Source organism: Capra hircus, chromosome 29, assembly GCF_001704415.2.
Source record: "Capra hircus breed San Clemente chromosome 29, ASM170441v1, whole genome shotgun sequence".
In the NCBI taxonomy this organism is placed as follows: Eukaryota; Metazoa; Chordata; class Mammalia; order Artiodactyla; family Bovidae; genus Capra; species Capra hircus.
This window is the reverse complement of record NC_030836.1, coordinates 50,248,403-50,318,380: the sequence shown is the minus strand read 5'-3', so window position 1 is coordinate 50,318,380 and position 69,978 is coordinate 50,248,403. Positions and strand designations below refer to the sequence as shown.

Sequence of the window (69,978 nt, the reverse complement as noted above, 5' to 3'; positions counted from 1 at the left end):
AGAGAAGAGTATGGTGTTCCCATCTGGAAGAGGGGTGTAAGGCCCTTCCCACCTCCAGGGCTGTGACGTCCCCACGGAAACACGTTAGAAGAGCCACAGGCCACCCAAGGAATATATAATGTGAACCTTAAATGTAACTTTGAATTACCTAGTAACCACATTAAAAAAAAAAAGGAACAAAGAAATGAATTTTAATAATATATCCAAATGAATAACATTTCAACATATAATCGATATGAAACCATTAAGTAGATAGTTCACCATTTCTTTTCATCAGGTTTGAAAATCAGAAGTGTATTTTGTTACACTTACATTGGGCTGGCCGCGTTTCAAATGCTGAACGCATGGGTGACTCATACTACCATACTGGGCCACAACAGGCCCAGACAGGGAGCACCAGGCTGCACTGTAATACTGCATTTTCTAGTCTGTATGTGGTGCTTTGACATCTTGGGGCTCCAGGGACCCTGGAGAGACTGCCCATCCCTGGGAGGGGCTGGCTCCTAGAGATGAAAGCCAGACATGGCTAACCGTCTCAGGCAGAGCGCAGACCCACCACCTCCTCTATAGGGTCTGACGCTCAGGACCACCAGCCCCTGCCCTCATCATCCCAGATCAGGAACCAGACAGCCAGGGGAGCCCCTGTACCCTAGCGCACCCTGGGATTATTGAAACCAGCCAGCATTAAGCCTGTTCACCCAGCCTTTCCAACTCCATCTGCGGAAACCGCAGTAAAGTCTCCTCTCCGCACTTCCCCCTCTCTCCACCCCCTCTGCCTCCTGACCCAGCCCCAGCATCCCATCCTGCCCCTTCCTCTCAGAAACTGTAACTGTATTTTCAAGGCTCATCTTCAGCTCTGTTGGCCTTGCTATGCCTGAATAATAACAAAATCTATACTTTAAAACACCTACTGGGGACTTCCCTTGTGGTCCAGGTTCCACATGCCGTGTGGCATGGCCAAAAAGGAAAAAAAAAATCAGGGAAATAAGGTATTCATAAAGGTATAAAAATAAAGAAAATATAGATTTCTCACTGGTAACAAGGCAAGAATATAATTTTTTAAATATATAGAGAAAAAAATCTGTTACCCTAGGATTCTATACTCAGTGAAAGTATTTTGCAAAAATTCAGATATACAAAGCTTTTTTCCAGACGTTTAAAAGCTGAAACAATTAATCACCAGCAGACCTACACTAGAACAATATTAAAGAGTGTCTTTCATGAGAATTCTCTGGCAGCACAGCGGCTCTGCTCTCTCAATACAGGGGACGTGAGTTCAATCCATGGTCAAGGAACTAAGATCCTACATGTCAAATGGGGCAGCCAAAAAAAAAAAAAAAAGAACATCCTTCATGCAGGAGGAAAATTATATGAGGCGGAATTATAGACGTCCACAAAGAACGCACAGCATCAGAAACGGCAACTGTATCAGTGAGCTAAGTTGCTTCAGTCAGGTCTGACTCTGTGATCCCGTGGACTGTAGCCCACCAGGCTCCTCTGTCCTCGGGATTCTCCTGGCAAGAGTACCCAGAGTGGCTGTCATGCCCTCCTCCGAGGGGTCTTCCTGACCCAGGGATCAAACCTGAGTCTATTTTATCCCCTGCACTGGCACTGCCTGAGAAGCCCAACTATATGAGTAAACATGTTTAAATTGTTATTACCTAAATACACCTGAAAATGAAAAAGCTAAGTCACGGAACTTCTTGGTGGTCCAATGGTTAATAGTCCAGCTTCCAGGGCAGGGGGCGGAGGTTCAGCCCCCAGGTGGGGAACTCGAGTCCCACGTGCCGCAGAGCAGCTCAGCCTGCAGCCACCCCTGGAGAGAGCCACGAACCACACTAGGGAAAGCCTGCATGCCACGGCGAAGGCCCGGCACAGCCAGAATAAAAATAGATTTAAGGGGTAAGTCAGTGTTCAAGCAAAAATGATAACGACATGGTGCGGGGCTGTGAGATATGCGGAAGTAAATTGCGTGACGACAACAGTACAAAGGGCAGGAGGGAGGCGTGGGAGAGCTCCTCGTGAGGTTCACACTATGTGTGATGTGGTGTAGTGTCACCTGAAGGCAGATTATAAATTTAAGACATAAACTACAAATCCTAAAGCAACTACTAAAATAAGACCAGGAAGGTCATAGTTAATAAGCCAACAGTACTAGTTAACAAGCCAACAGTACTAGTTAATAAGCCAATCTGAGATTAGGTGCCAGGAACTAACAGCATAATTAAATTACAATATTCAATTAATTTTTTTAGAGCTAGAAAAAGGAGCAAAGAGCAGATAAGTAAAAAGGAAACAAACAGTTGGATGACAGGCCTAACCAAATCAATAACAACCTTGAGTGTAAACGGCCTAAATATCCCAGTTAAAAGGCAGATGTTGTCATAATGGACAATAAAGAAACATCTAACTCTATGCTGCCTTTTAGAAATACACATCAAATATAAAGACACAAATATGTTAAAAGTAAGACAACGCTCTTATAGATAGTGGCTAAAGAGGCCCTGATTATCTTGTGAGACACATCCAGGGCTGAGTCTAAGATGAGGTGAGCGAGGTGCTTGCCTCAGTCAGTACTATAAGGAAGCATGCAAGAAACGCATTAATCAAGATAAATAACATCTTATTGCAGTATTTTTAAAAAATACAAATTCAAGTTAAAAATTCATGAAAATTAAAATATAAATTTTAAATAAAAATAGGATTAGTAACAGTTTGATGCTCTGCCAAGATAAACCCTACTGGGGCCTGAGGAAAAGGAAAAAATTAGCCCCATGGGAATCCTTGATTCAGAGGCACCCAGATGAATCAGATCCAGTTTCCTTGCCCAAAAAAAGCTGTGAGATAAAAATTTTATTATTTTAAGCCACTAAGTTTTGGGGTTTGTTAAGCAGCAATGAATAATTGGTACAGATTTCAAAAGATATCTGTCAAATTCTGTCAAATTAATCAAAAGAAACCTGGAGTCACATCCATTAAGAAAAAAGAAAAATCTTCCCCTAAATTAACAGTACGTCTCAAAGAGATAGAAAAGAAAAAAACTAAGCTTTAATTTAACAAAAGGAAGAAAATAGTAAAGATTACAGCAGAGATAAATGAAATTAATAATAAGAAAATGATAGAAAAGATTAACAAAACTAAGGATTGGTTCTTGAAAGCATAAAGAAAAATCGACAAACCTCTAGCCAAGAAAAAAAAAGAGAAGACAGGATTCAAATGAATAAAATTACAGAAGAAAGAGAAGACGTCACAGCTGGAACCACAGAAACACAAAGAATATCAGGGGGCCACTGAGAGCAGCGCCTCTATTTCTAGAAGAAACGGATAAATCCCTAGAAAGACGCAACCTCCTGACACTGGATCTGAAGAAACAGAGAATCTTAAGAGACACGTGAGCAAGGAGATTAAAAACATTAATCAAAAACCTCCCAACAAAGGACCAGATGGTTTCACTGATGAAAGTTCAGTTCAGTTCAGTTCAGTCGCTCAGTCATGTCCGACTCTTTGCGACCCCATGAATCGCAGCACGCCAGGCCTCCCTGTCCATCACCATCTCCTGGAGTTCACTCAGACTCACGTCCATCACGTCAGTGATGCCATCCAGCCATCTCATCCTCTGTCGTCCCCTTCTCCTCCTGCCCCCAATCCCTCCCAGCATCAGAGTCTTTTCCAATGAGCCAACTCTTCGCATGAGGTGGCCAAAGTATTGGAGTTTCAGCTTCAGCATCATTCCTTCCAAAGAACACCCAGGACTGATCTCCTTCAGAATGGAATTTACTACACACTTAAAGAAAAATGACTGCCAAGTCTTCTCAAAATCTTTCAAAAATTGAAGAGAAAGGACTACTCCCAAACTCATTTTAGGAGATCACATCACCCTGATACCAAAGCCGGATCAGGAAACTACAAGGAGAAACAGCTTCAGATCAACATTCCTGATGAATATACAGTCAAGAATTGTCAACAAAATATCAGCAAACAAAATTTGACCCACAGCAAGAGGATCATACACGATGGTCAAGCGGAATTCATCCCTGGGGTGAAAGGATGCCTCAGCACACACAAGTCAGTCAATGTGATATACCACATTAACAGAATGGAAGATGGAAATGATATTCTTATCTCAATAAATGCAGAAAAAGCAGTTGACAAAATTCAACATTTTCCCATGATGAGGAGAAAAAAAAAAACCAACTCTTAACAAAGTGGGTATAGAAGGATGGTACCTCAGCATGGTGACGTTCACATATGACAATCCCACGGCTAACTTCATACTCAGTGATGAAAAGATGAAAGCTTTTCCTCTAAAATCAGGGCAAAGGCAAGGGTGCTCACTGCTGCAGCCCTACTCACAAACTACTGAAAGCCTTAGCCAGAGCAGTCAAGCAGGAAAAGAATCAAAGACGGCCAAATCACGACAGAAGAAGTAAAACTGCTTCTTTTCGAAAATGACCTGAACTTGTATGTAGAAAACCCTAAAGATTCCGCAAATCAAAGACAAACAAAACAGAAAGGGTTATTACTCATCAACAAATTCAGCAAAGTTGCATGGTACAAAATCGGCATACAGAAATGAGTTGTATTTCTATACACAAACTCATCACAAACTGCCAAAATCAATTCAAAGAGAAATAACCAAAGTAGCTTCATATCTATTTAGTAAACTAAATTTGTAGTTAAGGGAAAAAAAACAAACAAACTTACTGTTCAAAAAAACTCCAAGCTTAGATGGAATAGCTGGTGACTTGTTTCAAATATTTAAGGAAGAAATAAAACCAATGCTACCTAAACCCACTAAGAGCAATTAAAAAGGATGAATACTTCCCCATTCATCCTATGACGCCAGCATCGTGCTGACACCAAAGAGAGACAAACCCGAGAAAAGAAACTACAGATATCCCTCATGAACACAAGGGGCAAAAACCCAAAGAAAAGCTTCGCAGCTCAAATCCAGCAATACAAGTGGGGAGCAATTCTAGAAAGGCAAGCTTGTTCAACATTTTAGAAAATCAACTCAATTAAGTGACAACATTATGTTTCAAAATAAAAGCCATATCATTATTTCAATAGATTCAGAAAAAAACATTTGACAAAATCCAATAGCCATTCATAATTTTAAAAGTGCCGGCAAACTAGGAATCAAAGGAAACTTTCTCAGCCTAATAAAGGGCCTCAGATTTAATGGTGGAAAACTGGTTGATTCCTCCCTAAGATCAAGAGTAAGACAAGGATGTCTCTTGTCAAGACTTCTAACATTGTTCTGAAAGTTTTAGCTGGTGCAATATGGCAAGAAAAAGGACCCAGCTGAAAGTGAGAGCAAAATGTTTTAATTCATAGAAAACAGTCATCAGTGAAGAAATCTGACCAAATCTACAAAAATAAAATAAAGTGACAGACTTCATTTTCTTCGGTTCCGCAATCACTGCAGGTGGTGACTGCAGCCACGAAATAAAAAGCTTGCTCCTTGGAAGAAGAGCTATGACAAACCTACTCTAGTTCAGTTCAGTCGCTCAGTCGTGTCCGATTGTTTGCGACCCCATGGACTACGGCACTCCAGGCCTCCCTGTCCATCACCAACTCCTAGAGCTTGCTCAAACTCACGTCCATCAAGTCGGTGATGCCATCCAACCATCTCATCCTTTGTGGTCCCATTCTCCTCCTGCCCTCAATCTTTCCCAGCATCAGGGTCTTTTCAAATGACTCAGTTCTTTGCATCCAGTGGCCAAAGTACTGGAGTTTCAGCTTCAGCATCAGTCCTTCCAATGAATATTCAGGACTGATTTCCTTTAGGATGGACTGGTTGGATCTCCTTGCAGTCCAAGGGACCCTCAAGAGTCTTCTCCAACACCACAGTTCAAAAGCATCAAGTCTTTGGCTCTCAGCTTTCTTTATAGTCCAACTCTCACATCTGAACATGACTACTGGAAAAACCATAGCCTTGACTAGACGGACCTTTGTTGGCAAAGTGATGTCTCTGCTTTTTTAGTGTGTTGTCTAGGTTGATTATAGCTCTTCTTCCAAGGAGCAAGCACCTTTTAATTTCATGGCTGGAGTCACCATCTGCAGTGATTTGGGAGCCCAAAAAAATAAAGTCAGCCACTGTTTCCCCATCTATTTCTCATGAAATGATGGGACCAGATGTCATGATCTTAGTTTTCTGAATGTTGAGTTTTAAGCCAACTTTTTCACTCTCCTCTTTCACTTTCATCAAGAGGCTTTTTAGTTCCTCTTCACTTTCTGCCATAAGGGTGGTGTCATCTGCATATCTGAGGTTATTGATATTTCTCCCAGGAAACTTGATCCCAGCTTGTGCTTCCTCCAGCCCAGCGTTTCTCATGATGTGCTCTGCATAGAAGTTAACTAAGCAGGGTGACAATATACAGCCTGGACGGACTCCTTTCCTGATTTGAAAACAGTCTGTTGTTCCACGTCTGGTTCTAACTGTTGCTTCCTGACCTGCACACAGGTTTCTCAGGAGGCAGGTCAGGTGGTCTGGTATTCCCACCTCTTGAAGAATTTTCCACAGTTTGTTGTGATCCACACAGCCAAAGGCTTTGGCGTAGTCAATAAAGCAGAAGCAGACGTCTTTCTGGAACTCTCTTGCGTTTTGAATGATCCAACGAATGTTGGCAATTTGATCTCTGGTTCCTCTGCCCTTGCTAAAGCCAGCTTGAACATCTGAAAGTTCATGGTTCATGTACTGTTGAAGCCTGGCTTGGAGAATTTTGAGCATTACTTTGCTAGCCTGCGAGATGAGTGCAATTGTGCGGTAGTTTGAGCACTCTTTGGCATTGCCTTCCTTTGGGATTGGAATGAAAACTGACCTTTTCCAGTCCTGTGGCCACTGCTGAGTTTTCCAAATTTGTTGGCATATTGAGTGCAGCACTTTCACAGCATCATCTTTCAGGATTTGAAACAGCTCAGCTGGAATTCCGTTACCTCCACTAGCTTTGTTCGTAGTGATGCTTCCTAAGGCCCACTTGACTTCACATTCCAGGGTGTCTGGCTCTAGGTGAGTGATCCCACCATCATGATTATCTGGATCATGAGGATCTTTTTTGTACAGTTCTTCTGTGTATTCTTGCCACCTCTTCTTAATCTCTTATGCTTCTGTTAATGTGAACGTGAACGTGAAGTCGCTCAGTCATGGCCGACTCTTCGCGACTCCATGGACTGTAGCCTACCAGGCTCCTCTGTCCATGGGATTTTCCAGGCAAGAGTACTGGAGTGGATTGCCATTTCCTTCTCCAAGGGATCTTCCCAAGCCAGGGATCGAACCCAGGTCTCCCACATCGTAGACAGACGCTTTACCATCTGAGCCACCAGGGATTCTGTTAGGTCCAGACCATTTCTGTCCTTTATCGAGCCCGTCTTTGCATGAAATGTTCCCTTGGTATCTCTAATTTTCTTGAAGAGATCTCTAGTCTTTCCCATTCTGTTCTTTTCCTCTATTTCTTTGCATTGATCACTGAGGAAGGCTTTCTTATCTCTCCTTGCTATTCTTTGGAACTCTGCATTCAGATGCTTGTATCTTTCCTTTTCTCCTTTGCTTTTCGCTTCTCTTGTCACAGCTAACTGTAAGGCCTCCCCAGACAGCCATTTTGCTTTTTTGCATTTCTTTTCCATGGGGATGGTCTTGATCCCTGTCTCCTGTACAATGTCATGAACCTCCATCCATAGTTCATCAGGAACTCTATCTCTCAGATCTAATCCCTTGAATCTATTTGTCACTTCCACTGTATAATCATAAGGATTATATTCATGGATTAGGAGATCCAATAGATATTATCTTCCCCCACATTGATCTAATCTTTTTTCATTTCTTTTTCTTTTTTAATCTTCTTTTTCTGTTTGTTTTGCTTGGTTTTTGTTTTTTCCTTCTCTGTTTTTTTTACAAACCCTCATGTCAAGGGCTGACTGTCAGCAGATGGCAGCGAGGGAGCTGCTCTGGGTCTGCACGGAGCCGGGACCGGGAAGGAGGTCATCTATTACTGATTTAGAACCAGGTTCCCCACAAAGGAGCAGTGCATGATGGGCGAGGGGGCGGCCGCCTTTCATGTCCAGGGGGAGGGCTTTCTGCACTGAACCCCAGTGCCGACGCACAACAGGGCACACCACTCTGCTGGAGAGACGAGGGCAGTGGCCCGCTGTCGGGGGCCACTGGGGGCTGCTGGGGACTGGCTGTCTGAGGCCAACTGAGGCTCATGTGGCCCTGCCATGTCATTCCATGTGGGTGCACATTGATCTATAGATCTGATACAATCTCGATCAAAATCCCAGCAGATTTTTTTTTTAAGTTGACAAACTTTTAAAATCCTTGTGTTCTTTATAACTCAAATTAATTCATCTTCATGCCTTGATTGGTATTTTATCTGTAAATGTTTGGAAGTTATCAGGTTAGGATGAAACACATTATAATTTTTACCATTAAAATTAATGGATTTCTTTTCCCATTTAATGGCTTTCCACTTCCCAAAAGGACTGTCATGAACAGATTAAAATTTCTAAGCATGGAGTAAATATACACAAGAGTCTTTCTCCAAGCTTTCTGTTCTCCAGCTTCATCTGGGTGACAATCCCATGCCGTTTGGGGTTTTCCTATTAGGCTCCATCAGGTTGCCTTCATATCAGACATGGCAAGGCCCTCTTTCTTGTCCTTTTTATTCAAAGCTGATCTACCTACTCATGGACCTTTATGCCTCAGTATCAACATTCAAAAAACAAAACTCATGGCATCTGATCCCATCATTTCTTGGCAAATAGATGGGGAAAAGTGAAAACAGTGACAGATTTTATTTTCTTGGACTCCAAAATCATTGTAGACGGTAACTGCAGCCACAAAATTCAAAGACCCTTGCTCCCTGGAAGAAAAGTTATGACCAACCTAGACAGCATATTAAAAAGCAGAGACATGATTTTGCAGGCAGATGTTTACATAGTCAAAGCTATGGTTTTTCCAGCAGTCATGCATGGATGTGAGAGCTGCACCATAAAGAAGGCTGAGTGCTAAAGAACTGATATTTTCAAATTATGGAGCTGGAGAAGACTCTTGAGAGTCCCTCAGACTGCAAGGAGATCAAACCAGTCAGTCCTAAAGGAAATCAGTCCTGAATATTCATTGGAAGGACTGACACTGAAGCTGAAGCTCCAATCCTTTGGCCACCGGATGCAGAGTCGACTAATTGGAAAAGACCCCGATTCTGGGAAAGATTGAGGGCAGGAGGAGAAGGGGGTGAAAGAGAATGAGATGGTTGGATGGCATCCTGACTCAGTGGACGTGGGTCTGAGCGAACCCCGGGAAACGGTGAAGGACAGTTGGTATGCTGCGATTGATGGAGTCGCAAAGAGTCAGACACGATTTAGCAACTGAACAGTGATCCACATTAGAGTACGTGCACCAAGTATTTCACACTCCCAGCTGAGACGTGAATCAGCGTGGCACTGGCTAAGTTTGGGTTAATTTCAGGAGGTTTGACATTTTTGTTATATTAAGGCATTCCTACAAGAAATGTCTGTCTATTCACTTCAACAACCTCCACCAGGGTCTCTGAGCCTAGAATTTAGCACAGGGAAGCCTGGCGCATTCCTGACCCATGAACTTCTAGCTGCTCCTGGTCTTGGTACAGGTAGAGGTGATGTCTCGTACGCTGCTCTGTCTTCCCGTGGGTGATTTTTCCAGGCGTGGAGAGCAGATCCTCGGTCTCTCCCACTTTCATGCCCCTTGCAGCAGCTTCTGGAATTTATGTATCTTATTGTTTGAGAACCTTGTTGCCAGTGTGGGTGTTACTGTGGCAAACATTCTAAGTACTCTGATGTTTGGTGTCTCTGAAAGTGTTTTTATTCCACTCTCACATTTAAGTGATAACGATACCCTGGAAAGTCCTCTGTGAAAAGTTGCTGGTCCTCTGAACTTTCCATAGGTGACTTCTCCTTGTACCCAGCACTGCTCTTGAGAAGAACAATACGAAGCTCATCCGTCAGGCCATCTTCAGGTTACTCTGGGACGTTCCAGAACTTTCACCTCTGTGTCACTATGATAGGAAGAATCCAGCTTCTTCCTTTTCATCCTGTTTGGCCCCTGAGAGCTTTTTGTCGTGTTTCTTTCCTTCTGAGGTACTTGATTCGGTTACGTTTTCAAATATTTCCTCCTGCCGTTTCTCTTTCCCTCTGTGACTCCTCTTGACCAACTAGCTCGCGTTCATTCTCCCCCCCTCACGCTCGGGTCCCCTCTGATAGTCCATTTCACAGCATCGCGGTGCTGATCGACGTAGGTGTGAATCGCCAGTCAACGCTAAGGCGGCGGGGAAAGTGGGAAGAGAGGCAGCGTATTTGTGGTTTCGCGGCCCCTCCCCACAAAATTGAAATTACAAAGAGCAAGATGTCAGCTTCACCCTGTAAAGTAACTGTGAACCGGCGACTTACATTTAATCCCCTGTTAAAAGGTAATACCTCCAGGTGGTCCTCTCGTGGCCATGTGGATAACTGGGACCACGTTTACCTGCTGCCAGCGCCCGGAGAGCAGGGGACAGTTCGTGTGACTCTGGGTTCAAACACGGACAGCGGGGAGTGAGGGACCCGTGAGAGAAGTGGAACTAACCCGGGCGTCAGGGGGTGATTCTCCAGCCGAGCCCAAGGTTTCACGGAGGTGGGGAGGTGGAAATCTAAGGTCAGGGAGGCCGAGGGACAGAGGATTTGCAGACAGACCCACGGAGAGAGGAAAACAGAGAAACACACTGCATGTGTCTCACACACACACACACACACACACGTGCGCTCTCTCACACACACACACAGAACACTCTCAGCTCCCCAAACCCACACTCCGTCCCCACGAAGCACTCATTCCCTCTCCCCACCCAGTCTGGCCCCACCGCCCCAACATCCGTCTCTAGGAAGCTGACCCCTCCGGGGGCCTCACGTGAGTGGAGACATACAGGACTCATCCTCGATGAAGGACGAATCCCGCAGGAGGGGTCCTTCTGTGTCTGGCTTTTTGGCAGTAGGTCCAGAATATTCTACACGGCTGCACTGCTCTCCCTGATGGCCATCAGCCTATGGCCTCACTCATCTGACCTCAGTCGCCACCAACCGGACTCGCCAGTCCTGTCTGTGGCACCCACTCTCCCCTGCAGAGAGAGGGAGAAGGACACATGCACACACACACATACGCACACGCACACACGCACACACACGCGTGCGCACACACACGCACACACACACGCGTGCGCACACACATGCACACGCACATGCACACACGTGCGCACACACATGCACACACACACACACACACGCTGCAGCTCACCACCACCTTCAGTGCTCCTGGAAGTTTACCGTACTTGCTGATCTTTGCTCAGATCCCTTCCTCCCTCTAGCTTCTAGGGTTTCTCCATGGTTGACCCTGAGTGTCCCCATCTAGCGGCCAATTCTGGTGCTGGAATGGATTAGTCCCTCTCCCTCTCTCTGCAGGGGAGAGTGGGTGCCACAGACAGGACTGGCGAGTCTGGCTGGTGGCGACTGAGGTCAGATGAGTGAGGCCATAGGCTGATGGCCATCAGGGAGAGCAGTGCAGCCGTGTAGAATATTCTGGACCTACTGCCAAAAAGCCAGACACAGAAGGACCCCTCCTGCGGGATTCGTCCTTCATCGAGGATGAGTCCTGTATGTCTCCACTCACATGAGGCCCCCGGAGGGGTCAGCTTCCTAGAGACGGATGTTGGGGCAGTGGGGCCAGACTGGGTGGGGAGAGGGAATGAGTGCTTCGTGGGGACGGAGTGTGGGTTTGGGGAGCTGAGAGTGTTCTGGAGGAAGCTAGCGTGATGATCCGGCCACAATGCACTCAGCGCCACGGAGCCGTGCCCTTAGGGTCACGATGGGAAAGTTTCGTATCACACCACACCCTTCCAGTATTTATTTGTTTGACTGTGTCTCAGTTGCAGCACACAGGATCATTAGCTGTGGCATATGGGACCTACTTCCCTGACCAGGGATCAAACCTGGGCCCCCTGCACTGGGAGCTCGGAGACTTAGCCACTGGACAACCAGGGAAGCCCCACAGCTCCACTTTCTGCCTCTGGACTTGCCTGTTCTGAATTTTTCACACACAGTTCAGTTCAGTTCAGTCGCTCAGTCGTGTCCGACTCTTTGCGACCCCATGAATCGCAGCACGCCAGGCCTCCCTGTCCATCACCAACTCCCGGAGTTCACTCAGATTCACGTCCATCGAGTCACTGATGCCATCCAGCCATCTCATCCTCAGTCGTCCCCTTCTCCTCCTGCCCCCAATCCCTCCCAGCATCAGAGTCTTTTCCAATGAGTCAACTCTTTGCATGAGGTGGCCAAAGTACTGGAGCTTCAGCTTCAGCATCAGTCCTTCCAAAGAAATCCCAGGGCTGATCTCCTTCAGAATGGACTGGTGGGATCTCCTTGCAGTCCAAGGGACTCTCAAGAGTCTTCTCCAACACCACAGTTCAAAAGCATCAATTCTTCGGCGCTCAGCCTTCTTCACAGTCCAACTCTCACATCCATACATGACCACAGGAAAAACCATAGCCTTGACTAGACGGACCTTAGTTGGCAAAGTAATGCCTCTGCTTTTGAATATACTATCTAGGTTGGTCATAACTTTTCTTCCAAGGAGTAAGCATCTTTTAATTTCATGGCTGCAGTCGCCATCTGCAGTGATTTTGGAGCCCCCCAAAATAAAGTCTGACACTGTTTCCACTGTTTCCCCATCTATTTCCCATGAAGTGATGGGACCAGATGCCATGACCTTCATTTTCTGAATGTTGAGCTTTAAGCCAAGTTTTTCACTCTCCTCTTTCACTTTCATCAAGAGGCTTTTTAGTTCCTCTTCACTTTCTGCCATAAGGGTGGTGTCATCTGCATATCTGAGGTTATTGATATTTCTCCCGGCAATCTTGATTCCAGCTTGTGTTTCTTCCAGTCCAGCGTTTCTCATGATGTCCTCTGCATAGAAGTTAAATAAGCAGGGTGACAATATACAGCCTTGACGTATTCCTTTTCCTATTTGGAACCAGTCTGTTGTTCCATGTCCAGTTCTAACTGTTGCTTCCTGACCTGCATACAGATTTCTCAAGAGGCAGGTTAGATGGTCTGGTATTCCCATCTCTGTCAGAATTTTCCACAGTTTATTGTGATCCACACAGTCAAGGCTTTGGCATAGTCAATAAAGCAGAAATAGATGTTTTTCTGGAACTCTCTTGCTTTTTCCATGATCCAGCAGATGTTGGCAATTTGATCTCTGGTTCCTCTGTCTTTTCTAAGACCAGCTTGAACATCAGGGAGTTCATGGTTCACATATTGCTGAAGCCTGACAGAATGTGGTCCACTGGAGAAGGGAATGGCAAGCCACTTCAGTATTCTTGCCTTGAGAACCCCATGAACAGTAGGAAAAGGCAAAATGATAGGATACCGAAAGAGGAACTCCCCAGGTCAGTAGGTGCCCAATAAGCTACTGGAGATCAGAGGAGAAATAACTCCAGAAAGAATGAAGGGATGGAGCCAAAGCAAAAACAATACCCAGTTGTGGATGTGACTGGTGATAGAAGCAAGGTCCGATGCTGTAAAGAGCACTATTGCATAGGAACCTGGAATGTCAGGTCCATGAATCAAGGCAAATTGAAAGTGGTCAAACAAGAGATGGCAAGAGTGAACGTCGACATTCTAGGTATCAGTGAACTAAAATGGACTGGAATGGGTGAATTTAACTCAGATGACCATTATATCTACTACTTCGGGCAGGAATCCCTTAGAAATGGAGTAGCCATCATGGTCAACAAAAGAGTCTGAAATGCAATACTTGGATGCAATCTCAAAAATGACAGAATGATCTCTGTTCGTTTCCAAGGCAAACCATTCAATATCACGGTAATCCAAGTCTGTGCCCCAACCAGTAACGCTAAAGAAACTGAAGTTGAATGGTTCTATGAAGACCTACAAGACCTTTTAGAACTAACACCCCAAAAAGGTGTCCTTTTCATTATAGGGGACTGGAATGCAAAAGTAGGCAGTCAAGAAACACCTGGAGTAACAGGCAAATTTGGCCTTGGAATGCGGAATGAAGCAGGGCAAAGACTAATAGAGTTTTGCCAAGAAAATGCACTGGTCATAGCAAACACCCTCTTCCAACAACACAAGAGAAGACTCTACACATGGACATCACCAGATGGTCAACACCGAAATCAGATTGATTATATTCTCTGCAGCCAAAGATGGAGAAGCTCTATACAGTCAACAAAAACAAGACCAGGAGCTGACTGTGGCTCAGATCATGAACTCCTTATTGCCAAATTCAGACTTAAATTGAAGAAAGCAGGGAAAACTGCTAGACCATTCAGGTATGACCTAAACCAAATCCCTTATGATTATACCATGGAAGTGAGAAATAGACTTAAGGGCCTAGATCTGATAGATAGAGTGCCTGATGAACTATGGAATGAGGTTCGTGACATTGTACAGGAGACAGGGATCAAGACCATCCCCATGGAAAAGAAATGCAAAAAAGCAAAATGGCTGTCTGGGGAGGCCTTACAAATAGCTGTGAAGAGAAGCAAAAAGCAAAGGAGAAAAGGAAAGATATAAGCATCTGAATGCAGAGTTCCAAAGAATAGCAAGAAGAGATAAGAAAGCCTTCTTCAGCGATCAATGCAAAGAAATAGAGGAAAAGAACAGAATGGGAAAGACTAGAGATCTCTTGAAGAAAATTAGAGATACCAAGGAAACATTTCATGCAAAGATGGGCTCGATAAAGGACAGAAATGGTATGGACCTAACAGAAGCAGAAGATATTAAGAAGAGGTGGCAAGATACACGGAAGAACTGTACAAAAAAGATCTTCATGACCCAGATAATCATGATGATGTGATCACTAATCTAGAGCCAGACATCTTGGAAAGTGAAGTCAAGTGGGCCTTAGAAAGCATCACTATGAACAAAGCTAGTGGAGGTGATGCAATTCCAGTTGAGCTGCTTCAAATCCTGAAAGATGATGCTGTGAAAGTGCTGCACTCAATATGCCAACAAATTTGGAAAACTCAGCAGTGGCCACAGGACTGGAAAAGGTCAGTTTTCATTCCAATCCCAAAGAAAGGCAATGCAAAAGAATGCTCAAACTACTGCACAATTGCACTCATCTCATATGCTAGTAAAGTAATGCTCAAAATTCTCCAAGCCAGGCTTCACACACAGAGGGTCATACAAAATGCTATGTGTTTTTTTTTTTTTTTTTTTTTGACTGTACTTAACTTTTTCCAGTGGCTCAGATGGTAAAGAATCTGCCTACAATGCAAGAGACCCAGGTTTGATCCTGGGTCACGAAAATCCCCTGGAGAAGGAATCGGCTATCCACTCCAATGTTCTTGCCTGGAGAACTCCCTGGACAGAGGAGCCTGCAGGGCTACTCACAAAGAGTCAGACACAACTGAGTGGGCAACACCCGCAACTTCTAAATAAAGGCAAAGCAAGGTCACACTTCTCCCCTGCACGACCAGAAGCATGCTCCCCTCCCCCCAAAAGGGAGGAGGCCCCTTTATCCGCCCCAGGGTGGCGTCCACTCCTGTTCTGGCCCGGTCACATTCCCACTCTGACGTTTTATGATTTACCTGCAGAGACAGAACGGTGGGCCGCGAAACACGGTCACACCCTCCAAGCTCTGTGCTTAGCCTGGCGGCCACCGCTGGCCTCCGGCAGCACCTCCCCCACACCCACCTCCGCATCCTCTTGGCTTCCGTAGGCACCTCGGCCGACGCTGGCTCCCTGCCTTGGGTCAATCCAAGGTCTCATTCCTGAGAGGCCTGGGCCAATGGCTATAATTCCCATTTGATTTCCATCACAGGACCAGGAATCTCCGTGCTCCAGGGGACTTCTGCCTTCCAGACATGTTCTTTTTCACCCTCACCTCCTTGGAGTAAGCTCTGGTTCCCACCTGATGGGACAGATCACCCCAACCTCATCATCACCCTTTTCTGCCTGTTGATTCTCTGGCAAGACAACCCCATGATGGCCCAGGTTTAATGGACTCTTTTTGTGTCCTTGATGGGAGCCCTCCTCCCTTGGGAACTTGAATTTCTAGACCAAAAAACCTAGAGTCGTGGGGACAGGAGGCAAAGACGCACCGGAGGCATTTCATTCGGGTAACAGAGCTCATTGCCATTTCTCCCTCATGATTCCCAGAACCACACATCTGAGCAAAGAAAGAAAACGCTGATTCAGAGCACCCCAGCCCTGCACCCCCAGCAGGCGCTACAGCCGCATCTTCAAAAGCTTGTTACACTGTCCTGTTGGGCCAGCTGCTTCAGGGTGATGGGGGTTCTCGGGAAACCTACAAGTCAGTTAGGCTGAGCCCCTCGCTGGCTGGGGAATGGGCTTCTTTGCTGTCAGCCTGTGACAGTGGGCTAGGCATCCCATTGGGCACAGGTGGTATGTCTGCAGCTACGTGGGGGCAGGAAAGTGACTCCATACTCGGAGCGTCTATTCTAGGGAAGCTGAAGCGGCTATTCTAGGGTGCCCTTCCCATGTGGAAGCAGTCGCCTCACCTGCGGCCCCGGGATGGTGTCCAGACTGCCCGGACCGCATAGGGGCATCGGTGTTGTCTCTGGTGCTTCTCAAGAGGCCCTTGGTGGACAGCCTTGTGGAGCAGGCAGTCCGTGTGCCAAACCCGCCCATCACCTCCACCAGCCACGAGCCCTCTGGACAGAGGTTGGCGGAGGTCCACAGTAGGGCTAGCAGACTGCCTGGTACCTGAGATTCTCCCTGGCCGTGGCGGCAGCTCGGCGTTCACACGGGCCTCGAACGCCTCCCCATTCTGTGTCCTTTGGGGAAGTCTAACCTCGCCCCTCTTTCCCAGACCTCCTGCCAGCAACTTTCCAACTGTGCCCCTTCCAAGTCCCTGACCGACTAGCCAAACTGTTCACAGCTATGATGTCTCTAGACCTGAGACCCCGACCTCTCCTTCCAGGCAAAGTCACACGAAGAGATGCTGCTTGAGTTCCTGGAGCTCTGGGCTGCTCACTCTGGGTGGTGACCACACAGAGCAGAACCGCTGGAGAGACAGGCCCTGGCTCTCCCTCGCTCGGTCACCAGGTCACGGGGAGGTCCCCTGAGGCCAGAGGTGACAGAGCGGGGGGTGGGCACAGTGACCAGCTTGCATCCTCAGAGCCGGCCCTCGCTTGTGTTGCATGAGCCCTTCTCTGACGGTGGAACAGGACTGAGTGCGCCCGACTTCACAGCGTGACACGGTAAGCCCAGCTGCACCGTCTGGGCTGGTCTCTGCTGGGACACCCATTCTTTGCTTTTCATCTGCCATGCATCCATTTATTTTTCTTACTGTTGGACTTAATATTTTTTTATAGTGTAGCTGCTTCACAGTGCCGTTTTAGTTTCTGCCACAGCAAAGGGAATCAGCTATACGTGTACATATATCCCCTCTGTGTCGGATTTCCCTCCCGTTTAGGTCGTCACAAAGCACTGAGCACCTCTCTGTGCTATGCGGCAGGTTCTCATTAGTTATCTGTTTTACATATTTGTCGTTGTCCAGTCATTCAGCTGTGTCCGGCTTGTTCTGACCCGTGGACTGCAGCACCCCAGGCTTCCCTGTCCCTCACTATCTCCCGGAGTTTGCTCAGACTCATGTTCCGTGGGTCGGTGATGCCATCCAACCGTCTTATCCTCTTTCGTCAGGTAATCTTCCTCTGATAATCCTTCTCCTCCTGCCATCGATCTTCCCAGCATCAGTCTTTTCCAGTGAAACAGCTCTTCCCATCAGGGGGCCAAAGGATTGGAGCTTCAGCTTCAGCATCAGTGTTTCCAGTGAGTATGCAGAGCTGATCTCCTTTAGGATGGACTCGGATCTCCTTGCAGTCCAAGGGACTCTCAAGAGCCTTCTCCAACACCACATTTCAAAGGCATCAGTTCTTCAATGCTCAGCCTTTTTTATGGTCCAACTCTCACACCCGACTTCCCTGGTGGCTCAGACAGTTAAGTGTCTGTCTACAATGCGGGAAACCTGGGTTCAATGCCTGGGTGGGGAAGATCCCCTAGAGAAGGAAATGGCACCCCACTCCAGTACCCTTGCCTGGAAAATCCCATGGACAGAGGAGCCTGGTGGGCTACAGTCCATGGGGTCGCAAAGAGTCGGACACGACTGAGCGACTTCCCTTTCACTTTCACTTTCTCACATCCATACACGACTACTGGAAAAACCATAGCTTTGACTATACAGAACTTTGCTGGCAAAGTGGTATCTCTGCTTGGAAATATGCTGTCTAGGTTGGTCATAGCTTTTCTTCCAAGGAGCAAGCGTCTTTGAATTTCATGGCTGGAATCACCGTCTGCAGTTATTTTGGAGCCCAAGAAAATAAGATCTGCCACTGTTTCCATTTTTCCCTATCTATCGGACTGATGCTGAAGCTGAAACTCCAATACTTTGGCCACCTCATGCAAACAGTTAACTCATTGGAAATGACCCTGATGTTGGGAGGCATTGGGGGCAGGAGGAGAGGGGGACAACAGAGGGTGAGATGGCTGGATGGCATCATCGACTCGATGGACATGACTTTGGCTAAACTCCAGGAGCTGGTGATGGACACGGAGGCCTGGTGTGCAGCGATTCATGGGGTTGCAGAGTCGGACATGACTGAGCGACTGAACTGAACTGAACTGATCTGCCATGAAGTGATGTAAATGTTAAAAGACACACACACAAAACCAGAGGCCCCCTGGGCATCAGGCATCTTCTTAAGCAGCAGGAAGGGCCAGATGTGGGTCTCAAAGTGCCCCAGACACGCCCCGGACCCCTCGAGGTCACCAGGTAGCAGGCAGCCAGTTCTGCCGGATTTCTTTCCCACCCTCCAGCGTGGCCCGTGGTAACACAGTGTCTGGATGACCATCGCTTCCTGCTCACGGGACCTGACCAGCAGGATGTCATCGAGGTAATGGGCCAACATGACACCCTGTGGAGGGAAAGCTGGTCAGGAGCCCCGGAGCTCACACAGTTGACCAGATGTAAGATGTCCGGGAAGAAAACCCTCCCCAGGAGATGCTGCCCAGGGCGGACACGTCTGGGCGGCTGTGACAACGTCAGAATCAGGCCAAAGAGCAGAGAGGAAGCCAGAGACTGCACTTGGGGCCCTTCGCAGCCCCAGACCCGCCCCAGGAGGACGGCAGGGCCCACACGCCATGCTAAGGGGAGGCACTGCGCTCACGGCTGGCCCGGGGGCTCCTTCCTGGGTGCGGGGCCGTGTCACCAGCCCATGAGGCCGAACACCGCCTCCGATGGAGAAGGAGGAGGGATGTCTCCCTTGGGGCAGCTGTTAGGAAGCCGGGCAGAGGCTGCCACCTCCTGGCCCAGGGAAGTTGCCTAGTGGTAGGAGCGGCCTGCTTCATGGCTAACACCCTGCGGATTCCCAGAGGCCATTGCCCAGGTAAACGGAGGCGGGCAGCAGACAGCAGACAGGAGCAAGGGGCCAAGTGGCTGAAGCCACAACTGCGTGAAAGGGTGTGAGAGGGAAGAAGGGAGCGAAGCGGGGAGGAGGGAGGAGAGGTGGGCAGGTGAGCAGGCAGACAGGTGAGCAGGGGGACAGGTGGGCAGGTAGATAAGGGGACAGGGGATAGGTGGGCAGGTCAGCAGGGGGACTCGTGGGTGGCGGACAGGGCAGCGGGTAGATGGGGGCAGGGGGGGACAGTGACATCACCGAGTCCGTGAACATCTTGGTGACGAGCAGTTAGTGGAGTGGGGCTTGGTCAGGCCTGGGGCCAAGAGTTCACACCCCAGGAAGCGGACCGGCAGAGCCAACCCCAAGGGGCCTGGGGGCCTCTGCGCCCTGAGACGGAGGCGGCAGCTAACACCACGTTTTTAAAATAAACTTTGAGGATAGTTTTACAAAGGAGAGTTGCAAAGATAAGTTCACCGATACCACCGTACGCCTACCGCATCCCAATACCAGTGTCTGAGCAGAGTGCGGGGTGTCGGTCACAACGGCCACTCCCCAGGGCTCCACTGTTACTGACGAGAGCCCACGTGGTTCTCAGCGTCCTCGAGTCCTTGCCTGCTGGCCCTGCTCCGCACTGCGCCCCGTCCCAGGACCCACACCCACTGGCTGTCCCGTCTCCTTGGGCTCCTCTGGGCCATGACAGCTTCGATGACCTTGGCCGCGTGGGGGTCAGGGGCACAGGAGGACACCCCTCTGCTGGGGTTTGCCAGCTGTCTGGGCCGCAGTCAGACCAGGGCTGTGCGTTTGGGCAGGAAGACGTGGGGTGAAGTGCCCACCCGTCGCGTCCCATCGACACAGCCCCCGACACGGCTCACCCTGGTGGTGCTGCCTGTGATCGCCTGGCTGAGGGGCGCTGGCCAGAGCCCGAGGCAGGGCCGGAAGGAGGTGCTTCCCCCCGAACGGGGGAGGCTCCACGCACGCTCCTTTGGATTCTTCTGCACAGGCCGTCTCCCTCCTCTCCCACTGGCGTGGCCATCCTTCCTCTGGACCAGCACGGATCACGGATGTCGTTCAGCATCGTGGGTTCTCATCACCTCTGGACCAGCACGGATCACGGATGTCGTTCAGCATCGCGGGTTCTCATCAGTCTGTTACTTAGCCTGTCGCTCAAGGCGCCCCAGCCGTGGCCACGGGGAGCCCTGTCAGCCAGCTCCCCTGACAAGACAGCTTCCCATTAACCGAACAATTATTAGATGAGGCCAGGAAGAGGGAGAAACAAGGAGGTCACTGGCCGGCAAAGACCGTTACACAGACGCACGTGAGTGCACACGTGTGCACACGCACGCATGCACACACACACCCCCCGTGGACACAGAGACAGGAGCGGCCCAGGCAGCTCAGGCGGGGCCCTTGGCACAGGGCCCGTGCAGGGTGGGCGTCTGTCCCCCGGCCCAGCGCCTCCGACAGAAGCTGCTGCCTTCTGCACCCTGCTGGCTCCCACGAGCCTGCCCTGCCCTCAGGAGGGGTGGCCACCCTGGGTGCCAGAGGGGGCGGTGAGGGTCTGAGGGTCAGGGAGCCGGGCGAGGCCAGCACTTCCCCTCCAGACATCATTTCCTGTCTCTGACCAGCTGTTGGAGCCAGAGGGAGTGGAAACGGGCTTCCTGGGGCAGGTGTGGACGGCTCCCCACGTGGGCCAGGCTCCCTGTCCAGGCAGCGGGCCCAGGGCAAGGGGGCCTCAATCAGAGGCCTGGACTTGAGGGGGTCTGAGCCAGGCTTAGTCCCCAGCAGCCCGGTCCCCAGGGAAGCCTCGTTTCCTGCCCGCAGAGGGGCTGATGTGGGGAAACGTGGTCAGGTCACCTGGGCCAGGGGCCCGGCGCAGCGTCAGCACTCGGCAAGCCAGGTCAAGGAGCCAGCTCTGACCTCTGGGAAAAGGTCAGGACATCTGCTTCCAAGTCAGAGGCAGACAGTTCCAGAAGCGAGGCCAGCACGGTGGCGACTGTCTCATCTCTGCAGGAGGGCGGGTCCAGGCGGCCAGCCCCCAGCCCACGGCCCGACTCCCACCCCCATCCAGGACTTCCACTCCCGCTGGCCCCTCAGGCCACAGCTCGGCTTCACCAGCTCGAAGCCCAGGCTGGGATGTCGGGGCCCCCCTCCTGCCCCTGTGGACGCGGGGCAGGATTCTCGGCGCCAAGGGGCAGCTGGGGGCAAGGGGTGGATGAGGGGTCCTGGCTGCCCCTGCTCTAAACAGGGAGAGGAAGGAGGTGGCGGAGCTGCTGGCTAGCACAGGCCGCACTCTGCTGGCTTCTAGAAGGCCAAGGCGTCACCGCAGATACAGTGACAGCTGTCTGGGGCACCTGTCCTCCCTAGCTGAGGCCCCCGAGTGCCCTGAGGACCCACATGATGAGACGTGGGAGAGGGGTGATTTCAGCACGAGAGGGGAGCTGTGCCCAGGCAGCCCTGGAGGACCGCAGCGGGGGGACCCTGCTGCTCCAGCTGGCCCAGAAGGGACCCAGACCGGGGGCTCACCACGTGCCCCCCCCAGGCTGCGCTGGGTCCAGCCGCCCACGAGCACAGCCCCAGGGTCTCGTCAGGAGATTTAATCACAGACTCGTGTTCCGACAGAGCCTCAACGTGGGTGCAGAGAGGGGCCCGGCCCCCTCCCCCTGCACACTCCACTCTAAATTACTCATCTGTGCTGCTGAAGCATCAAAAATCAAGTGTCTTTTTGGAAAATTTTGATGTCACAGAACATTTCGAAAGGTGTTTCGTAAGACAGTGTTTCGATAGAGAAGTTCATATACGGCCTCTCCCCCAAAGTCCTGCAAAGACAGCAGCCCCAGGCAGGGCTCACTGGGGGTCCAGCCTTTGCACACTCCTAGGACGGGAAGCTCACCCCCACCCAGGCACCCTCTCTCACTCGCCCACTTCCTCCCAGGGTCCTCCATGGCCCTGCCAGGAGCAAGGGCACACCCTTCAGGGAGGCCTCACTTACCTGCTCGTGTCCTGGGGGCTTGGGCCAGGGGAGGGGCGGCAGGAGGGCGGAAGCTGGCCTTGCCCCCACTCCCCTTCCTCCCTGCCCTTTTTCTGGGGCACCCAGAGGCGCAGTTCCTGGGTATGCTGACAGGCAGATGGGTGACCAACCTAACCCAGCTCCTCAGCGGGCAACTGCTGTCTGAGGTCCCCACCCAGCTGGAAACCAAAACCACAGTGGGAGGGAGGGGAGGGGGAGGGAGGAGAGGCTGGGGAAGGGAGTGGAGAGCAGAGGAGAGCAGCCGAACCTCCATGGAGCCTTGCGGTCGAGTCAGGGTGGCCAAATGCCAGATGCTGGCCACCAGCCTCTTTGTTCTGGTAACAGGCAGGCTGGGCAGGAGGTGGCGGGGGTGGGGTGCGCCATGCTCCTGGGTCTCCAAAACTGCGGGTCCTCCCCCTAACACACACACCCGCCTTCCTGCCCCCGTGGGCCTGCACCTGGGGTCCTGGGGGCAAAGTCTCAGCGGCGAAAGGTGCCCCGCAAGCAGTGTGCGTTTTCCTGCCGGGCAGCAAGGGGCCTGCTGGAGGTCTGAGGGGCTTGGGTGGCTGGGGAACTGGGGTCGGAGAGGGTCCCCCAGGGGAGCGGGCTGGGGGCTGGCCTCCTGCCCTTGGAAGTGCTCTCACAGAGAGGGGGAGCTGAGAGGGCTGGGGGGGTCCACAAAGGGGGCCATCGGAGGTTCTGGGCCCTTGGAGGCGCTGGACAGTGAGTGTCTGTGCTGGCAAGGGGGGGGATGTGAATGTGAGTCTGTGTGGTGGGGTCTGTGTCTGTGATGGGGTGTCTGTGTGCGTGAGGGGGTATCTGTGTGTGATGGGTGTCTGTGTGTGTGGTGAGGTCTGTCTGTGATGGAGTGTCTGTGTGTGTGTGGTGGGATGTATGTGTGTGCAAGAGGGTGTCTCCGTGTGATTGGGTGTGTGTGTGTGATGGGATGTCTGTGTGTGTGTGGTGGGATGTATGTGTGTGCAAGAGGGTGTGTGATGGGGTGTCTGTGTGTGTGATGGGGTGTCTGTGTGTGATGGGGTGTCTGTGTGTGTGATGGGGTGTCTGTGTGTGATGGGGTGTCTGTGTGTGTGATGGGGTGTCTGTGTGTGATGGGGTATCTGTGTGTGTGATGGGGTGTCTGTGTGTGGTGGGTGTCTGTGTGTGATGGGGTGTCTGTGTGTGACTGGGTGTGTGTGTGACGGGGTATCTGTGTGTGATGGGGTGTGTGTGTGCGTGGCAGGGTCTCTGTGAGGGATATCTGTGTGTGAGGGTGTGGGGGTAGGTGTCTGCAGCAAAGACCCCCTGAGGCCACCCCCAGAACACTGGGAAGCCCTGCAGCTGACCCCGTCCCGTCAGACCAGGATGCCGGAGACGGCTGGTGGGGGTTGGTGCCCAGCCCCGCGCCCACCGGCTGGACGTGCCTGCCCGCAGCTCCTGGGCTCCGCCATGGCCGCCACAGCCGCGCTCAGCTACTTTGGGCCCCACTTTGCCGTCATCAGCCCCGTGTCCGCGGACAGGACCACCTATGAGGCCTTGCACCACTGGGGTGAGTGGGGCGGTGGGCGGCCACTGCTGGGGAGGGGGCTTCAGGAGCAAAGGCGGCTGGGGAGGAGCCCTGGGCTGGGGTGAGGACTGCTGAGAGGAGCGGGGTCAGAGGCAGGAGGGGCTGCCCTGAGGTCCCAGCTCCCCTGGGCAGGGCCTGCTTCTGCCTGCGTCTTCCCTGGGCCCCTGGGGCAGTGTGGGTATGTCGGGAGGTGTCCAGGCCCCGTCCTCCATGTCCAGGAAGGGGTGCTCGCCCACGATGAGGCCTTGAACAGCTCACAGAAATGGCATCCTATCCCCCCAGCCCCACCCCTGGGGGTCTTGGCCTCAGGAGAGACCACCAGAGGCTGAGGAGGGCAGATACAGTGAAAGCGGAGGCTTGCGGGGTTACCACGGTCCTAGCCCCAGGCCTCCCGTTTTTATCTCGAGCCCCAAACCCCAGAGCCCCAGGAGCAGGAAGCCTGGGGCCGGGCCTGGACTGATAAGATTACCAGCCTGTCAGCTGGGCCTGGGGGCAGGGACGGGCTTCTGATGGCCCCTGGGGAAGGGGAGAGGGGGCGGGCGGGAGGGGCAGTGCAGGAAGGGGGGGGGGGTACATCCATGCTGAGGAGACGAGGCCCCTTCAGGGCCCCCAGGAGCCCAGCAGCCCCGAGTCTCCTCTTGCGCACCCAGGACCCCTGCTGGGCACCCTGACACTTCTCTCTGCCCCCAGCCTTCTCCGCTGGAATCGCCCTGGCTGCACTCCTGACCCTGGGGGCCGTGTTGAGCGCCGCAGCCACTGTGAGAGGGGCCGGGGGCCTCATGGCTGCGGTGAGTGCTCCAAGCTGGGGGCCGAGGGAGCCCACCTCGCCCGTGTCCCTAAGGAAAGCAAAGCCCAAGGGGTGTGGGATGGCCAAGACCCCCCAACCTGGGAGTCAGGACCCCCCATCCAGAACAGTCGGAACCCCCCACCCAGGAGTCAGGACCCCCCCCCCGACCTGGGAGTCAGGACCCCTCCATCCAGGACAGTCAGAACCCCCCATCCCAGAGTCAGGACCCCTCCACCTGGGAGTCAGGACGCCCCCACCCAGGACAGTCGGGAACCCCCCACCTGGGAGTCAGGACCCCTCCACCCGGGAGTCAGGACCCCCCACCCAGGACAGTCAGAACCCCCCACCCAGGAGTCAGGACCCCTCCACCCGGGAGTCAGGACCCCCTCCACCCAGGACAGTCAGAACCCCCCACCCAGGAGTCAGGACCCCTCCACCCGGGAGTCAGGACCCCTCCACCCAGGACAGTCAGAACGCCCCACCCAAGATCCCCTACCTGGGAGTCAGGACCCCTCCCCCAGAACAGTCGGAACTCCCCACCCAGGAGTCAGGACCCCCCACCTGGGAGTCAGGACCCCCTCCACCTGGGAGTCAGGACCCCCCACCCAGGAGTCAGGACCCCCTCCACCCGGGAGTCAGGACCTCCCCACCCAGGACAGTCAGAACCCCCCACCCAGGAGTCAGGACTCCTCCACCCGGGAGTCAGGACCCCCTCCACCCGGGAGTCAGGACCCCTCCACCCAGGACAGTCAGAACTCCCCACCCAGGATCCCCTACCTGGGAGTCAGGACCCCTCCACCTGGAAGTCAGGACCCCTCCACCTGGAAGTCAGGACCTCCCCACCTGGGAGTCAGGACCCCTCCACCCAGGACAGTCTGAACCCCCTCACTTGGGAGTCAGGACCCCTCCACCCAGGAGTCAGGACACCCCCACCCGGGAGTCAGGACCCCCCCACCCAGGACAGTCAGAACCCCCCACCCAGGAGTCAGGACCCCTCTACCCGGGAGTCAGGACCCCCTCCACCCGGGAGTCAGGACCCCTCCACCCAGGACAGTCAGAACCCCCCCACCCAGGACCCCCTACCTGAGAGTCAGGACCCCTCCACCTGGAAGTCAGGACCTCCCCACCTGGGAGTCAGGACCCCTCTACCCAGGACAGTCGGAACCCCCTCACTTGGGAGTCAGGACCACTCCACCCAGGAGTCAGGACACCCCCACCCGGGAGTCAGGACCCCTCTACCCAGGACAGTCAGAATCCCCCACCCAGGAGTCAGGACCCCCCACACAGGAGTCAGGACCCCTCACCCAGGAGTCAGGACCCCTCCACCCGGGAGTCAGGACCCCTCCACCCAGGATAGTCAGAACGCCCCACCCAAGATCCCCTACCTGGGAGTCAGGACCCCTCCACCTGGAAGTCAGGAACCCTCCACCTGGGAGTCAGGACGCCCCCACCCAGGACAGTCAGGATCCCCCACCTGGGAGTCAGGACCCCTCCACCCAGGACAGTCAGAACCCCCCACCCAGGACCCCCTACCTGGGAGTCAGGACCCCTCCACCTGGAAGTCAGGACCTCCCCACCTGGGAGTCAGGATCCCCTCCACCCGGGAGTCAGGACCGCTCCACCTGGGAGTCAGGACGCCCCCACCCAGGACAGTCAGAACCCCCCATCCCAGAGTCAGGACCCCTCCACCTGGGAGTCAGGACGCCCCCACCCAGGACAGTCAGGACCCCCCCACCTGGGAGTCAGGACTCTTCCACCCGGGAGTCAGGACCCCCCCACCTGGGAGTCAGGACCCCTCCACCCGGGAGTCAGGACCCCCTCCACCCGGGAGTCAGGACCCCACCACCCAGGACAGTCAGAACCCCCCACCCAGGAGTCAGGACCCCTCCACCCGGGAGTCAGGACCCCCTCCACGTGGGAGTCAGGATCCCTCCACCCAGGACAGTCAGAACCCCCCACCCAGGACCCCCTACCTGGGAGTCAGGATCCCTCCACCTGGAAGTCAGAACCTCCCCACCTGGGAGTCAGGACCCCTCTACCCAGGACAGTCGGAACCCCCTCACCTGGGAGTCAGGACCACTCCACCCAGGAGTCAGGACACCCCCACCTGGGAGTCAGGACCCCTCTACCCAGGACAGTCAGAATCTCCCACCCAGGAGTCAGGACCCCCACACAGGAGTCAGGACCCCTCAACCAGGAACAGCCGGGACCCCTCCACCCGGGAATCAGGACCCCTCCACTGGAGAGTCAGGACCCCCCTACCAGGAGTCAGGATCCCTCCACCCAGGACAGTCAGAACACCCCCACCCGGGAGTCAGGACGCCTCAACCTGGGACAGCCGGGACCCCTCCACCCAGGAGAGTCAGGACCCCCCCACCTGGGCACCCTTCCCCAGGGGTGGTGTGATGGGCGTTCTACCTCACCCCCATCATCCACGGGGGCTTTGAAAGGCAGCGTCGGCCCTCCTGGCCTTAGGTGCTGGTCAGAGGCTCGGGGCAGTCTGGTTCTGTGACACAGGAGGCTCTGGGAACACAGTTCGGATGAATTCCTCCCTTTGGGACGAGGCCGGGCCCAATCAGTCCCCCCCGTAGGTCAGGACTGGCCGTGGCCCCTAGACCCCGGGCTCCTCCCGAGCGGCACGCCCTCCGTGGCAGCCACCGGTGGTGGGGCTCCCTCCCCTGCCCCGATCTCGCCCCTTGCAGGGGCCCTTGCTGCCCGCATACCTGCTCCTCCAGTGGCCTGTCCTGCTGCAGCTGCCAGCCCCGCCTCCCCAAGGACTGTGGTGCCCGCTGTGGGCTCAAGCTGCCCTCTCTCGCCTGAACCGGGGCCTCAGCTTCTGGCTGGTGCCCTGGGCTGCCAGCTGCACCCCCAGTCCCTCTCAGGTTCCCCAAAACACCAAGTCCAGCCTTCCTGGGAATCCATGGGTCCCTGCGGTCCCACTTTCCTGCTGCCAGCTCTCTTTGCCTGCAGACCCCACCCCTACCCTCGGAGCAGTTCATGGGGTGCCCCCCCCCGGAAGCTCCTGCTGGGGGCTGTGTTTCCCCAGGCGTACCCTGAAGCTGACAGCCCTGGGCTCCCTGGCAGCCTTCTGGATCCCCACGGCTGGCGGGGTTCTCGGCCAGCAGTGTCAGCAAACACCTTGAGTGACTCCTGGGTTGCAGACATCTCCAAGGCCAGGCAGCTCAGTGGGTAAAGAATCTGCCTGCAATGCAGGAGACCCAGGTTTGATCCCTGGGTCGGGAAGATCCCCTGGAGGAGGAAATGGCAACCCACTCCGGCATCTTTGCCTGCAAAATCCCATGGACAGAGGAGCCTGGTGGGCTGCAGTCCATGGGGTCGCAGAGAGTCGGACACCACTGAGCGACACACCAGGGCCGGGGGCAGAGTCGCCTCCCAGAGCCGGGCCGGGCCCTGGTGTGCTAAGGCCCATTCGGCAGCTGGACCCCAACCAGGACCCCACAGGAGCGCGGGCAGTGCTACCAACCTGGCCTGGGGAGGGAGGGAGGCCCCAGGGGCATCCGGCCAGGCAAGCGGACTGTCCCCCCGGAGGGGAGCCCGAAGGCCTGGGGCTGCCGCAGGGGCTCGCTGCTGGAGGTCGAGGCTGCTGGCAGCGGGGCCAGACCCCGAGGTCCCGGCCGGGACAGCCTGCCGCGTCCGCCGCCAGGGGGCGCCATAGGGCCGGGCGCAAAGCCGCGGTCTGAAGCTGCTTCTGCCGAAGGCTCCTGTCGGCCAGGCTCTTCCCCCGCTCCCCCAGCCACCGCGCTCTGCGCCCTGCTCTGGGGCAGGGACCCCGGAGCACCAGGGCCTCGGTTCTGCTTCCCTGCCAGGGACGCGGCTTGGGCTCCACGACTGGCCTCCTGCTGCACTCCAGCCTCCCGTGGGCCCCCACCCAAGACAGGAGCCCAGCACTGCCCCTGGGCGGGTTAGGGGGGAGCAGGGGGCCGGGGGACCCCATCCTGCGCCCACCCGGTGAGCGGGGGGCCTGTGTGCATCCCGGGGTGCGGTGTTGTGTCTCGCCTCTGTGTGTGTCAGGAGCGTGCGAGCCCCCCGGGAGGGCTAGGAGAGGGCGACCTTTCCCGTCCTGCCCCCCATCTTCCTGCTGCTCCCCTTCCTGCCCCCGCCCCCTCCCAAACAAGCCTGGCACACAGGGAATGAGCGGCTGAGAGCAGGGCTGGCCGCTGCGCCAAGGAAGCCATTTGGATTTATTTATGTTGTTGTTTAGAATCAGGAGAGAGGGCGGCGGGCATGGGGCCCACGGCACCCAGTGCCTCAGCGCACAGGCGGCCCATGTGCCACCCAGGACCCTCCGTGCAAGGCGGGCGGGCGGGCAGGCGGGCGGGCTGGGGTGATGCTCCCTCTCCCGGGGAATGGAACAGTTCCTGGAAAATGCTAGTCCCTTGAGCTGGCTCCAGGCCTCCAGCCTGGGAGGCAGTGCTGCGCAATGGCTTCCAGATGGGGAAAGGGACCCTTGGCCAGCCTGGGGGTGGGAGGAGGAGGAGTGGGAGGAGTAGAAGAAAAGGGAGGAGGGGGAGGAGGAGAGGGAGGAGGGAGAAGAGGGAATCGAGGAGGGGAGGAGGAGAGGGAGGAAGAGGAGGAGGGGGAGGAGGAGAGGGGAGGGGAAGGAGGGAAGGGAAGGAAGGGGAGGAGGGGAGGGGGAGAGGGAGGAGGGGGAGGGGGAGTGGGGAGGAGGGAGTAGAGAGAATCCGAGGAGGGGGAGGAGGAGAGGGAGGAGGGGAGGAGGAGAGGGAGGAGGGAGAAGAGGAGCGGGAAGGAGGAGGGAGGGGAGGAGGGGGAGGGGGAAGGGAGGAGGAGGAGGGGGAAGGAGGGAAGAGAGGGGGGAGGAGCGGGAGGAGGGAGGGGAGGAAGAGGCATCCCAGAACCATCTGGAGACTGAGGCCTGGTGGACCCCTGGGCAAGCAGGAGGAAACGTGGGGTGGAAGCTGGTGGGCCTCCCGCCCCTGAGCGGAGCTGGAGGTCCCCGTCCCTGCATGGAGTCTGGGAGCCGGTGGGCTGGACCCCCCCATCTCCTGGACGCAGCCCCCCAACCAAGTGTGGAGCAGAACAGTCTTCTTCGTCCCCATCCAGCCCGGGCACTGTCTGTGTGCCCGTCTGCACCTGGGTGTCCCTCCATGCTGGCCATGGACCCCGTGCTGGCTGTGGACTCTCTGGTGTCACCCCAGCAAGGCCCTGGGTTGGGAGAGCCTGGCCACACCGGCCCCAGAGAGTCCTGCTCCCGGGAAGGAGCGATACCGGACTCCAGACCCCTGGCCAGGTGGTCAGCAGGCGGACTGACCATCCAGAGCTCCCGGAGGAGGCTCAGCCCGAGGCCTGAATGGGAGCATCCCCAGCACAGAGTACCAGCCAGGCCACAGTGGGGGCCGTCCCCGGGGCAGCCTGGGGTGAGCCTCTGAAACGACCCGCAAAAGAGCTTTGCGGACGTGTGTGTGTTTTCTGGGGAGGGAGCAAATATTCATCAGCTTCAGAACCCCTGTGAGGGAAGGTCCACCAGAGCCCGAGGCCCGGGCATGGGCAGGAGGTGGACAGGCCTGCTGGGTCCTGGGGAGCACACCGGTGGGAAGAGGAGCACCTCTGCTGGGAGTCACCCATCTCAGGGTGGCCAGCGGGCCATGCTCTTGGCTAGAACGCCAGCTCCGGAACCTCTGGGAGGCCTCTTTCAGAAAACCAAGCAAAACCAGCTGTGCCTTCTGGAAAAGGCCCTTCCTATCCAAGCGATTCCCTGATAGCTCAGTCGGTAAAGAATCTGCCTGCAATGCAGGAGACCCGGGTTTGATCCGCGGGTCAGGAAGATCCCCTGGAGGAGGAAATGGCAACCCACTCCAGTATTCCTGCCTGGAGAATCCCACGGACAGAGGAGCCTGGCGGGCTCCAGCCCATGGGGTCGCAGGGTCGGACAGGACTGCGTGACTAAGCATAGCGCTTCCAAGTGCAGCCAGCGTCCCCGAGCCGCCCCTCCAGGCCAGACCACTTGAAAGCGGGTGCTTGCTCTGAATCTGAATCTCGGGCTCAGGGAAGGCCCGCCCGGCCTTTCTGGGGTCGGTGCCTTTCCCGGCCGCAGGCGCAGAGGGCAGGTTTCTTCCTCATCCCGGGGCCTGACCGCCGCCTCCCTGGGGCCCTGGGAAGCCAAAGCCGGCCATGGGGGCCTCCCGAGAAGGGCCTAGCGAGGCCCAGGATGCAGCATGCCCGCCGCCCCAGGTCTGCCCGCGGCAGGGGGAGCCGCCAGGCCACGGAGGGGCCTGGACTCAGGGTGCCTCCTCCCCTGCCCCCTCACAGGCCTTCCTGAGCTTCGCGCTGGTGTTCTGCGCCCTGGTGCAGGCGGCCTTCTGGAGGGCCCACAGCCCCACTCAGGTGAGCGCGGCTCCGTCACGCGGGGGAGGGCCCCTGCTCCCTCTCCCGCGGCCACCGGGGGAGGCAGGCGGGTATGGGGACCACGCTGGGGACACTCTCTGCCTGCGGGCTGGCCCTCTGCTGGGCTGAGAGCGGCAGCTCCCGGGGCAGGAAGTGGGCAGGACCCCTGGGGCCCAGAAGATGGCACCTGGGGGACTGAGGGAGGGGAGCCTCCCAGGCCCGCAGGGTTGACTGGGGGGGTCGGCTCCAGAAAACGCACCGTCAAGGGCTGCACCTCTGACCGGGGCCGGGCCTGGCCAGGAGAGAGGCCTATTCGCAGCAGGGGCTGCGGGACAGGCGATGGCGGGTGTGGGTCCCTTTCGGGGGGGCTCCGTTCTCCTCTCCTTCCTCCGTCCACCCACTGCTACGTCTCTGGGTGTTGCTGGTTCTGAGGGACCCTGGGGCGGCTCGAAGCTGGCAGGGAGGGAGGCCCCAGTTCTGAGATAACGCAGTCACGTGGGACGCTGGCCCCCGGACAACAGGGCTTGAATCCTGTGGGCCCGGGTCTAGGGTGGGTGCTACCCTAGGGAGGAGGGCAGGGCCACAGCTCAGGAGGGACCGCTCCCAAGTGACAGGGGCAGGGGCAGCCTGGCCTTCCAGAAATTCTGCCTGAACTCCAGGCCCTGAGTCAGAGCTGAAAGCCTGCCTGGGAAACGGGACTGGTCAAGTCCCTGAGCAGAGCTGAGTCCTCCCAGACCAGGTCAGAACTTCTGTGGCCAGACAGAGGAAATGGGCGCCCGAGAGATCCAGAGAGATGGGGGACGCAGCCCCAGATGGGCTTCTGTTTGCAGAGGCCGAGGACTGGTGGGGCCAGGAGGGTCCAGAGTCGGCTGAGGCGGGGGCGCCGCGGGTCCATGTGGCCGATCCCAGCCAGGGCAGAGCGAGGCTGGCTAGCACCAGTGCTGCCCGTGGCCCCAGCAGGCTCAGCTTCGCTCCCCAGCCGAGCTGTGAGTCTGAAGGACAGCCCCTGGGTGCCCCTCCCAAAGGGGCTTCTCACCCCCGCGCTGCTCCCTCGCTGAGCGGCCAGTGCCTGCAGAGGCCTCCACCCAGTCCCCAGGAGCGGACACAAGCCAGGCAGGAGAACCCAGGCCCAGGCTTCGCCTGTGGGAGCCCAGCCCAGGCCAGACCCCAAAGCAGTCCCTGGGGAGCCCTGTCCAGACAGGCTTTCTGAGACCCCGAGCGCGCCTGCCTCCTCTCTTTGGGCTTCAGATTCCCCTGTACCCCATAAGGACCAGCCCGGGGAGACCACGACCAGTCCTGCTGGAGGACACTGCTGGGCGCTGGTTTAGTCTCTAAGTCATGTCCGACTCTTGTGACTGTAGCCCGCCAGCCTTCTCTGGCCATGGGATTTTCCAGGCCAGAATACTGGAGTGGGTTGCTGTTTCCTTCTCCAGGTGGGGGGGTCTTCCTGACCCAGGGATTGAGCCCAGGTCTCCCGCGTTGCAGAGTCTTTATCGACTTAGCCACTCGGGGGGCCCTGGAGGACCCTGGATTTCCAGGCAAAACCCTGTGCAGGCAGGTGACCAGCGGCCTACATTTGACCGTGTATCGGGGATCCCGGCGGCCCCGGCCCCTGGCTGCAGGGCACCCCAAGACGTTCATGCAACATGCAGAGGATGGCTGGGTCAGGAGACCAAGCTCGTGCTGCATGCTTTCAGGTGTGTGGCTACCCACTCTAAAGCCCGGAGGGCTTCCCTGGAGACTCAGTGGGTAAAGAGTCTGCCTGCAGCGCGGAGAGCCGCATTCGAGCCCTGGTTTCCACGATTCTTGCCTGGAGAATTCCGCGGACAGTGGAGCCTGGTGGGCTGCAGTCCATGGGGTCACAAGAGTCGGACACGACTGAGCGCCTCACACTTCCACCCTTTTTCTTTACCCACCCTGGCCCTGCCCTGCCTTACCCGCAGTGCGGGCCTAGATCCCCCGTCCCCCCGCCGCCGCTGAACTCCTCGGAGTTGAGGGGGCGTCCCCAGACCTTGCAGGGCGGTGCCATCCTCTCGGTCTGCAGAGGGAGGGGCTCAGGCCCATGGGGGTGGGGAGGGGCCAGGTCACCCTGGCAGAGCCAGAGCAAGAGGGGGCCACCGTCGGGACTCTTAGCCCTGAGTCAAAGCCTCTTTTCCCGTAGCTGCCCAAAGATCACCCCAAACTGTTCACCACCACCCTGGCATCATCTGGGGTCACCCACCCCTGATCAGAGAGGAAAAGGGCATTCCCTCTGCTTCTTGGGGGGCTCGGAGCCCAGAAAGGCAGCCTCGGCTCTCAGAGACCAAGGAGCGTCGAGCTGCTGGCCCACCCCCCGGGAGCTGCTGGGCCAGGCGAGGTCAGGCTCACCACGCGGGCGGTCCCTGCTACGACGGCTGCCAGGGTGCCCGGCCGGGCAGCTCCGCCAGGGCGGCTGCAGCCCCCTCTCCTGACTCTGACGCTGCGTGTTTACAGCTCCAAGCCCAGGGCTGGCGGTTCTGCAGGGGCAGGGCCCACAGGCCGAAACCCTTCTAGGGCTCCCGCTCTGGGAAGGGGAAGGGGTGGAAGCAGACGGGACCCAGCTGGGCTTCCTCCGTGCACGGCCCCCGCCACCCCCAACAGAAATCATTCTGGTCTGTGCTGTGCTGCCGCTGGCCTTTGGGGTCCAGTGTTCAGGGCCCTGGCTGGCCCCAGTGGGGGCTGGGGCTTCCTGCCACACCTGAGTGGGCGCAGGGGGGCCTGGGTGGGGTCAGCCCTGCGTCCCGCACTCCTGGGCGATCGGCCCACCTTCCTGGGTCTCCGTGTCCTCGTCTGTAAAGGAGTGTGAAGACCTCCCTGTGTGTGGGAATGAACGAGCACGGGGGAAGGGACGAGCGGAACCCGCCTGCAGCCGCCGAGCCCAGGTCTGACCTCCATCACCCGCATTCACGAGGGCGCAGGCCCCAGGTGGCAGGGGCTGAGGAGCCGCCTGTCCTGTGCCCCTGACCCCGGGCACCTGGGGGGCCTTGGCGTCGAGGCCAACCCTGGCCAGCAGATCCCTCTTTCCATGGGGTCCTCCTAGAGGCAGGAACAGAGACCCTCAAAGGGCTGTGCGGTTTGCTCTAAGAGGTCTGTTCACCCCCGTTTCTCCCCTGGCACCCCCTGAGATATCCTGAAACACGGGGTCCAGATGGCCCACCTACCTGAGGATGCCCATGACTTCTGGTGGCCCCAGAGCCATCCTGCAGTCCCTGACCACCCCCCGCTCCCGGCCCCCGGCCCCCTTCCCAGCTTCAGGCCCTGGTAGGTGCCCTGAAGCTTGGCGGGCACTCAGCAGGACTAGGCGGTCGTGCTGTGAATACAGGACTTGAGAGCGCCTGAGAGGCGCTCTGCCCAGTCCCCAGACAGGAATGCGGGTGATGAATTGCCAGGCCCCGCTTAATAATTCAGGCACGGATTGAGTGCCGCGGTGCCCGAGCTGGTGAAAGGCTGCCCGTCCCCCAGCTCCCGGGCTGGGCCCCGCCCCTCAAGGTCACTCCCCACCCCCATGGTCCAATAGCTGCCAGAGGCGGCCCTGGGCCACGGTGGGGTGGGGGGAGGGAGTTGCTGTGCACACAGCCTGCAGCTCCTACTGCCCTGGCCCCCCAGGCATCCCCCACCAGGCAGGTTAGCAGACCATGGGAGGCGTGGCCAGTGGCAAGGTTGGGAGGGGTCCTCATGGGGAGCTGGGCCAGCAGGGACACCCCAGGCCCTTGCTTTGCATTCAGCAGCCTAGAAACCCCATCCTGAGGGGTATCCCCAGAGCCCTGGGAGATGAGGCTTAAGGGTTAGGGCACCCTGCAGGGAGCACCCAAACCTCAGGGCCCAAGGGCCTCTGAGACCTCCCAGCACCCCTGGACTTCTCTCCTAGAGACACACAGGGCCCCTGAGCCCAGGCACCAGGCCTCGGGAGAGTCAGACCGGCCCCCACGTCCAGGCCAGGGGTCTCGGGCAGGAGTGTGGCTTTGTCGGAACCACCTCTTCACCTGAAGGAGGAGCTCGTGGACCCCACTTCTGGGGTCGGGAGGGGGTGGGGAGGTAGGAGCGGGAAGAACCCACAGCTCAGTCCCAGTGGGCGTGCCCTCCAGCCAGTGTTCCTGGTAGCAGCACCTCGCCTCAGAGGGGCCAGGGTCTCCCTGGGGCCTAGTGGGGGGTAGGGGGGGCTGGCCCTCATCACGGCCTCCTGCACCCCTGACCCCAGGCTGGCTCTGCTCCCCCCACAGGTCCCCCCGAGACCTCCTCCCACGGAGACTAGGACAGCCCAGCCGGTCTCCACCCCCAGGAGAGGGCCCCTCGCCAGGCCTCCTGCAGGCATGGCTGGCCTGGCGCCTGGCCCCCCGCCCAGGACGCTGCCCACCTCCCCCTCGGGTAGGGAACAAAGCGGCTGGAGCATCTGGGAGGCTCGGAGATCTGAGTCTCACCAAGAGGGCGATGAGCTCTGAGCGCGATGCTGGGGGTGCAGATCCACCTGTCCCTACAGGGGCTTCGGGCAGCACTGGGCAAGACCGCCCCCCGCCCGCCTGCCCCCAAGTCCCCCAGGCTGGGAGTGGGGAAGCCGCTTCCCTTATGGAGGGCGGGGTGAGTGGCCAGAGCAGGGTACCCCCCGAGCACCCGCCCACCTATCCCAGTGGGCACCCGACTCGGGGGCAGGAAGGGAAGGGAGGCAGGGCTCAGGGTCTCTGAGGCAGGGAAGGAGGGCAGGGGAGCTCAGAGGCCTTGCCCGTGCCAGACCAGTGACCCCAGCACAATCACCAGACTCCCTGGAGGACGCACGATTCCAGACTGCCTCTGGAGAAGTAACTTGGCAAAGAGAGGGCACTTCAGAAGGCACAGGAGGGGACGTTTAGCTGGGCAGACGGAAGGGGGCCTGGGAAGTGGGCACAGAGTGACGGCAGAGCCGGCCAGGCCCTCGTTGCTGCTCTTCTCGGTCGACCCCAAGGGCCCTTGTCAGCCCTGGTGCCCATGGCCAGCCCTGGGCCCTTAGGCCTTGCCTGGACCCCGGCTGCCTGGGCTTTCTGGAACGTACTGGATGGTTCTGGGGGAAGACCCGGAGCATCCCTGTGAGCTGAACTCTGGCACGAGGCGGCCCCTGGCCATCTCCCCCAGGCCGCTCTCCCTCCCCACTGTCCATATTCAGATCAACAGAAGCAGGTGGACACTTAGGCCAGGCCCTCCTCCCACCGTAAGACAACAGCTGGTTTACCCTGCAGGACCCCCAGGAGCGAGAGTAGCATCAACAATCATTCTTGGGGAGAGGTCCCCACAGCTAGAGCATGGGAACCCCTGTGACCAGCACCCGGGGGATGCAGGCCCTGCTCCTGGGGGGCCCAGTCCCGAGGGAGCAAGAGGAGGAGTCCGGTTGAGCACCGCTCAGCACCTGTGGGTCGTCAGGGGGTCTGTCAGGAATGTGAGCTTCGCCAGCATGGCCTTCTGGTGCCCTCTGCACAGGTGGAGGACGCAGTGCTGGACGCCTACGACCGGGCCTACGAGCGGGCACTGAGGAGCGTGCCCGGAAGCGGGCGGCAGGAGCTGGTGGTCATCCAGGACACGGTGAGCCTGTGGGGGCGGCCTGCCATCCAGAAAAGGGCCACAAGGGAGCAGCCCCCCAGAGCCAGCTGGCCGGGTGCAGAGCTGAGGGCCCGGGTCATGGATGCCACGGCGGGGCAAGGCGCAGGGCAGAGCGCACCTGTCTTCCTCCGCCCTGGGAGGCCCGGCTTCTGAGTCCGCAGGGCTGGAGCAGAGTGCGAGAGCCCGCGTCCACACGTGAACTTCCAGCTGGAGGTGGCACAGCCGGTCTCGGTGCCCGCAGGCCAGGCTGCTGGGAGCTGGGTGCCCCCTACAGAGCCAGCTGCCTGGCCCTGAGCTCCTGTCCTGGCCAGGGGCAGGGCCGGGGGGAGGACGTCGTGCCTCAGTTTCCCCTCTGCCCCTGGGGTTCTCAGAGCAAACCGCCTCCCTCTTCCGCCCCTGCAGTTCCAGTGCTGTGGCAAGCGCTCACCCCTCGGGCTCCTGGAGGGCTCAGAAGCCGGCCTGTGTCAGGGGGAGGAGGCTGCCAGACAGGTGAGGGGAGGGGCCCGCCACCATCCCTGGGGCCTCAGCCCCAGAGCAGGGCGACACCCGCCCACTGGCCCCCCAGACCATCCCAGGGAGGCGGCTGGCCTGGGCTGGGTTCACTTGACCGAGCTGGGCCCGGGTGCTCACTCGTTCGCACAGCTCCCAGCTTGGGAGACTGAGACCCTCCCGTCAGAACCCCCTAGAAGGGCAGGGGAAGGTAGGAGACCCAGGGGCTGAGCTGTGCCGAGCGCCCGCAGAGCACATTGGGCAGCTCCGCCTGTGCCGGGGTCCCTGAAGCCGGAAGGACATTTCCTGGAAGGTCAGCCTGGGCCTGAATCTGGCCACAAGGGCTTCGGAGGCAGGGAGCCTCCTCTTCCCGATGACAGTGGCCTCCCCTCCCCGCAACCCCTGGCTCCCTTCCCCCACTGGTCAGGAACAAACTCACCCCATCTCTGGCAAGAGGCTCCTGGCCACCCTCCAAGAAACAGACAGGAGGATGCAAATGGCTGGAGGCCCAGCCCAGATGGAGCCAACACAGTGCCCTGGGCCCTGGTGCTGTGGGGGGTGGGAGGGGTGGTGAGGGCAGAGGAGGGATGGGGGAGGCCCCAGGTCCTCACCTGCAATGTGGGGGTGAAGGCCAGCTTCTTGCACCTTCTGAGATGGCAGGTGACATGGGAGACAGTGAAGGCCTTGTGGGGAGGAACCCCTTGGGGAGGGGGCAGGAGGGCGGACCCCCAGTCGCCTTCCAAAAGGAAGTGCAGCCATGGGGGCGGGGATGAGAGTTTGTCAAAGGGATTCAGGGGCAGATGGATAGACAGACACCAAGCCGGCCTCCTCTCCCCTCAACCTCGGGCTTCAGAACCCAACCCTGCCTGCCCCACCGCACCCCCTGTCCCAGCCTGCCCCCAAACGCCAAGTCCTTCCCCAGAGCCGAACGCCGCCTCTGAGTGGTTCAGAGCAGGGGCGGGCCCCTCCCTCTTCCCTGGAGACAAGGTGCCTCGGTGGACACAATGCCCTGGGGAGGCCGGGGAGGTTCCGGATGCAGCAAGAACGCCCCTCCCAGTTAGCCAGTGCCCTTTCCTCACCCTCAGTCGGGTACCTGGGATCCGGAGTAACTGGGACTCGGCCTGCCCTGGAGGGGCAGACACACAGCCCAACACCGCGCTCAGGGGCCACTCAGAGGCAGGCCCCGCTGGACCTCTGGGGCCCGTCATCCCCACAGAGGCAGGTTCCATCCTACTGTCTTTGCCTGTTTTCAGCACCTGTCCGGAGCCGGGGGCGGTTGTCCTGGGACAGGCGGCACCCCTAGCCTGGGTCCCAGTGGCCGCTGCGGCCCCACGCCCCTGCAGAGGCGCCGAGCCCCGGCCGGCAGGGGCGGGCTGGGCCCACACACTGTCCTCTGCCCAGGACTGCCTGCAGGGGATCCAGAGCTTCCTGAGGGCGCAGGGGAACGTCGTCTCCACCCTGATCGGCCTGGGCCTCGCCTTCACGGTAGCTCTCACAGACACCCGAGGCCCCCACCCCCAGGGTCCTGGGGACCCGCAGGGCTCACCCTGTACAGGGACCAGGGAAGAACAGGCCTGGGCGTGACGGGGCCTCCCCGACTCCCTTCCCCCAGGGGTGGGGGTGAGCCCCCAGAGCTGCTGGGACACGTGCTCTGCCCCGCCCCACCAGGTGTACGCAATGCTGCTTAGCTCCTTCATCTGGTTCAGCATCCGCTCGGGCAGATACTCCGTGAGCCAACGGTAGGCCTGCCTACAACCCGCCCCCACCGCCACCTCCCCAGAAGGGTCCTACGGGCCTGCAGGTGCGGGCGGGGTGGGGGGGTGGGGCGAGAGCACCACTCCTTCCCGCTCCCACCTCTGCCCAGCTGTGGGGCCCCTGGATCGAGGGCCCAGGCCGATATCCTAGAGGAGGCGCTTGGGGGGCAGCAAGCTCTCCGCCAGGCAGGCTCCGCCCCCTCCCCGCCCCCGCAGACCCCAGGTGTAAGGCGGCATCTCTGGGGCCCCCAGGACAGCCCCCTGCCTCTAGCCACGCTGCGGGCTCCTCCACCATTGACCCGGCCCCTCTGCTCTGGGCCCCTGCTTGCCCTCCGGGCCCAGCCCCTCTGCGTCCTCACCGTCCCTCTGCCCCTCAGGGCCCGCAGCCGCCCTCCCCAGGAGCCCAGAGTCTACAGACGCATACAGGAGGGCTCCCCGTCTCAGCGCCCGTCCAAAGCGGACGCTTCCGGGGGCCGTCTGAGTCCAAGCAGACACTCGGGTCAGCTTCTGCTGCTCCGGGACACCCACCCGCCTACCCACAGAAGCGGAGATGCTGCCGTCTCAACTCGCATGTGACCCTCGTGGGAGGGGAGGAGCTGTTTCCCTCCACGTGGTGGGGGGGGGGGCAGAGGAGGCTTGACCAGACCAGCACCTCCACTGAAGCAGACGGGGGTTGGGGGAGCAGGGGTCAGCCGCAGACTCTGGGGAGAGGCTGGGGGCTGAGGGTGCGGGCAGAGGGAGTAGAGGGCGGGCTTGGCAGGGCTCCCTGGCCCCCCACCCCCAGGCTCTGGGGAGATGGGAGGACCCGCTGCAGGCTCGGGCAGACTGGGGACAGTTCAGTTCTGCACAGCGTCAGGACTGAGGCCGCCCCCGCGCCGGCTGCTCAGCGAGACCACTTCCCCTCCTCATACGGCCCCCCATGCTCACGTCCCAGGCAGGAGGGCTCCAGCTCCCCTCGGACCCTCCAAGCAGGACTATCTGCAGGCCCAGGTGCATAAGTGAGGCCACCCGGGTGACTTCCCTGTTGTCAGGAGAAATCACTCATGCAGTGACGCCATGCGCACGGTCCCGGGGGTGCCTCCGAGAAATCCTGCCCGTGGCCGCCGCTGTGCCCACCACCCGACCACCTGCCGACTGGCATCCTCCGCTCAAGCCCCAGAGCCCTGGGCGGGACACCAGACTGGCCCAGCCCAGCTCGGGGGCCCCGTCGTAGCTGCCAAAGGAGAAGGAAACACGGCCTGTTGAGCTTCCACCAAGGGGGTGCGGCCCCGCCCCACCGAAACCTGCAGAGTCTGCTTCCTCCCGAGTAAGGAGCAGCGTCTGTCAGGTGCAGCCGAACCTGGACAAAGTGACCAACGCCCGCTGCCTGCAGTCACACACCCCCCGCAGGACACCTCCCAGAACAAGACGGCTCCCCAGGGACAGAAGCGCTTCCCCGCCGGAAGCTGGTGGGGCGGTTCCGCGGTTCTGGGTTTGGTAACCGTCCAAGGCCTCTGGGGAGGCGTGTTCCTCTCCCGGTTCTGCTCTTCTCATCTTACAAAATAAACTTTAAGGAAGGCACCAGCAGCAGTGGGAAGAGGGAATGGGCCGGTATCAGACACCTCCCCGGCAGTCGGGCGGTGTAGGGGCCGCAGCGTGGCAACACCAGAGAGGAAGGGGAGGGGCGCGTCCTGGTCAGAGTTCGTGGAATCTAGAATCGGATATGAGAGCGCAGGAGAAGGGTCTGCGCCGGAAGCTGCGGCCGCCGCATGCTCCCTCCGCGGTCAGGCTCGCCGCTCCCCTCCCACGCCCACCCCCGTCTGGGCCCTCTCACCGGCTTCTCCTGCTGCCCAGCCCACTCTTCGTGGGGAGGGTGCTGGGAACGAAGGCCTCCTCCCGGTGGTGACCTCCGCCATGGACCCTCATCACCCCGTCATCCCGCCCTCACTCAGGAGCAGGACCCCATTTCCCCTTGATCCCATCACCGTGGCCCCCTTCGGGGCCCCTTAGTCCACTGGCAGAGGAGCCCCTGGTGGGCCAGGTGGAGACTCTCCCCCTTCCAACTCAACGTCACCATTGTTTTGTTCAAAGCATCCCTTTGCTGGGACTGAAAACCAGGTGAGCAGGGACCAACACGGGCGGGAGGCAGAATGTGAGCAGCCCATTCATTCTAATCACAGGAAGCGGCCCTCCCAGCCCGCGGCCTCCACGGCCGTGCATCCTGATTTGGGGGAGATGGCGGCATTGACTAGCATGTCCAGAGGACACAGGGCAACTGTCACCCCGCTGCCCCAGCCGTGGTCCTAAACGATGCCAAGGCTAGGCTGCCATCCCATGGGGTCTTCTCCTTGAGGAGCCGGGTACCGGGTGGCTCTCGGGGAGCCCAGGGCACCTCCGCTTGCCTTGCTCCTCTTTATGTAAGGTCAGGTCCTTGCCCAGAAACAGGGATCCGGGAAGAGCTAGCCCAGCAGCACGGTGTTAAGTTGGTGAGTAAGGGAAGGACGGGCGCAGGCACGGGCAATCCAAACGCAGGGCGCGGGCCGGCCGGTGGGAACCGCTGCTGCCCTTCCTGTGACGGGAGGGCCGTGTTCAGCAGTGTGTCGGCATGACCCGCCAGAGGGGACGTGACTTCTGGGGCGGCTGCGGGGGTAGTGTTTCCTGGGGAGGTTGGCACTGAACTGTGGACGCAGGAAAGTAGGCAGCCTCCCCCATGTTGAGGGGCACCAGCCGTCCCCCGACGCCTGAACGGAACACACGGGGGAAAGGAGAACGCCCCTCCTCCGGCCCCACCCCCTGAGCTGGGGCGGCTCCAGGCACCTCCTCCTGCCCTGAGACTGTGGTCACAACGTCAGCTGGGGCTCAGGCCTCCAGACTCAGGCTGGATGACGTCCCCAAGCTGGCCTTCCTGGGCCGCCCGTGTGCCCACGGCAGGTCATTCCCAGCCCCGTAACCACGCGAGCTATTTCCTGGTAGTACATATTTTATAGAGAGGTAGGTAGGTAAATAGCTGGATGATAGGTGGACGGGTGTATGGATGGAGAGATGGAAGGGTGGATGAATGAGGGATGGATGGACGGGTATAGAGACAGATACCCCACTGGTGGGCTTCCCGATGGGCCCCGTGGTAAAAAAAAAAAGAAACACCCGCCCGCCAAGGCACGAGACTCGAGAGATGGGAGTTCCACCCCTGGGTGGGAAGATCCCCTGGAGGAGGACAAGGCGGCCCACTCCAGCATTCTTGCCTGGAGAATCCCATCGACAGAGGAGCCTGGTGGGCTACAGTCCAGGGGGTCACAAAGAGTCGGACACGACTGAGTGAGTGAGCGCACACGCATCCCACTGGTGCGGTTTCTCTGGAGATTCCTGGCCCACAAGGGGTCTCACGTCAGTGAACCTGCTACCAGGGGGCAGGCGGGGCTCCCGGAGGCCTGGCATTGTGGTGCAGAACTGGACGCGCCACTGCGACAAGCTGGGCATCTGGCTGTAGGGGTGTCCTGCTGGGCCCGCGGGCGGCTCCTCTCCCTGTGGCAGCACGGGCAGGATGCGGAAGGAGACACTGCCTGCCTGCCACGGGCTCCAGGGACCTTACAAGAGTCCAGACCCCCAACCTCACTGGGCAGTGGGGAGCTGCTGGCCAGCCCAACTACATGAGCCGGTGCACGAATGACACCCCCTTCAAGACAGGCAGCTCGGGTCACCCTGCCACCCCATGTGCAGCGGTCCACCTCTTCCCCGGCCCAGAGGGGAGCCGAACGAGGAGTCCCACAGGGAGGTGAGGTCCTGGCCAAGGGCACGGCTGTGTGCCTGCACAGGACTGGCACTGACCTTCTGCATCTCAGCTTCCCCAGCAGCCGCTGGGGCCCTGGGGTCCCTGGGTCCCAAGGACCAAGTCCTGTGACCCCAGGGGCACCTCCACCAACTCTGCACACCACTCATAGTCAGCACCCCGACTTGCCGCCTGGATGCAGGTGAAAGCAAAGCAGGCGCCCAAACAAGGCCTCCGCCTCCTGTGCACAGGGGACCAAGGCACAGGGGCACAGACTCTGTCCCCTGGACCCAGTGAGGACCTGTTTTCACAGGGTTTACTCGCGCTCTGCCATGCGGTTTTCACCCAAACAGCCTACCATGCCTCCTCCAGGTCTATTGGCAGGGGTCTGGGGGCCAGGGGTGAACTCACGGTCAGTGGCCTGTGGACCGAGCCGACGGAAACCAGTGTCTGAGTGGTCCTGACGCGGGGCACACTGCTGTCCCTGCAGGTGGAGGCACAGGTGTCCAGCCTCTGGCTTTCTGCATCTTAGGGCAGACCTAGAAACGCAAAAACAAAGCCAGGTACTCGCCGGCCGGGCAGCCACACGGGGGCGGGGGGCGGGCGCGTGCGTAGGTTCGTGCCGACTAAGAACACCTGGAGCAGGACTTGCCTGGTGGTCCAGTGGTTACGCTTCTGCCTTCCAACACAGAGGATGTGGCTTCAGTCCCTAGCTGGGGAGCCAAGATCCCGTATGCTTTGGGCCACAAAACCCAAACATAAAAAAACATGAAACGGAAGCTATATCGTAACAAAATTTCAATAAAGACTTAAACAGCACCTGAAGCTGGGGCTGCCCTCGCACCACCACCTGATTTTAAGGTTCACTCCCACCTCGCACCCGCCATGGGGCAAAGCTCACAGGTTGGCGACCCGACCCAGGGTCCCGTCCAGAGGCGGGCTGCCGAATCGCTGCGCGTGCAGAAGCCAGCCTCCTGGACACGGCTCGGTGGTCCTCCCACTGCTCGCTCGGATTCCGCTGCTCACAGCAGCGCACGCGTGCTCTTGCCCCAAACCTGAAGCTCTCTGTGCGTCAGGAGGTGTTAATTTCTTGTTCCCGCCTGCATGATTGCTGACCATTTCTGTTTCCTATTCTGCCAAATGTCTGTTTATGTCTTTTGCCCATTTTAAAAAATCAGATCCTATGTCTCTTTCTTCTAAGGCATGGGGAAGTTTGTATTACTGGGTAGAAGTCATTTGTTACTTACGTGGATTGTAAATATTGTCTCATATTTGCGACCTGACTTTCACTTTCCTTATAGTGACTTCTGTGAACAAAGGTTCTTTATTTTTTAGCTTTTGATGAAAACTTTAATACAGAAAAGAAGTAGAAAGAGTAATATAATGAATACACATATATCCACGGGAAAGGCTAGTTTTATGTGTCAGCTCGGCCAGGTCCTGGTGTCCAGCTATTTGGTCAAACACCGGTCAGATGTTGCCGTGAAGGTAGTTTTTGATGAGATTCCCATTTTTGTGTGTTTGTACTGAGTCTTCCTTGCTGCGCGTGGCTCTTCTCTAGCTGCGGCAAGCGGGGCTCCTCGCTAGTTGCGGGCGCAGGCTTCTCAATGCGGCAGCTTCTCCTGTGACAGATCCCGTGCTCCAGAGTGAGGGCTCAGTATCGGTGCGCTCCCGGGCTCAGTTACCCCAGGGCATGTGGGATCCTCTTGGATCAGGGATCAAACCCATGTCCCCTGCAGTGGCGGGTGGACTCTTAACCGCTGGACCACCAGGGAAGTCTGATTGAACATCTCAATCAGAAGATTTGGAATAAAACAGACCATCTTCATCGGGTGGGTGGGCCTTGCCCGTGATTCGAAGGCCTTCACAGCAAAGACTGAGTTTTCCCAGAAGACGGATTTCAACCTCAAGAGCAAAACACGGAGCCAGCCTGGGTTCCTGCCTGCCAACCTGCTCCCGGAGCTCAGATGCGCCCCTCTCCCGAATAAATACCTCGTTCTCCATTCTCTCTCTGTATATACAGACACATATACACATACACACACCTGTGTTTACTTTAAGATGTGTGTACGTAAGATTCTTAAAGTTGATCCCATGTCACGACATAGAAATTGAATAGACAAGTAGTTCAGCATTCATCTCCAAAAAAGGAAGCTATTTCCCAGCAGACACACAATCCTGCTGCCATGAGGCCACGTTAGCAGTAATTCCCTGACGGCACTGAGAACACGATCTGCGTTCCATCTCCACCACGCTTCCATTTTAGCTCTTACTGCTGGCTTGTTCACGCCTAGAGTCTGTCGAGCCCCCTGCCCGGGGTGTGTCTCCTCAGTCTTTTCTGATTTACAGCGGTTTCCTCCCACCCTCTGCATTTCTCCCTGAGCCACGACCCCATTTCGGGAGCGCGGGTCAGTGGCCCGAGGGTCCCGGGTTCTGGAGGTGACGTCCTCCTGGTGCCAGTGTGAGCGTGCCTCTCTCCCCTGTTTTTCTTGTAAGTGGAAGTGATCGCTGAAGGCTTGGTGAGATGGCAAGTCACCCGCCTTGGAGGGAACCCTGCACAGGTGAGGCGTGGGGTCCTTGCTGCCCCTGCTTGGGAAGCGCAGGCCTGCTTGTCACACAGGGGACAGCAGCCATTTCCACTGTAGAGTTTTATCTCTCCTTTGCCACAAGCAAGCAGTCCACGGTTGTCCTGGTGATAACCGTTCCCCAGCAGGCACCCTCCTCCTTGTTGCAGCGTCTGTTGAATTGATTATGACACGAGGTGTGGCCACATGGCAAGCGGCTGTTGTGATAGCGAAAGTGTTACTCACTCAGTCGTGTTCAGCTCTTTTCAACTCTATGGACTGTAGCCTACCAGGCTCCTCTGTCCACAGGATGCTCCAGGCAAGAGTGCTGGAGTGGGTAGCCATTCCTTTCTCCAAGGGATCTTCCTGACCCCGGGATTGAACCCGGGTCTCCTGCATTACAGGCAGATTCTTTACCATCTGTTGTGATAGGCAGCATATAAACTAGTCTCATCAAGCCCTGCCTCCTCCTGGTCACACCCCCATGCAACCCCCTTTGTCCAGAGCATGTGGGCTGATCTAGTGAGTGACTTACCTCCAACAACTGAATGAGGGAACAGTGATGAGATGTCTTCTGAGGCTAGACCCAGCTTCCATTCTCTTATCATCTTTGCTCACTCTGCTGGGAGTGGTGACCGTATGGAGGGCTGTCCTGTAAGGGAAGAATTGATGCTTTTGAACTGTGGTGTTGGAGAAGACTCTTGAGAGTCCCTTGGGCTGCAAGGAGATCCAACCAGTCCATCCTAAAGGAAATCAACCCCAAATATTCATTGGAAGGACTGAGGCTGAAGCTGAAGCTCCAATCCTTTGGCCACCTGATGTGAAGAGCTGACTCACTGGAAAAGACCCCGATGCTGGGAAAGATTGAAGGCAGGAGGAGAAGGGGACAACAGAGGATGAGATGGCTGGATGGCATCACTGACTTAATGGACATGGATTTGAGTAAACTCCATGTTGCAGTCCATGGGGTCACAAAGAGTCAAACATGACTTAGCAACTGAACAACAGCTATAAGATTTAAAATGTTTTCTTCATTTTTGGTTTTTTTTTAAATGTATTATTTGTGTGAAAAGTATTATAAACCTATTAAAGTACAGGACTACATAGCTGATGATGTTAGCTGGATACCCAGGCTGACCTTTTTAGACTTACGAGCGTGATCTCAGAACAGAGCTTGTTTGCATGCAGGGGACCTGCTGTACCACATTTGGGGCCAAGCTGCCTCGCACAGCCGCAGACAGCTAACATGCTGTATTTCTTCTCCTTCTGGGTCCCTTAGATGACCCTTCTCTAGAAAGACACTTTCCTTCAACTGAGACTATCATGAACGAGGGAGACTCTTGATTTGACTTCTTCTTGAGTCAGTTCGGTCCATCCATACTTTTCTATCGATGTTTTTGTTTCATTGAGGTTTTCAAATTTCACAGCCTACAACGTTTTTTCCGACACTCTATTTTGAAATAATTATGGCTTTACAGAAGTTGCAAGGAAATATATGGGGAGATCCTGGGCACGCTTCTCCCCTCCTCTAGAGAGCCTGATGGCAGAAACTGCTGTCTCAGCTGACCCTCCCCCCCTTCCGGGTCTTACAGTCACTACTCAAAACGTAACTAACCGACAAGAAGATGGAGAAAGGGACGGCCGGACACCAGGACTCTCCCCAGGACTCTCCCCAGGAGGGTGGGATCTTTAGATCTTCAGTAAGAAATAGATTAATAAAAGGGACGCTGATGGGGGCAAAACAAGGCCTTAATACAGCAGTCTCAAGGATGTCTCAAGGCCAAAGAGAGGCCTTGCTGGGCTCCGAACATTAACGGGCCCTGAACGAGTCTGGCCTGTTTCTGCCAGTTTGGAGGAAAGCAAGAAGCAGGAAGGCAGCAGTCCCAAAGAGGAAGCACAGCTAGACTCTCTGGGGACAATGATCAGGCAACTTAATCAGAGTAGAAGTTGACACGAGATCCAATAGTCAGGACATGGAAGCAACCCGAATGTCCACCTACAGATAGATGGATAAAGGCATGGTGTGTATATATACCATGGAATATTACTCAGCCACAAAAAGGAACAAGATAACGCTATCTGCAGCAACGTGGTGGACCTAGAGACTGTCATGCTGAGTGAAGCAATTCAGACAGAGAAAAACAAATGCATGATATTGCTTTTGTGTGGAATCTAAAACATACAATGAGCTTATTTACAGAACAGAAATAGAGCCACAGACATAGAAAACAGAAGTATGGCTTCCAGGGAGGAAGAGGGATGAACTGGGAGACGGGGATTCACGGTGCTGTACTTGCTGTTCCTCAGTCGCTCAGTCGCGTCTGACTCCTTGTGACCCCACGGACCGCAGCACGCCAGGTCTCCCTGTCCCTCACCATCTCCCAGGGTTTGGTAAAATTTATGTCCACTGAGTCGGTGATGCTATCTAACTATCTCATCTTCAGTGGCCACCTTCTCCTCCTGCCCTCAGTCTTTCCCAGAAACAGGGTCTTGCCCCATGAGTCAGCTCTTCACACATCAGGTGGCCTAAGGATTGGAGCTTCAGCATCAGTCCTTCCAGTGAATATTCAGGACCAATTTCCTTCAGGATCGATCAGCTTGATCTTGCTGTCCAAGGGGCTCTCAAGAGTCATCTCCAACAACACATTTCATATACAAAATAGATAACTAATAGGATAACAATAATATAAAATAGATAATGAGTACAGCACGGAAACTCTACTCAGTACTGTGTAACGACCTATATGGGAAAAGAGTCTGAAAGAGAGTGGGTGTGTGTATATGTAAAGCTGATTCACTTTGCTGCTCAGCCACAACTGACGCAACACCGCAGACCAGTCAGTAGCTCGGCTCAGCTCAGCCGCTCAGCCGTGTCCGACTCTGCGACCCCATGGACCGCAGCACGCCAGGCTTCCCATCCATCACCGACTCCCGGAGCTCACTCAGACTCATGTCCATCAAGTCAGTGATGCCATCCAGCCATCTCACCCTCCGTCGTCCCCTTCTCCTCCTGCCCCCAATCCCTCCCAGCATCACAGTCTTTTCCAATGAGTCAGTTCTTCTCATCTGGGGGCCAAAGTATTGGAGCTTCAGCTTCAGCATCAGTCCTTCCAATGAATATTCAGGACTGATTTCCTTTAGGATGGGCTGGTTGGATCTCCTTGCAGTCTAAGGGACTCTCAAGAGTCTTCTCCAGCACCACAGTTCAAAAGCATCAATTCTTCAGCACTCAGCTTTCTTCACAGTCCAACTCTCACATCCATACATGACTCCTGGAAAAACCACAGCTTTGACTAGATGGACCTTTGTTGGCAAAGTAACGTCTCTGCTTTTGAATATGCTGTCTAGGTTGGTCATAGCTTTTCTTCCAAGGAGCAAGCATCTTTTAATTTCTTTTCACCATCTGCAGTGATTTTGGAGCCCCCCCAAAATAAAGTCAACCACTGTTTCCCCATTTATTTGCCATGAAGTTATGGGAGCAGATGCCATGATCTTAGTTTTCTGAATGTTGAGTTTTAAGCCAGCTTTTTCACTCTCCTCTTTCACCTTCATCAAGAGGCTCTTCAGTTCTTTTTGACTTTCTTCCATAAGGGTGGTGTCATCTGTGTATCTGAGATCATTGATATTTCTCCCAGCAATCTTGGTTTCAGCTTGTGTTTCACCCAGCCCAGGGTTTCTCATGATGTGCTCTGCATAGAAGTTAAATAAGCAGGGTGACAATATACAGCCTGGACATACTCCTTTCCCAATTTGGAACCAGTCTGTTGTTCCATGTCCAGTTCTAACTGTTGCTTCCTGACCTGCACACAGGTTTCTCAGGAGGCAGGTCAGGTGGTCTGGTATTCCCACCTCTTGAAGAATTTTCCACAGTTTGTTGGGATCCACACAAAGGCTTTGGCGTAGTCAATAAAGCAGAAGGAGATGTTTTGCTGGAACTCTTTTGCGTTTTTGATGATCCAATGGATGTTGGCAATTTGATCTTTGGTTCCCCTGCCTTTTGTAAATCCAGCTTGAACATCTGGAAGTTCTGCTGAAGCCTGAATTGGAGAATTTTGAGCATTACTTTGCCAGCGTGTGAGACGAGTGCAATTGTCCAGTAGTTTGAGCATTCTTTGGCATTGCCTTTCTTTGGAATTGGAATGAAAACTGACCTTTTCCAGTCCTGTGCCTACTGTTGAGTTTTCCAAATTTGCTGGCATATTGAGTGCAGCACTTTCACAGCATCATCTTTTAAGGTTTGAAAGAACTCAACTGGAATTCCATCACCTCCACTAGCTTTGTTTGTAGTGATGCTTTCTAAGGCCCACTTGACTTCACATTCCAGGATGTCTGGCTCTAGGTGTGATCACACCATCGTGATTATCTGGGTCCTGAAGATCTTTTTTGTACAGTTCTTCTGTGTATTCTTGCTACCTCTCCTTAATATCTTCTGCTTCTGTTAGGTCCATATCATTTCTGTCCTTTATTGAGCCCATCTTTGCATGAAATGTTCCCTTGGTGTCTCTAGTTTTCTCGAAGAAATCTCTAGTCTTTCCCATTCTATTGTTTTCCTCTATTTCTTTGCATTGATCACTGAGGAAGGCCTTCTTATCTCTCCTTGCTATTCTTTGGAACCTTGCATTCAGATGGGTATATCTTTCCTTTTCTCCTTTGTCTTTAGCTTTTCTTCTTTTCTCAGCTATTTGTAAGGCCTCCTCGGACAACCATTTTGCTTTTTTACATTTCTTTTTCTTGAGGATGGTCTTGATCCCTGCCTCCTGTACAATGTCATGAACCTCTGTCCATACTTCTTCAGGCACTCTATCAGATCTAAACGCTTGAATCTATTTGTCACTTCTACTGTAAGGGATTTGATTCAGGTCATACCTGATGGTCTAGTGGTTTTCCCTACTTTCTTCAATTTAAGTCTGAATTTGGCAATAAGGGGTTCATCATCTGAAGCACAGTCAGCTCCCGGTCTTGTTTTTGCTGTGTATATAAATCAGCTATACTCCAAGTATAAAAGAAGAAGGTGAGAATGGACCAAAGGGCCCCTCAGCTCAACCCTCTGCTGGGGCCCCAGAGCCTTGTGCAGAGTGGACACCAGGGTCAGGGGTGGAGGGACGGGCCCAGGAGTCCTCAGTGCCAGAGCCCTGTGCACGGTGGGACCGACCCGGGCTGGAGAAGCCAACAGTCAGAACAGTGGGGTGAGCGCGCAGGGCCGCAGGCCCTGGGGGACGATGCGGTGAGGACGTCTGGACGGCTTTTGCTGTAGCAGTCATGCCCCCTTTACCTGGTGGGTTATGATGTGGACATTATGCCGCAGTAAGGGATGCCTGCGGCATCCCTGCGTGGTGTTATGGAACCAAGCCCTGTAGATGGACCCCAGTGGAGGCCACTGGGAGGAATGTCAGGGTCGATGGGATTAAGGTCGAAGTTCGGAGAAGCCTTGGGATGCTTGGACAGGCTTTATGTGATGCCACTGGGCCTCTTCCACCTGATTGTGCTGGGGGGTGGGGTGGACGTGGTGCCCGGCTCGGGGATGTTTCTCCTGCCTGGTCTTGTAAAGCTCGTAACTCCGTCCTTCAAGCCGTGTTCACTGGATACTCTGAATGGGAACCAGTGAGATGACCTGAGCCACCCCCCAGGGAGTAGAAGCTGGGGCGCCAGGCGGGCAGGTCCTTGAGCGATGCCCTGCGTGCAACCAAGACAGGGGCTCAGGGCAGCAGCCATGGGCACCTCCTAGTGATGACCACCGGGACCTCAGACGAGAGAACTTCCGTCTGCGTGGAGTTACCAAACACCCGCTTGTGTATGCCTTATTATCAAACACCCACTGGAGCTACCCTGGTGGCTGAAGGATGCAAAATGATCACGAAGGGCTTCCCTGGTGGTGCAGTGGTCAAGAATCCACTTTGCAATGCAGGAGACGCCAGTTGGATCCTTGGCCCGGGAAGAGCCCACAGGCCACAGGGCAACTAAGCCTGTGTGTCCCCACAACTGACGCTGAGCTCTAGCGCCCGCGAGCCGCAACGAGAGGTCACCGCCATGAGAAGCTGGAGCACGGCAACCAGAGAAAGCCTGGCATGCAACAACGAAGATTCAGCACAGCCCCAAAATGAAACACGTGAATTAAAAAAAGATCACGAAACCTGAAATCCCCTCAACGTCCAGGATGACACGGGGGGAGGCCTCTAAGGGGGCAGAGGTGCCCCAGAGAGCTCCAGCATGACGTCCAGACACTTTCTACCGGGTGGTGCAACCTGGGGAACACAAGGCTCCGCCCCCCGCCCCCGCACAGGAAGCGTCTGCTTCCTCGGGACTGACCTCTGCAGGAGCTGCTGGGCCGTGCTGTCCCTGGGACACGGCCCAACTTGCAGCTCTCCCCTGGCTGACCGAGAGCGGCTCGGTGTGCAGATGGCAGCCACATCCTGTCTGGATGGCCCCGCTCTGGCCGAGCAGTACGCAGCCCAGCCTGGCATTGAGCAGGCTGGCACGTGCTCTCCTCGAAGCACCGGATGGTAGGGAAGGTCCTGACATTTGGGTTTTTACCAGCGTGTAGGCAGGAGCGAAAGACCTGGCCATCTGGTTGGGCAGGAGGCCCGTGGAAACCTGGCCTGTAACAGGGACGTCCGGGAAGGACACAGCCCCGTGGAAATCTCTGTGGGGATCTGGGCTGTACTCAAGTAGGCAGGTCGATGCCCCTCAGCACAACCCCGTCGCAGGCTCAGAAGTGACTGGAATCGGCAAGCGGATCCCCATGTTCTCACCTGAGGCATACACCTGGGTCCCCGGGGTGGGCGGACGCGGGGGCACCGCAGGGGGATGGGGTCCACAGCCTCAGAGGCACGGCACCCTGGGAAGAGACGGGGGTGGCTGACGGCCATGTGGCCAGTTTTCAGGGCCGGGGGGGAGGCCCTGATGGAAGCTGGCAGGCGAGCCTGAGGCTGGGAGCCTGTGGTCTGCGCGGGGGTCCCAACGGGCACAGACGCTCGGCCCGGATGGTGTCTGGCTGACCCAGACACAGACACTCAGAGCCCCAAGAAACCGGAAGGGGTGGGTTGCACCAATCTGGCTGGCCAACTGCCGTGGCTTCCGAGTGAGGAACTCTGTAGGGCCCAGAATGTGCAGCCTGGCAGCGCAGCTCTGAAGGACCGGCCGGTAGAGCCCGGGAGGGGCCCGGCGGCGACCCCCCTGGACCGGCACTTCTGTCTCCCGGCGGATCCGGGGGCAGCGAGGGCGGAGAGGATGCTGGCACCATTGTGCAATTCCTGCCGGGCTGGGGGCAGGGGGCAGGCCCTGCTCTTTCTTCCCCAAATCACTTCAGTTTTTTCCATACTTGATGCAATACTGAAAAGACCGAGTCTGCAACGACCAGGGCCAGAGGCGGGGGTGAGGGCGGCAGGGGGTGGGGGGGCTGGTTTCTTATGCAAGAAACTGCAACTGTGTTTTAAATTTCAATTTAACTTTTTATGGGAGTCGAATTGCTTTACAATCTTCTATTGGTTTCTGCTGTCCAATGAAGCAATATATACCGTATATGTCTTCCCTCTTGGACCTCTCTCCCACCCCACGCCCGGACTGGAATTGATATAAATACCCTTGTTTTTAGTCGCTAAGTCCTGTCTGACTCTTTTGTGACCTCAGGCACTACAATGTGTAAAACAGGTCTGTGTAACACCGGGAGCTCAGCCCAGCACTCTGCGATGACCCACAGGTTGGGGATGTAACTGTGGTTTTCAACCTGAATACCTCCGGGCCTAAAGCGGCCAGTGGAGCCGCGCCGCCCCATTCGGCCAACCTGGGCTGACGGCAGACGTGGCTAGCCCTGCACCCGCCCGGACAAGAGTGGACTGAGGGGAGGCATTCTCGGGGCTCCTATCCCAGCTGAAATCTAGACCAGCTCATCTGGGAACCAGGGAGAGAAGGAACAGCAGCTGGGGGCAATGGGATGAACCCACAGGTCCTGGGATGTGAGGAAGGAAACCAGTGTTACACCAACGCCCGAGACAGGCTCAGAGCTGGCGACGCTGGTCCTCGTTTCAGCTTCACCAGAGGCCCAAGAGGTCAGGCCGCGGCGCCAAGGCCAGTCCTGCTTCGGAGCCTGACCAGATCGGCCTGTGGGCCTGAGGGGCCTCTCCCTGGGGGACGTTCCCACCTGCCGTGACAATGCGCTGCGCTGATTCTAGCGAGGCGCCCAGACCGTTTGAATTTTACCATCGTTTCGCTGTAAGGGAGCCAGTCGGTGACCCGAGGGTGGCCTGTGATGCAAGGGAAAAACAGACATTTGGCCTTTGTTCTGGCCCTTGACACACAGTCGTTAGAGCCTGTGGTATCTCCGGGGACGTCCCTAGCTCCCCAGTGGCCAGGACTCTGCACTTCCGCTGCAGAGGACGGGGGCTTTGTCCCTGGTCAGGAAACTAAGATCTTGTACCCTGCACAGAGTGTCCCAAACAAAGAATCAAATAAATAACACCCTTTCATCTGTGAAGTAACGAGCATGCTCTGTAAGCTAAGGGGACGACAGGCATCTGGGGGCCCCTAGGTCCTTTCAGGACGAGCCCTGGTCTCCGAAAGGACCCGGCGTGATTAGAGTGTTGGCCCTGGCAGCCCTGTCCCTTGACCCCTGGGCGGGGAGAGCGGCTGGAGGCTCAGTCCTGCAGCTGGGGTGTGGTTGGGGGCCCCGTGGAGGGGCCAGGAGGGCCGTGTCCCCAGGAGGTCACGGAAGCTCCACGGCCTCCCCTCCCTCCCCTCCTCACCTGAGCGCCGCATCCATCCAGCTGTTACCGAGTTGTGTCTTTTATAATAAACAGGTGCTAGTGAGTGAAGCCCTTTCCTGGGTTCTGTGAGCCGTCCTAGGAGATGGTCAAAGCTGGGGGGTGGGGGGCGAAACCCCCAATTCACAGTCATAATTAGAGGCGGTCTGGACTCGGGACAGGCGTGGGGACTGTCTTGAGGGGCTGAGTCCTTAACCTGGGGGTCTGACAGTAAGCCAGGCGGACACTCTCAGAATAGACTTGGACTCCCCCCCGCACTGGGGTCCAGAGACTCAGAAAAGTGGATGCGGTGATGGAACACCCCCCCCCCACCCCCAACCAGGGGTTGGGACAAACAAAGCTGCTATGGGCATCTGTGTGCCTGTCTCGAGTGGACGTAAATTGCTATGGGCATCTGTGTGCCTGTCTCGAGTGGACGTAAATTGTCATTTCTTTTGCAGAAATGCCCGAGAGTGTAATTGCTGGGTTGTGTGATACTTGCATGCTTAGTTTTACTGAAATAAATAAAAAGCTGCCACAGTAATCGGATACGCTCTCACCGTCCTTTTAATCTCCCGCTGAATGTGTTCCTAGGCCCCTTTTACTTTCCTCATGCCTTTTCATTGGTTTCGTTGTTTCGTGACCCAGCTTGCCAGACTTTGATCATCAGGTCCACCTCTCCAGGGAAGCCAGGGGCTGTGGTCCCTGCCGCATCCACCCTGCCCCACCTCATCACCTCCTGCTGTCGCTGGGCATTGCTATCGGCCCTTCATCGTTTGGGGTAAAGGCTTTAAACTCTTGTTCCTGACTCCTGGCCTCCTGAGTCCTCGCCTTCACGGAGACGGTCCCGTGGGTGAGAGCGCAGGGCAGGCTCCAGGCCCCGCGTCCTGCCCACGTGACCATGGGCGCCCCCTCCCCCTGCCCCGGGTCAGCCAGGGACGCTCGCCGCACTGCGGGCTCCCGGGACAGGCCTGGGCCCTGGGCCACATTCCCGCGCACAGGCTAGAGTCTGGTCTCCGGCTGTCCTTCCTCCAGGGACAGAGGGGCCTGGTGGGGCTGCAGCCCACAGAGCCACAGAGTCGGGCACGACCGAACACCGACAGAAACGCACGCACGCGGCGGCCCTTCCAGCGGGCCAGCCCCCGGGTTTCCCCACGCCCGCGGCTCCCAGAGGGCCTCTTGCAGTCTGGAGGCGGCAGACGCACCTGCAGACAGGCGGGCAGGCAGCCCGCGCTGAGGCTCTGCTGGGCTCCACCCCCGGAGCCTCTTCCTTCCGGTGGGCGTCTGCCGGCTGCTGGCTCCCCGGCCCCGGGTCACCCCGGCGGGTGACGGCCGTGGCCTGCTGGGGCCCTGGGGGCGCTGCTGGCCGTCTTGTCGCTTGCACAGACACACCTTCCGCGTGTGCAAAAATGCGGCCGTTTCACAAGCGTGGACAGGACGCAGAGGCCAGGCCGTCCCCTCAGCGCCCCCGGCCCCTGTGCTGGGGGGCCATACGGGTCCCTGAAGTCACTCGGCGCCCACCCTCCCCTCCAGGTGCTGACTGGCTCCTGTCCCGGGAGCGCACAGGCCGTGCTTCGGGGGACAAGGACGACACGGGCCCGTAGCAGGCGGGGACAGCCCTCCCTGCCCATCTGTGGCGCTCACATGGGGCAGGGCAGCGGGGCAGGAAGCCTGATGCACAGTCGGGGGCAGCCCTGGGGTCCTGGCTGGTGGCGGGAAGGGGCAACCTCTGAGGAGCCCCCACCAGGGGTTCCCCCACCACACTCTGTACCGCGGCCCACAGAGGCCCGGGCACCTCTCCAGATGGTCAGAGTGACCCGGGAGGACAAACACTCGGGCGCTCAGACCAGGGGGGTTTCAAGTCCACATCACGCGGGCGGGGGACGGGTGGGCACCAGTGGCTTCTGCCCTCCTGGCCCGAGTGAACAGAAAGCCCCCAGTCCAGGGACAAGCGCAGCGAGGGAGGCCCCGGTCCTGGCTCCGAGGCCCTGCGAGGCTCAGGAGCCGTGGTCATGCAGCAGCCCCACAGCCAGGCCCCAGGTGTCCGCACCCGAGAGCTCACCCTCCCCTGGGGGCTGTCGGGCACCTCCGAGCAGCTCTGGGGACACCGAGGCTGGGGGTCTTGTCCGAGCCAACACGTCTGCAGGCTCAAGGGCCTCAGGGGACAAGGTCTGAGAAGCCCCTGGGGACTGAAGTCTGCTTTGCAGGTCCCTCACATCCCCATCCCCACAGCAAGCGGCTGGCTGGGCAAGGACCCCTTCCCACCCGCTGGCAGCTTCAGGGACGCCCTGCCCCGCCACCCGCCACACCCAGGCTCACGTCTCTTCCAGGCTGCAAGGATCCTGACACAAAGATGCTGGAGTGGGGTGGGGGCCCAGGTGGCACCAGAGAACAGCCACTGGGCTGCTCAGGATCAGAACCCTGGACCCGCCGGCTGCTGCCTCCGTCCTGCCCTCAGCCCTGGAGCTGAAGGCTTCAGTAAAGCTGGGACTGGGGTCCCCCAAGCACCGCCCCCCGCCCCCCGCCCCGGGCTGCCTGGTGTCTGAGTGGCAGCAGCTCTGGGCCATGAGCTCACTCTCAGGTCCAGCACCTGTGGCCCAGCCTGGGGGTCCCTTCACAGCCTCCACGGAGGGGTCCCAGGGTCCCCAGGGTCAGCCCTGACCCCACAATCAGCTGCAGCACCAGCTTGGAGGCCACAGTCTGTCTCAGCCCCGTGCACTCAGCCGGGCTCCCCTCTGCCCATGGCACCAAAGCCCACAGAGCCTGCCCGGGCACCAGGGCCCCACCCAGAGCCGGCAACACCAGCAGTGACAGAGGAAGCCCCGCCAGGGACGTGGAGGAAGGAAGACGAGGTTGGGGTGGGCCCACGGTGGGTGCTGCGGGGGTCTCAGCCCAGCTGGTGGGCAAGCTCCAGGCTGAGGCCCAAAGGCCAGGGCAGTGAAGAGTGCGGGTGTGTGCACGCTGGAGTGCATGTGTGGACAGACGTGCGTGTGCACATCAGTGGGTTGCTTGCGTGCACACAGGCACGTATGCACACGAGGTGTGTGTGTGGGTACACGTGGATCTGTGTGCACACGTGTGGGCACATGGCTGTGTTTGCAGGTGCATGTGCACGTTGAGGAGGGTGACATTCCAAGCAGAAGAAACTAAGTGTCCAGCTGCTGGGAGGTGTGGGGCCCTGTGCCAGGAGCGAGCACGCCTGAACGTCCCGGCTGGGGAGGGGTGACGGGTCGGCTGTGGCCTCGGACTGGAGGAGTGTGAGGCTGTGACAAAAGGGAGATGGGACAGGAGACATGGGTGTGCACGGCGCCCTCTCCCTTCCAGGCTGGTGTATGTGGGTGGGCGGGACATACGCACCCCACCACCCAGGCCTGGCCCTCCCGTCCCCTTGCCCAGCAACCCCGGAGGCCACCTGTCCCGTCGGCCAAGCTGCAGGTGGAGGAGGGCTGCCACCAGCTGCTGATGCAGCCTTGAGCGCTTGTGGGGCCGTGTGCACTCACACTTCTCTGCCCTGGCAGCAGCCACCTGGGCCCTCAGGCTCGCTACACAGGTCGGAGCCTTCCTCTGACCTTTGACCCGCTTGCCCCAGCTTAGGCGTTCTCCTGGACCTCTGTTACCAAGCTTTGACTTTGCCCAGTTCCGAATTTCTGAATATGTGCTCATATTCACTTTCATTTCTGTTTGCAAAGTGGACCCACCTCTTCCTCGTACACACAAGGCCAACAGCGACCAACACACACAGTGCCCAGCACACACACACACAGCCTTCTGTTTTCCAACTTCCACCCTTGGCTGTTGGACTGGTCTCCTCCCAGTCCACTTGCAAAGTGACCACGAGGTGCTCTTTACCGAATGCCCCGGATCACGTGAAACATAGCTCCAGCCTCTGCTGGCAGCTCTCACGGCCACTGTAACTGAGCAGGACCCGAGGGGGCTTCCCACAACAGAACTCCCCCCCGCCTCAATGTCCTCCACCTGCCTTTTGTCTATAGAGAAACTTTAGTCACAGGATAAATTTAATCAGAGAAACGAGAAAATGTAGAAACAAAGAAAAATTCAAATAAGACAAAATAATAATAGTTCAGCCACTAAACAGAGTCAAGGGCCTTCAGCCCCTCCTCCAGGGCTGAGCCATATCCTCTAAGCTGTTTCGCGGATACTGAGCTTCCCCGGTGGCTCACATGGTAAAGAATCTGCCTGCAACACTGGGGACCTGGGTTCAATCTCTGGGTCGGGAAGATCCCCTGAAGAAGGAAATGGCAACCCACTCCAGTATTCTTGCCTGGAGAATTCCATGGACAGAGGAGTCTGGCAGCCTACAGCCCAAGGAATCACAAAGAGTCGCACACAACGGAGGACTAAACCCACAAACTCCCACCAGGTGGAGGAAGTTAACTGGGTGCTGCCCACCTGCATGGAGACCCCAGGCCCGTTGGAACCAAAAGGCCGATGATGCCGACTCCCAGTTACCTCACCACCAACCAATCGGAAGAGTGTCCACAAGCCGACCACCCTCCCCAAAGCCCCCCTCCCTCACCCTGGAAGCCTCTGGGGAGTTTGGGCCTTTGAGCAGCAGCCGCCTGGACTCCTTGCTCGGAGCCTGCAATAGCGGCTGCTCCTTCCTCCACCGCGATGCAGTGTGGGCAGACTGGCCGTACTGCACGGGGCAGGTGGACGCAGGTCTGGTTTGGTAACACCAGCAGCCTGTCTGCTAAGCCGGGGCCACGTCATTTCAGGTCTGGAGCCTATTTGTCACCACAGCACAACCTGGCCTACGTGACTTCAGTTCAGTTCAGTTCAGTCGCTCAGTCATGTCCGACTCCTTGCGACCCCATGAATCGCAGCACGCTAGGCCTCCCTGTCCATCACCAACTCCCGGAGTTCACTCAGACTCACGTCCATCGAGTCCGTGATGCCATCCAGCCATCTCATCCTGGGTCGTCCCCTTTTCCTCCTGCCTCCAATCCCTCCCAGAATCAGAGTCTTTTCCAATGAGTCAACCCTTTCCATGAGGTGGTCAAAGTACTGGAGCTTCAGCTTTAGCATCATTCCTTCCAAAGAAATCCCAGGGCTGATCTCCTTCAGAATGGACTGGTTGGATCTCCTTGCAGTCCAAGGGACTCTCAAGAGTCTTCTCCAACACCACAGTTCAAAGGCATCAATTCTTTGGCACTCAGCCTTCTTCACAGTCCAACTCTCACATCCATACATGACCACAGGAAAACCATAGCCTTGACTAGACAGACCTTAGTCGGCAAAGTAATGCCTCTGCTTTTGAATATACTATCTAGGTTGGTCATAACTTTTCTTCCAAGGAGTAAGCGTCTTTTAATTTCATGGCTGCAGTCACCATCTGCAGTGAATTTGGAACCCCCCAAAAATAAAGTCTGACACTGTTTCCCCATCTATTTCCCATGAAGTGATGGGACCGGATGCCATGATCTTCATTTTCTGAATGTTGAGCTTTAAGCCGACTTTTTCACTCTCCTCTTTCACTCTCACCAAGAGGCTTCTTAGCTCCTCTTCACTTTCTGCCATAAGGGTGGTGTCATCTGCATATCTGAGGTGATTGATATTTCTCCCGGCAATCTTGATTCCAGCTTGTGTTTCTTCCAGTCCAGCGTTTCTCATGATGTACTCTGCATAGAAGTTAAATAAGCAGGGTGACAATATATAGCCTTGACGTACTCCTTTTCCTATTTGGAACCAGTCTGTTGTTCCATGTCCAGTTCTAACTGTTGCTTCCTGACCTGCATACAGATTTCTCAAGAGGCAGGTCAGGTGGTCTGGTATTCCCATCTCTTTCAGAATTTTCCACAGTTTATTGTGATGCACACAGTCAAGGCTTTGACATAGTCAATAAAGCAGAAATAGACGTTTTTCTGGAACTAGTCAATAAAGCAGAAATAGATGTTTTTCTGGAACTCTCTTGCTTTTTCCATGATCCAGCGGATGTTGGCAATCCGATCTCTGGTTCCTCTGCCTTTTCGAAATCCAGCTTGAACATCAGGGAGTTCACGGTTCACGTATTGCTGAAGCCTGGCTTAGAGAATTTTGAGCATCACTTTACTAGCATGTGAGATGAGTGCAATTGTGTGGTAGTTTGAGCATTCTTTGGCATTGCCTTTCTTTGGAATAGGAATGAAAACTGACCTTTTCCAGTCCTGTGGCCACTGCTAAGTTTTCCAAATTTGTTGGCATATTGAGTGCAGCACTTTCACAGCATCATCTTTCAGGATCTGAAGCAGCTCAACTGGAATTCCGTCACCTCCCACGTGACTAATACGGGAAAATTCTCTGACTGTTGTTGCTGCAGAACACCAAAACGAGCAAATACCCAGCAGGCCGCCCAGACGCCGGGTGGCGCGCTCTGCAGCGCCTGAAGCAGGGCTCAGACTGCCTGGGCTCACGGCCCCGTTGGGGCGTCGGCTGCTGTCCTCAGGCCTGGCTCCACGCCACCTGTGCCTCTCCTGGAGGCCAGCCTGGCTGTGTCATCTTGATGAGAACAAAAGTGAGTCATATGACTAAGACTAGAGTCAAGGGCAAAACTCCCCAACGACAGCGGGCAGGCACCCCCAGATCCCAGAGCAGAAGTGTGAGCACAGATGAGGCTGAGGGTCTGGGGTCACCAACACGATGTCAACCTTTCAAGTCAAAAGCTGCAGGACCAGGAGGAGGCACGTGCCAACCTGACATGTCACCAGCTGGTGGCCTAGACCTGGCGTGGCCACAGCCGCAGGTGGGGCAGGCGAGGACGTGTTGTGCGTGTGAGAAGCCATCTGGTGGGCAGGGGGCCCTGTGGGAAGAGGTACGGCTAGGTGCCGGGCAAACAAAGACTGCAATCCTCCACCTCCAGTACGGTCACTCGGGGTCACGTGACTGTGTTCCAACCAGTGGGATTGCAGGGGAAGGGAAGCAAGCTACTTCCCATGTGGTCCCCCCTTACAAGGTGACCTTGGAGGCCACAAGTTTCCAAAAGAAAGAAGATGAGGAAGAGTCAATCCATATAAGACTGTGTGTGGGAGGAAAGAAAAGCGCCGAGAGCTTAGGGTGTCTTTGTTACTGCAACAGAATCTAGTTTCAGAGTGGTGTCTGGACCAGCAAGCAGCCCCTCAACAGGGTAGAAATTCAGATCCTCAGGGCAACCCGCCCCCAACCCCCACCCCTGCTGACCTCATGACTCAGAAACGCTAGGCTGGGGCCCAGCAATTGTGTTCGGACAAAGTCCCCCCACCAGGGGAACGTGATGGCTACCGAAACCCCACCCTGTAGACCCCTGCGGGGATCCTGGGCTTGGAAGTCTTTTGGACAGTTGCTAATCAGGGAAGGGCAGGGATGCGGTGACTAGGGAGGAGCAGCCAAGATACAATGGAGAAGGCTTGGAGCAGGGTCCGGGTTCCACCCGAAGAGACACACAGAGCAGGATCTTTGACCTCTTAAACCCCAAACAAATGGCAGGCGTTAGCACCTTCGTTCCAGAGAAGGCTGCAGTTTGACAACCTTGAGAACCCGAGAAGCTCATCAGGAGACCCGCCTGTCCCTGTGCTCAGCTTCTCAGCCGTGTCCAATTCTGTGTGACCCCGTGGACCGCAGCCCACCAGGCTCCTCTGTCCATGGGATTTTCCAGGCAAGAGCACTGGAGGGGATGGCCATGCCCTCCTCCAGGAGATCTTCCTGACCCAAGGGTCAAACCTGCATCTCCTGCGTTGGCAGGCAGGTTCTCTGCCACTTGAGTGCACACACCCTGATCCTTATTAGCAACCCTGCCTTTGAACCATCACTATCAAATTCCTCATCAAATCGCCCCAGGGTGGGGGCACACAGGTTCTCAGGGCAGGAGCCCATGTGTCCCCTTCTGCCTGGTAAAGCCATTCTCTTCTGCTTCACCCAGAACTCTGTCTCTGCAGTTCAATTTGGCACCAGGGCACAGATGCAGAGCTTTCGACATCGACGGGAGCAAGGGCAGGATTAGCGTGAAGGACGGGTGTTGTAGGCTGGGGACTAAGACATGAGAACAAGAAATGGCAGGAGAGCACGTGACAAAGCAGACGTGAGAGGAACTCGAGGCGGGCCGGAAGGACGGGCGCGGGGAGCGGGCCGGAAGGAGGGGCGCGGGGAGCGGGGGTCCTCAGTCTCAGGGGAGGCAGGTCCAAGGATGACGAGGTCTGAGGGGCAACAGTGGGCTCTCACAGGTGGGGCTAAGGTCACCGGAGACGGGCGGCCAGTGGTGTTGAGCGTGTTGTCCCGAGACCACGGCACTCAGATTGGGATTTGAACCCATGAGGCTGGGACTCAAACATGGTCAAAACTCGTCCTTTAACTGAGATCACACACCTGGTTTCAGGAGTTAATGCAGCTCAGGTTCTCGATCTCTCATCTCAGAAAGAATTCAGTGAGAGACAAAGTAATAGGCAGGAAGTCGACTTATTCAAAAAGAAACACACTCCGCCGGCAGGGCACGGGCCATCTCAGGAGGTGAGAGTGGCCTTGAAACATGCTGTGGCTAGCTCGTCTGGGCTGGGTAATTCCATAGAGTAGTAATGAGGGGAAGGATTATTCTACTGGGGGGAAAGGGTGGAGATTTCCAGGAAATGCGCCACAACCCACTTTTTGGTCTTTGACGATTGACATTAGAACTGTCCTGGCACATGGGGGCGTGTCACTTGTCTTGCTGAGGTGTCACAATAGTGTGTACTGAGACTGTATACCACGGGAACATGAGTGTATACGTCTGTATACACGTGAGATGAAGTGAAGCGAAAGTCCTTCAGTCGTGTCCAACTCTTTGCGACTCCATGGAATTCACAGACCAGGATACTGCAGTGGGTAGCCTTTCCCTTCTCCAGGGGACCTGCCCAAACCAGCGATTGAATCTAGGTCTCCTGCATTGCAGGCAGATTCTTTACCAGCTGAGCCACAAGGGAAGCCCTGGTATATATATATGTTTTATATATGTGTGTGCGTGTGTGTGTGTGTGTGTGTGTGTGTGTGTGTGTGTGTGTGTACACCAAGGGAACATTTCATGCAAAGATGGGCACAATAAAGGACAGAAATGGTACGGACCTAACAGAAGCAGAAGATATTAAGAAGAGGTGGCAAGAATACACAGAAGAACTGTACAAAAAAGATCTTCACGACCCAGATAACCACGATGGTGTGATCACTCACCTAGAGCCAGACATCCTGGAATGTGAAGTCAAGTGGGCTTTCGGAAGCATCACTACGAACAAAGCTGGTGGAGGTGACAGAATTCCAGCTGAGCTGTTTCAAATCCTGAAAGATGATGCTGTGAAAGTGCTGCTCAATATGCCAGAAAATTTGGAAAACTCAGCAGTGGCCACAGGACTGGAAAAGATCAGTTTTCATTCCAATCCCAAAGGAAGGCAATGCCAGAGAATTTTCAAACTACTGCACAATTGTGCTCATCTCATGTGCTAAAGTGATGCTCAAAATCCTTCAAGCCAGGCTTCAGCAATACGTGAACCATGAACTCCCTGATGATCAAGCTGGTTTTAGAAAAGGCAGAGGAATCAGAGATCAAATTGCCAACAGCCACTGGATCATAGAAAAAGCAGGAGAATTCAAGAAAAACATCTACTTCTGCTTCATTGACTGCACTAAAGCCTTTGACTGCGTGGATCACAATAAACTGAAAAATTCTTAAAGGGATGGGAATACCAGACCACCTGACCTACCTCCTGAGAAATCTGTATGCAGGTCAGGAAGCAACAGTTAGAACTGCACATGGAACAACAGACTGGTTCCAAATAGGAAAAGGAGTGTGTCAAGGCTGAATATTGTCACCCTGCTTATTTAACTCATATGCAGAGCACATCAGGAGAAACGCCAGGCTACAAGAAGCACACGCTGGAATCAAGATTGCCGGGAGAAACATAAATAATCTGAGATATGCAGAAGAAACCACCCCAGGGGCAGAAAGCAAAGAGCAACTAAAGAATCTCTTGATGAAGGTGAAAGAGGAGAGGGAGAAAGCTGGATAAAATACAACATTACCAAAAACAAAATTCACGGCATCCGGTTCCATCACTTCGTGGCAAATAGATGGGGAAACAATGGAAACAGTGACATTCTTTATTTTCTTGGGCTCCAAAATCACTGCAGATGGTGACTGCAGCCATGAAATGGAAAGGCAGCTTGCTCCTTGGAAGAAAAGCTATGACCAACCTAGACACCATATTCAAAAGCAGAGACATTACTTTGCCAACAAAGATCCATATAGTCAAAGTTATGATTTTTTCCAGTAGTCATATATGGATGTGAGAATCGGACTGAAGGCTGAGCGCCAAAGAATTGATACTTTTGAACAGTTGTGTTGGAGAAGGTTCTTGAGTCCCTTGCACTGTGTCAGCTACAAATTGTCACTTACTAAGAGCGTTGCCAACAACTAAACAAAGATGTTTGCCGTCTGCTCTGCGGAGATTAAACCCCAAGCTGCCATAGCTGCTGACCTTCAGCAGCCCCTGAGTGAGTTCAGGGTGGGCTGAGGCAGTCTGTGCTCCAGGGAATCTGGTGGGACAGGTCTTTAGACTGTTGGATGTTTTTAGGAACAGATTTTATGATCTCAATCCTTGCATCTCCTCATATCTAGAGAACACTAAGTCCCTTCATGGTGACCTCAGAGCCTCACAACTAACAAAAACCTTCTGTAAAACGACTGCTTCGTGGTATTGAACCCCCCCTTCACCAAGACCTTATGTACTGTTCCCCCACCGCTGCTTTGGAGCAGTCTCTCCGAGCTCTCTGAGGTGCTGCCCCTGGACTGCAGCCCTCGTTTTGCCCCAAATAGAACTCAACTCACAATGCTCACGTCGTACATTTCCAGTCGACAACTTCAAGGAGATCAAACCAGTCAGTCCTGAGGAAATCAATCCTGATATTCACTGGAAGGACTGATGCTGAAACTGAAGCTCCAGTACTTCGGCCACCTGATGAGAAGAACTTTTCATTGGAAAAGCCCCTGATGCTGGGAAAGATTGAGGGCAGGCGGAGAAGGGGACGACAGAGGATGAGGTGGTTGGATGGCATCACTCACTCAATAGACATGAGTTTAAGAAAACTCCAGGAGATGGTGAAGGACAGAAAAGCCTGACGTGCTGCAGTCCATGGCGTCACAAAGAGTCAGACACGACTGAGCGACGGAACAGCAATGCCGCATTGAGACTCAAGGTCCAGTGGAAGTCGGCTCGCCCACCGTCTTGGGCCCATTCGGTTCTAGTCAGTTTCTGCCGCGTCCTCGGGCTATGCCATTCTCTCAAAGGCTGTGCCCGGTCCACTTCCCGCCCGCTTCAGCCCCACCTGGGATGGACACAGGGCTTGGCTGGAGAAGAGTCCCAGAGGCCGGTCCCCACCAGATCCACACACCTGCCTCCAGGGATGGCTGACGTCAGACTCCTGTAGCAGCCCCAAAGACACAGCGTAGGAAGCAGGGTTCTGATGACAGGAACTGGCTCACACCATCAGGGAGGCCGGGAAGCCCCGGGACCTGGAGTCGGCGAGTGAGACCTGGAGGACAGATGGTACAGTTCTAGTCCAAAAGCCAGTGGGCCCACATTTCAGCCCGAGTCTGAAGGCAGGCAAAGACTGTCCCTGGGTCCGGGCTCCTGACCAGGCTGGGGGAGTTCCCTCTCACTTAGCTTCTTGCTCTTTGTGGGCCTTCACATGATTGGACAAGCCCTACCTTCAGGGGCAGGCCTCTTGCTTTATCCAGTCTACACACTTCAACACTGAGTTCCTCTAGAAACACAGATATACCCAGGAGAATGTTTGAATAAATATCTGTGCTCCCCATGACCCAGTCAGGTTGACACACGAACCCCCTCATGTGGCTTCTGTCCTTTTAATGGTGTGAAATTCCATCTCCCACCCACTTCGGGACCAAGGCTGCCGTAAGCCCTGAGCTGGTTCAGACATGACGAGCACAAGACACAGAGGAAGCCGCAGGACCTCACTGGGCACTGGGAGAGGACATAGAAGAGGGTCTCGAGTGTGCTGCCTCACAGAGAATTTGAATAAGTGTGTGGATATTGAACAACTCCCCTGTGACACGCCCCATAAAGAAGGCTGAACACCGAAGAATTGATGCTTTCGAACTGTGGTGTTGGAGAAGACTCTTGAGAGTCCCTTGGACTGCAAAGAGATCCAACCAATCCACCCTAAAGGAAATCAGTGCTGAATATTCATTGCAGGACTGATGCTGAAGCTGCAGCTCCAACACTTTGGTCACCTGACGGGAAGAGCTGACTCATTGGAAAAGACCCTGATGCTGGGAAAGACTGAAGGCAGGAGGAGAAGGGGACGACAGAGGACGGGATGGTTGGATGGCATCACCAACTCGATGGATGTGAGTCTGAGCAAGATCTGGGAGTTGGTGAAGGACAGGGAAGCCTGGTGTGCTGCAGTCCATGGGGTCGCAAAGAGTCAGACATGACCGAGTGACTGAACTGACTAACTGGGATAGCATATTAAAAAGCAAAGGCACCACTTTACCAACAAGGCCCACAGAGTCAATGCTATGCTTTTTCCATTGGTCATGTACGGATGTGAGAGTTGGACTATAAAGAAGGCTGAGTGTCAAAGAATTGATTCCTTTAAACTGTGGTGTTGGAGAAGATTCTTGAGAGTCCCTTGGAATGCAAGGAGATCAAACCAGTCCATCCTAAAGGAAATCAGTCCTGAATATTCACTGCAAGGACTGATGCTGAACCGGGAGCTTGGACAGTGCGGCCCCTGATGTGAAAAGCTGCTGCTGCTGTTTAGCCGCCCGGGCACGTCTGACTCTTCGCGCCTCCATGGACCGCAGCACGCCAGGGTTCTCTGTCCCTCACCATCTCCGGAAGTTTGCCCAAGTTTATGTCCTCTGCGTCAGTGATGCAATCCGGCCATTGCCTCCTCTGACACCCTCTTCTCCTTCTGTCCTCAATCTTTCCCAGCATCAGGGTCTTTTCCGAAGAGTCAGCTGTTCCCAGCTGATGATCAAAATACTGCAGTTTCAGCTTTTGCATCAGTCCTTCCAAGCAGTATTCAGGGCTGATTTCCCTTAAGATTGACTGGTTTGATCTCCTTGCAGTCCAAGGGACTCTCAAGAGTCTTCTCCAACACCACAGCTCAAAAGCATCAGTTCTTCAGTGCTCAGCTTTTTTATGGTCCAACTCTCACCTCCGTGCATGACTACTGGAGAAACCATAGCTTTGACTAGACAGACCTTTGTTGGCAAACTAATGTCTCTTCTTTTTAATATGCTGTCTAGGTTGGTCATAACTTTTCTTCCAAGGAGTAAGCGTCTTTTAATTTCATGGCTGCAGTCAGCATCTGCAGTGACTTGGGAGACCCCCAAAAATAGAGTCTGACACTTTTTCCACTCTTTCTCCATCTATTTGCCATGAAGTGATGAGACTGGATTCCATGATGTTTTTTTTCTGAGTGTTGAGCTTTAAGCCAACTTTTTGACTCTCCTCTTTCACTTTCATCAAAAGGCTCTCTATTTCTTTGTCACTTTCTGCCAAAAGGGTGGTGTCATCTCCATATCTGAGGTTAATTGATATTTCTCCCGGCAATCTTGATTCCAGCTTGTGCTTCATCCAGCCCAGCGTTTCTCATGATGTACTTGGCGTATAAGTTAAATATGTCGGACTCGTTGCGACCCTATGGACTGCAGCATGTCAGGCATTCCTGTCCCTAACCATCTCCCAGAGTTTGCCCAAGTTCATGTCCATTGAATTGGTGACGCCATTCAACCATCTCACCCTCTGTCACCCTCTTCTCCTCTGCCTTCAATCTTTCCCAGCATCAGAGTCTTTTCCAATGAGCTGGCTCTTTGCATCAGGTGGCCAAAGCATTGGAGCTTCAGCATCAGTCCTTCCAGTGAGTAGTCACGGTTCATTTCGTTTGGAATTGACAAAGTGCGGTGCTGGAGAAGACAACTGAACATTCCTTGGGCAGCAAGGAGATCAAAGCAATTATACTCCAGTTAAAAAAAAAGAACCAAATCTAAGTGTCATAGTCATCTAGGGCTACTGTGTAACAAAATATCACAGCCTGGAGGCCAGAAGTCCAAGGTCAAGGTGTGGGCTTAGCTGATTCCTCCAAGGGCTGTGAAGGACCATCAGGACAGGCCTGTCTCCCAGCTCCTGACGGTTTGCTGGGTTCCTTGGCTTGGAGAAGCCCACCCCTGGCCTCCACCTTCATCTCCATGTGCCCTCTCCCTGAGGTCCAGTCTCTGCATCCCTTGCAGAGAACACTTGCCCCTGGATTTAGGATCCACCCCAAATGCCGAGTAATCTCCTTCGGATTTCAATAACTCTCCACAAAGGCCCTATTCCCAAACACAGTCACATTCTGAGGTACTGGGGGTTAGGACGTCAACATTCAAGTTTGTCAGGGACACAATTCAACCCACAGCCTCACCCCGCTATTGCGGGAGCAGAGCAGCAGGTGCGACGCAGAGGGTTGGCTAGAGAGGGAGGCGGGCAGACATCACAAGGCTGGAGGTGGCGGCTCCTCTGGGAGGCTCAGCAGCACGAGGCACAGGAGCCATAAGGCTGTCCAGGCCTGTGCCTCCCAGTCCAGGCCTTGCCAGGGGGCGCCCTGCAGCCTCAGCAGCAGCAGAACCCAGGCCCTTCCTTACACATATTCTGTCCTTCACAACCCTGGATCCCAGGGCCCTGCAGGGGTTCAGGGTCTCGCCAGCATCCTTTGATCTGGTCAAAGGTGAAAAGATAACACCCTAGGAGGCACAGGGTGCCCGAGTCTCTGGACTTTGAGCAGGAAGTCTGGGGAAAGCCCGACCGTTAGAAGCGAAGGGACTAAAGCCACCGGAGGCGGCACCCCAGGGCCACGCCCCGCGCCCCCGGGCGGAGGGGGGTTCTGCGCCCTGCACTTCTCGGCTCTGTCCTGGGAGCTGCCCCCACCCTGAGCCTGTGACCGGAGGTCTGTCCTGGTCACTACAGGGTCCTCCCAGCTCCCTCACCACCAAAACCTAGTTTCCTGGTGATACGAAGAAACCACTTTGGAGATAGAAAATCAAAGAGGTAGAGAGGACGCGGGGGAACTGGGGGTGGGGTGCTGGCAGGGCGTCACCTGGAGCCAAGGAAAACCGAAAGCCCCACGGCCGGTTCCGCGTGACCCCAGAGCCCACGCGGCACAGCCAGAGGAGCAGGGCCGGGCGCGCTCGGAGCGGACCCGGGCTGCGGGGAGGCAGGGTCCCCCCGGCCTGGGAGGGACGCTGAGGGGCTGGCAGAGCTCGGGAGGCGGGTGGGGAGCTCCATGGGTGGGCCAGACAGGCAACGCCCGCGGAGACCTGCAGGCCTTCAGTTCCACCCCGGCCCCAGGGGACCCAGGGGATGGCGTGAGGGGGCGCGGAACATGGAGTCTGGATTGAGAGAGCGAGACAGAGAAGACGCCCCCCCCCCGCCCGCCCCCCCAAGCCCAGAGGGTGCCGTGCCCGAGCGCACCCTGCACGGAGGGGCTCCTGGGAAGCGAGGCGGAGCTGGACCTGTGATCAGGCTCAGCATGGAGCCGGCCACGTTGAGGGAGACGGCTCCCCAGCTGCTCACGGCCGGGGCTCTGTGAGGTGGAGGGAGCAGGGAGGGGGACATGGTCCGGGCGGGGGTCTGAGGGAAGAGGGCGGCCCTGCGGGCCGGTGGTCGGTCACTCAGGGCCATGCCCGCCTGCCCCTGGGCAGCCAGGCCAGGAGGGTGGAGGGCTGTGGGCTCCGCTTACTCATTTACACACGTTGGCTGAACCCCGACAACCCACAGCAGACATTGCGAACGCCCCCAGGGTGCAGCAGGGCCCAGACCGGGTCGGGAGGCAAGGCTGGGGCCTCCCTGGGCTCCCCTCCCTGCTCCCCCGGTCCTGCTCCGGCACGTCGGAGGGGGCACAGCCTCGCTCTCCCAGCCCCACACTTAGGGGGCT

At 56.2% G+C, this 69,978-nt stretch overlaps 1 protein-coding gene and 1 long non-coding RNA gene across 3 annotated transcripts; one reads left to right on the top strand and one right to left on the bottom strand.

Moving 5' to 3' along the window:
• TSPAN32 (tetraspanin 32) lies at window positions 20,485-40,071 on the top strand. 2 transcript variants are annotated; one of them, XM_018043010.1, is made up of 9 exons: window positions 20,485-22,796; window positions 23,890-24,004; window positions 24,713-24,810; window positions 31,101-31,175; window positions 36,639-36,740; window positions 37,161-37,247; window positions 38,649-38,732; window positions 38,916-38,986; window positions 39,379-40,071. In XM_018043010.1, exons 1-9 carry the CDS (start codon window positions 22,392-22,394, stop codon window positions 39,575-39,577), a joined length of 1,236 nt encoding a protein of 411 aa, XP_017898499.1. In that variant the 5' UTR covers window positions 20,485-22,391; the 3' UTR covers window positions 39,578-40,071. The 2 variants fall into 2 exon arrangements, with proteins under 2 accessions (XP_017898499.1, XP_017898500.1); XM_018043011.1 differs by lacking the exons at window positions 20,485-22,796; window positions 23,890-24,004; window positions 24,713-24,810 and adding an exon at window positions 29,627-30,208 and having other exon boundaries at window positions 39,379-39,912.
• On the bottom strand, window positions 40,789-65,565 carry LOC106503765. The gene is made up of 3 exons (XR_001297475.2): window positions 65,428-65,565; window positions 45,846-45,962; window positions 40,789-43,285 (listed from the first exon to the last, which is right to left on the bottom strand). It is a non-coding gene; the product is annotated as an uncharacterized LOC106503765 (long non-coding RNA).

Coding starts and splice junctions, on each gene's coding strand:
- TSPAN32 (XM_018043010.1), top strand. CDS start 22,392: ATGGCCCTGCCAGGAGCAAGGGCACACCCTTCAGGGAGGCCTCACTTA. Junction 24,811..31,100: donor CCGGGGGCCTCATGGCTGCG/GTGAGTGCTCCA, acceptor GCCCCCTCACAG/GCCTTCCTGAGCTTCGCGCT. Junction 36,741..37,160: donor TGGTGGTCATCCAGGACACG/GTGAGCCTGTGG, acceptor CCGCCCCTGCAG/TTCCAGTGCTGTGGCAAGCG.